Below are 72,089 nucleotides of genomic sequence, written 5' to 3' on the forward strand. Positions count from 1 at the left end.
TCCTGGAATATTTCTCACTTGTAATCCCAGGGGTATGGTATTAGATCTCACGTATTCAGTGAGCATCAATATCATTAGCTCCAATCGGACAAATTTCTTTCTTTGTTTCTCTAAATCCTCCGAGAGATTAGAGCATGCTGTAGGGGTATTAACATCTAGGTCCGTGAATAGTGAGGGACCTTCACAAATCTTTTTAATATACTCCACTGAGTGTAATGGGGCTTGGTCTGACATATCAGTTAAACTGTGTTCGTGTAGGGAAATAGAATAGCAATAAGGGGGGTGAAAAAATGCATAAAAGGTGGAAGTGGAAAAAAAGGGGAAAGGAAGTAACCCACTTGTGAGAGTGGAAGGAAGAACAATTGCCCTTGCAATGGTGCGATTGCGCAGAGTATGTCTCAAACAACAAGGGAACCCCGAGCGAATCAGCACAGCACCTCAGGGAGCAACTTTTTTGAAACAACAATGGTCCCATCCATCAAGGAATCAAGCGGCCAAGATAAACACAGACAGAGTCGATTCTGTATTAAGTGACTTGTCCAGCCGGACAGAGGTCTGAATTTTTTACTTTAAGCAGGAATACACAGAAAATTTCCTTCAACAATTTCTCGTTGTGGGGCACAAGCCTGTACCCCAATTAAGCACAAACACCTTAGTACACTAAAAGTGAACAGGAAAGGGCTTTTAGGCAAAAAGCTTAAGTGTTCTCAAAATTGCAGTTGGAACAAGAATTTCAAGAGGCACCTTTACATCAACATAGTGCATGGTATAAACATTGTATAAGGCACATAAATTGGTCGACGGCGTTTCGATCCCACTTTTAAATCAAGGGATCATCATCAGGACATTTGGTAAGTGCCTAATTAATTTCAAGCCTCTAAAACCTAAAAGAAAATGGGGGGAGGAAAGAGATATAAGGAGATATATAAAAGCAACATTTAAAGAAATTGACTCACAACGTGGTGATAGGTGGAGAGGTGGTGTTGATTAAAAACAACCAGGCAAGTAAATTTCTATCGGTTGGACTAAAAACCAGAAGTGAAATGAAGTAAGACTTCAAAAAATTGCTCGGTCGGGCTGAGTATTTCAAAGTAACCTAAGGTTACTAGAGGTTTTAGCGAAAAAGTGTGAGTCGGGCAACAGATCTAGCGACTTGTACTCGTGGAGTAGATACAAGGGTGTGCGCGTAGACTTAGTGACTACTAGTAGTTCCCGTGGGTGGGAATCTGCCACGGTGGAGAGATTAAGGATTGTATGGGATCCAGTGGGTAAATGCAGTACCACTTGTGCGAGGAGCTGCAGTGAACAAGACTATAATTGCGTAAACAAGACTCTCGTGGTAATGTGATTTGACGGAGTTATGGCACTAAAGGAGCGTGATAAAACATGCCGGGTGTGGGCATGGAGACTGAATGAAGCTATACATGCGCCGAGTGAAAGGAGAACGGGGGAGAGAAACGTGAAACGATAAATAGCGGCGCAGTGAGGAAGCGGGCTTACCATTTCAATTGCATGGCTAGGGGTTGGGCATAAGGCTTGTGGGTGGTCATCTGTAGAGATAAACGGGGAATGTGATCAGAGTATGGAGAGAGATTCTGAAGGTTGTAGAGCGAGCAACAGAGTGGTGGACTTACCAAAATTGGAAATCACGCGTGGCGTCGGGAGTCCGATCACTTAAGTGGCTGGGAGTACCTACGAGGGAAGGGAGGAATGCAGGTTAGGGGCTAATGCCTAGGGTCTGGCCAATGCAAAAATCGGGGGGGGGGGGTTAAAAGGAGCATAGCTTACCGGTTTAGTCAGTATCATGTCCCGCCCGTCAGTGCGATCGCTAGCTGAAACCACTGTAGCATACTTAAACTGATAGGGGCACTCTGATTGGTCCAGGAAGAGGGCATAGAAATAGAAGATGGCTCAAAACGGACTGGAAAAGTTTAGGATTTACGGAGGCATATTGGAACTGGTTAGTTTGTGTTGAGGTGGGTGAAAAAGCCATGGAGTGAGAAGGGGATGTGAATAGTGACAAGGTCGGTGGGATGTGAGAAGAATAAAAAGGAGAGAAAGTGAACATTAAGAACACAGTAACTTAATCAAAAGAATAATCAAACCATTCAGGTAACCAGAGACACTCTGAAGTCTCAATTAGATATGACAAGTCTGGTTGAGGACATCACTTAGACCAGATTTGTCCAGTCTTCCTGAAGATTCAATCCGGAGTTAAGACTATCCGTTTTCAGGATCCATTTCAATTCTTCACGATTCAATAGTTTAGTGAGGTCACCGCCTCTCGGGGGGAGGATTACTTGGTTAATCACAGTCCAGCTGACATCATTTTCGTTGTGTCCCTTGTCAGTGAAATGTTCAACAAGGGGAGCATTTGCTGTTCTGCAACGGATCCTACTCCGGTGCTGAGAAATCCGAAGTTTTATCTTTTGTGTTGTCTGTCCCACATAGATATTATTACAGGGACACAATATGGCATAGATGACATTACAGCTGTTACAGTTCGTGAAGGTTTTACGCTCATTTTTCGCATTTTCAAAAATAAATTCTTTCCCATCAATACAAAATTCACAGACAACACAAGAACCACATTTATAGTGACCCCTAACCGGTGGTAAAGACCAGTGATCATTCAGGGTGGTGTTTACGGTTGCGTTTAAGGGCAGAGCTGCCCTAACAAGTTGATCCTTTAGACTTTTGTTTTTTTTTAAAGCAAACATGGGTGCTTCTAAATCAAGTGTCTCAGAGTTTAGGATGTGCCAATTCTTTTTAATGGATGTCCGTATTTTATTAGAAATTGTTGAGAATGTGGTAACACATACCAATTTTTCAGTAGACTTTTTCGGCTTTGGTTCTAGCAGTGTTTTCCGAGGGCAATACCAGGCCCTTTTCATTGCATTTTTGACCAAACGACGAGGGTAGCCTCTCAGTTGTAGTTTAGTCGATAAAGTATTTACTCATACAAACCAATCAATGTTGTTCTCAGGTTCTATCCTCAAGCAAGTCAGTTTGTGTCTATTATGCAGCACCGATTGCCATAACCTCTCAGCTGAAAGGTTATTTTCATGCACACATTTTCCAGCGGGCAACCGCATCGGATAAGGTCTCAGTTTGCTAAGGGTCAGTTCGTTAGAGTCTTTACCTCTCAGAACAGGTGCATGCCAGTCACGGAATGCAAGAAGTCAGACAGCCAGCCCTAGACTCCTCCTTAATTAGGGAGTTTATACTCCAATGCTTTCAAGTTTACACTACTCAAAGTATCGATTACATCAGTCCATGGAGTTTCATTGGTCATTCACGATGGGCTGTTATGTGGGGATCAGTTAAATAAACAAAATTAATTAAATAATGCTTTTCTCATGATTTTTTTAGGATTATTATATTCCATTTGGTTTGTGTCTAGTAACATACTTGGAAGTAGGTGGTACTTTTAGTCATCTGTTGTCAGTCCATTTCCAGGCGCTTTTCAGCTTGGATGCAACAAAGTTGTTACACATTCAATCGAATGTGCTACTAGTGAGAAGCGAATCCATGGAACACTTGAACACAGATGGAAACTTCTCAGAAAGTGCTCATACAGCTTGGGTGACAGCTGTCACATGACTCAACATTAACTAAAGAAAGAAAGCCTTTGGGGCCTAAGTAGAAATCAGCTAAATCAAGAAAATATAATTATTATTAAATAGCACACATTTCTAATTTCTTCAGTTTTATCGAGTTAATCAAATGCAAGTGCATGAAATTCAAGTCAGTACTAAGCACAACAAAAACAATCTTCTTTCAAGTAGTATATCAGTATTATTTCAGTTGCTATATGAGCGAATGTCGACAGGTTACTTTAAAAATCCATATTTTTTATTTTCGTTACAGGAAACCCTCTACAATTCTGTGTCAGTTCTCTGTTAAATGCATTCTTTCAGTTGGGTAATGTCAATACACAAGTTCTAGTGCAGTTAAAGTAAATACATTGTTCTAGTCATTTTAATATATTGGTCAGTATAAACTCTATAGATTACTGTTTTGCTTTTTGTCTTTTCTCACAGAACACGTAAATGCTTCCACATAACGTTGTCGATTCTTAGCATAGTTGCTCATTGCTATACATAAAATGTGTTCTATCATTCTGCATTCTTTTACGATGTTGTATCTAAAACATGACTGCAGATACAATTTCACTCAGTAGGTAAGCAGAACATTGTTTGTTTCCTTCATTTAACGAGTGTCATAAATTGACTTCACAGATAGGAATTGGTGAAGATGGTTGCAAGATATCATCTACACTCCATCACACTCATTGCTTGGCTGAAGGGTATTTTGTGCATTAGAGGTACAGCAGATGTTGATTCATTACAGTGGTGAGTGGAAAGTACATTGCGCATTGAGGCAGACTACAGCACACATCAAGCACTACAGGCTCTCAGCATCTAGAGTTAAGAAAGAGCCCCTGCACCTCTAATACTTAGACATCAATGGGGTATCCTCCAGCTATGCATGGAGCATCCTCTGCTACCTCTTCTTCACTGCAGCAAATTGTGCTGACTCAGAGTTCCTCATGCAAAATCTGCTGTGTAACTTTGCAGAGTGTGGTGTTCTCTCCCTCAGTGGCATGGACCAGGACTCTCAATATGGTCATCTGCTAAATGTATACTATTTGATTTTATCCTCAAAGTAATACTGATCAGGAAATCACTTGTTCCTTTTTCAAATGTCTTATTAATCCTCTACCATCTCGGTGGAGAGGGATCCTTTGTCCCAGGTTTGCTTCAGTCAATTCTTTTTTGGCCATCTTGCATAACCTGTGCTCAGGCTTGAAGTTCTATATCCTGATGATGACCTCCCATTTTTGAAAGGGTTGAAGTGCAGTTGAGGACCGTGGCCATTGTGAGAAAAAATTCTACTGCTTACTGTAATTCATTACCATTATTTTCCATATAGTTTGAAATCCATGAAGTAAAATGTGCCTATTGCGCATAAAATACATTTTTGGACCTAATGTCTACTCTTTTGCACTCTGATCACTTGCTGCACAAACCACTTTCTTGCTGATGTCATTATATTATTCATACATTTGTTTACCGAAAATACTTTCACTATTATCTAATAAATTTTACTATCCTATACGATTTGCCTGTTTGTTTAACTTAGAATATGGTTGAATAGGCCATCTAAATGGAGCAAAATTGTTCCTCGTCAGAGAACAAGACTACATTATTCAAACACTGTTGATAGTAAAGTTTTTCCCCAACCAGCAATCATGGGAGGATAACTCACTCACCCAAGATGGCCACTGACTCGTCACTGCCATTGACGCAGGGCTGTAGCCACGGGGGGAGGTGTGGGGGGCCGCGGGGCCCGGCACCCCTATATTTCTGCCTGGCCCCTCTAAACCTGAGGTCAGAATGTTGTTAAGTCTTAAAGTAAGTGTCTGTTTGCTGTTTACATTTCCTTCTAAAGAGTGATTCCTGCATGTGGTGTGCATTGCTCCAGTGTTGCAGTGACCACCAGACTTTGGCACCATGCTTTCTTTCAGGCAATAAGGCTGAGGCGCTCTGTTAAGCTGGGCGCTGTGCTAGTATCTTTCTGCTCACTGTCTCTGCCTCCCTCAAAAGTGCACGGAGAAGGCGGATGCACAGTTTAGCAGTGGAGTGTTGTGCTAGTGCTAGTTGTGTGGAAACTAGCAGAAATCGTTGTTAGCATGAGCTGAAGCCATTTTGTTGTGGCAGCCACTTTAGTTAGCCATGTGTTAGCCATATGCTTCCTCCGTCTTCACTGTTGGCTGCCCTTGTATTTTGCCTGAGTCATCAACTATAATTAACTTCTTCAGTACTGAGCCAGAGCCTTGCGCATGCTCAGAAAGGCCTGTAGCTGCCAGAATGAACCTGTCTTAGTTTGTAAATGTCAGGCTGTTTTTATTGATGTAAGGAGAAATGTCTGCCCTCCCACTTTGCTGACCAAGACATATTTGTATGCCCATGTTAGTCAATAACTATTCTTGTATGTGCCAGTACCTCCCCTTGGTCTCATGCTGACAATGCAACCAATGCATATATAAGCACCATGGTTTCTGTACTCCTTGTACTGCCTCATACATTGCATGAGGGTTCTGTATCGATGTAGGCCCCACTCATGCGTGAAAATAATAAAATATTTGTTTGATATTACAGCTTCCGTGCCAACCTCTATTTTGTTAGTCCAAGGACTTGAGGACAAAGAAGGGAGAACTCCTGCACCAGTGGGCCCCACAGTTGGTTGGCCTTATTATCTTGTTTCTCTTTACCATTGAAGCTGTATTTTATGGAAGTCGGAGTAAATTTGGGGCTGCAGCCTCTCCTAATGGTGATCTCTGTCCAGAATACTCACAGAACTGTGTGAAAATGTGAGTCAGTAACATGTGAGGGAAAATGGTAATGCAAGAATAATTCTCAATTAGCATTGTCATATAATGCAACAAATAGACGGTGTGGTGAAAGAGGTTTTAGTGTGAAAGGAATGTTTTGTAGGGTGAGGGGTGGGGTGCCATCAGTGTCAGGAAGAAATTATGAAAAGTAAAACAAAATATATATATATTGTGGATGCCCTTTGTATCTGTCTAAAGAAGTCACTGTGTTGCAAAAAAAGAAAAACACATCCTATAAATCAATGTCTTTAACAAATTCATGGAAACCTTCACATTAACTATACAAACACCTGTCTCAAAGAGGAAGTTTAGGAGGTGGAGTGTCTGCTGCTGTAATCTGTGACTAACATACAGGTCATAGGTTACAATAACAGCAATGGCATTTGGTGGGTTAATGCCCATGCTGCATAGATTTGAGTACCTTGAATATCAAGCTCTAATTTTTATGTAATGCATTATATACAGTGTAATTCCAACTCAAAGGAGAGGTGAAACACTACAGAAAAGATGATTAGTGCCAAGTAATTTTTATTTAAAGTTAGTTATGGAAGTCGGAGTAAATTTGGGGCTGCAGCCTCTCCTAATGGTGATCTCTGTCCAGAACACTCACAGAACTGTGTGAAAATGTGAGTCAGTTACACGTGAGGGAAAATGCAAATGCAAGAATAATTATCAATTAGCATTGTCATATAATGCAACAAATAGCCGGTCTGGTGAATGAGGGGCTGGTTTTATTGTGAAAAGGAATGTTTTGCAGAGTGAGGGGTGGGGTGCTATCAGTGGCAGGAAGAAATTATGAAAAATAAAAACATAAAAAATATTGTGAAAGCCCTTTGTATCTGTCTAAAGAACTCACTGTGTTACAAAAAAAAGAAAAACACATCCTATAAATCAATGTCTTTAACACATTCCATGGAAACCTTCACATTATCTATACAAACACCTGTCTCAAAGAGGAAGTTTAGGAGGTGGAGTGTCTGCTGCTGTAATCTGTGACTAACATACAGGTCATAGGTTACAATAACAACAATGGCATTTGGTGGGTTAATGCACACACTGCACAGATTTGAGTATCTTGAATATCAAGCTCTAATTTTTATGTTATGCATTATATACAGTGTAAAGCTAACTCAAAGGAGAGGTGAAACACTACAGAAAAGATGATTAGTGCCAAGTAATTTTTATTTAAAGTTAGTTAGAATAGAGCAAGGCAATGTACAACTATCACTACAATGTGCCCCAGATATAGCTCTCATGTATCCCGGCACAGCAGCTCTGTTTTCAACAAACCCAGCCCTATCACGAACAAAGATGGAATCTCCCCATGCCAGTTTTTGAATCATGCATCCTGGATGGCCGCGATGAGATTTTGGTGGGTAGACATCACCCAGAAACCTCCGATGCATCTTCTAATGCAGTGTGTGCATGTGATGGGTACGGGACGACATCTGGTGAAGTGGTTTGTGGAGTCGATCAGGGAGCATACCCTAGTAGACTTAATGGCGTTGCAAGTTAAGTGGGAGGTAGTTTGGGGTGGTCCATGGTCCTGGAGAGTCCCAAGCAGGTCCCCAGACATGCTTGTTTCAGGTTAATCCAATTTTACATTGTACACAGGGCTCATCTCTCCCCAGAAAAAAATCGATCATTATTTTCATAGGATTAAAGTTGCCCATGCTGCAAGCTGGAGAATGCTGATCTCTGGTCCTGCCCTGGTTTGCATGCTTACTGGGAGGAGGTGTCGGGCGCTAGCCACTTGCACAGATAGAAAGGTTCCACGGACATGGAAGACGTCCATCACTGGTGTATTTCCAAGGAAAAAAGAGGATAAAGCATCCACCCTGTTTCTGGATCTGGGTTTCATTGTGACCAAACTGTTCATCACTCGCAGGTGGAGGGCGGAAGAGCCCCGCCTTCGAAAGCTTGGTTCCTCTCCATGCTGAACTGTGTGAAGGCTGAAGCGGTTTCTCTGGTAAGGGAGGACACATTGGGCTTGCGAAAATTTTCCATCTCTACTGCATGGAGCACTATGTTATGTGAGCTGCAAGGGGTACAGCTGCTGGATGATCTGCTGGATGTTCCCACTCCAGATGAATAGTGGGTTATATAGGGGTAGACTTATGGCCCGAGCTTTGTATTGATGTGTAGATAGGGTTCCCTGTACCCCACACTAAATGGTCATTTCTTCTGGCAGTCAGGCTGAGCACCCATGTGATAATAGATAGGCTCCTGTCTTATGACAACTTGGAACTGTGTTTCTTTCCCTACCCCTGTGTGGCTCTAGATTCCCTCCCCTTCCCCATTTCTGTTTGCTAGTCCCACTTTGGATGTGTTTCATAAAAATTATTGAATTCATGAACAGATTGCTTTGTTATCGCGGAGTGAAGCCATAAGAAATATGCTTATGTACTAGATAAGTATTGCATAATGGAAGACATAATATCCCTTAGCAATTGTGCAGCTTTATAGGCAGAGGAGGGTGATTCTATGATTGACATAATATGCTGCTTGTCATTACCAGTCATGTATAAACTTGTTGATGTAACCAGGAAGTTGAGATGTTGATGTACGACCTGGACTCTTTACTTACCTACTGGCTCTGTATGAGGTTTTTACATGATGGTATAGCGTTCTGTATTCATGTCTACAACAACAACATCTTTAATAAACAGATCAAGCAAAAAAATAAGGCACTTACTGCAAATATTTCTGTGCTATACAAAAAAAGTGCGTGTTATGTGACATTTCCTTTCTTTTGTTTGTAACAAAACTATAAACATGCATTCTGTGAACTTTGGGCCTCTGGAAACACTTGGAAGTATAATGCCACTGGAAAGAGTTGGGTGATTGTTGGCCATTTGCCCCATTTCAATTAAACAAAACTCCAACAATCTATCCTAGTTTGTGCCTAATGTATGATACCTATGTTAAATGGAGGCCATTTTCATGCACAGCACCTCAGAGGAGATGTGACCTAATAGCCATTTCCACTGACTTTGGAATTAAGAAACCAAATGTAAATCCAAGTGTTGGCCAAACATCCTGGGATACTAAGCAAATCACTTAGGGTCAGATTTTTCATAGGGTTACATTACCCTTGCATTATGCAGAGTGTCACAATCCTTAAGTCAGATTTACCAAGCCCCGCAAGGCCACCTTGCCTGGCCCTGTATTGCTTTGTAATTCTAGAATAAGGCCAGGCAGCACAAGTTTCTGCCTTGCTTTAGTCTGCACCAGGAAGGGGTTACATGGACGGAGAGTGCCCATTCCCATGCATTCACCCAAGTATTTTGCTGTAGTGCCAAATTTACCACGAAAGGTATACCTGGGAATGCATCAAAATGCTTAAACTTCCTGACAGAGGGTCAACAAGAAGAAATATCTTGGTGCCAGGCTTCACAGAGTGCGTCAGTGAAGACAGAGAGCAGGAATGGGCCATATATTAGTAAATATGGCTCATTCCTGCTCACTCCATTTGATGCAGTACAGCAAATTGTCTTCCTGCCTTGTGCTGCCTCAAATGTTGATAAATCTGGCACCTAGACTCCACATGACTTGACAAAATGATCTAACCTAGTCTGAATGCCATCTGGTGCTCATGTAAAGTGATTTATTATCCTTGCACCAATATTGTGCTATTTGATGCTGCAAAAAAGCTAGTGCTTTGTTGAGTGTGTGGGTATTCAAGTATTCAATCAGGTAGGTTTAGATGGAGTCAGACTTAGTAATTCTATATCATGCATTGAAATGCAAAGGCCAAAGATTTTTGACATGCAGTTCAGGATGAAGTGGACATTGATAGGATAATCCATCTTAATGTTGATTTCATACTCTCACGCTTCTGGTGTATCATGGACAAAATATAAAGAACCAAAAGATCGACAAGTTAAGTATATATAGGTAGTTATAGTTTTGCTTTACTTAACTCTACATATTCTTGCCTCCACATATATGTGCCCTGACAATAGACACATATATATATTCAAGGCATGTAGAAATGGAGCTAAGTATGGTAAATCTGTACTTACCTACAGGAAACTACCTTGTTGTTATTTTGTTCATTAAAATGTTGGCTGTGTTATTTTGGCAGCACATTTTTTCCTGTAGTCGATACTTTGACATACAATCATTGGTACACTTCCCTGTCTTCAGTATCTATTTGTATGAATTCTGGTGGGATTTGTCAGTGTTTTTAAGCTAGTAAAAAGTAATGGCTATTACTGTTTACATTTATTTGCACTGTAACACAGATGGCAGTGGTGTTTTTCCAGTGCTTATAGAGAATGTTTCTGTTAATGCTGTTTGCTTCATGTTCGGACATTATATATCTGTTGGTGCTCAAGTGTTCACTCCCTGCTGATCTTTCCATTGTCTTATCCATTTGAACCAGACACAAGGAGTGCTGTAGATCAGAAGTAAAAGCACAGAGATCCAAATGGAATGTATAGGTGCATTTTACAGACACAGTATGATATAGTGACAACCCTGGGATTCTGAGCTGTCCTACCAGGTTCGTGTGTTATGGGACACTACTTGTAAATAGAATGAAGGTTAGCTAGATCAGCATCAGCTGATGTTGCATAGGATGTAACTGTCTATAATTGATGTAAGAAAATGGATAGATTTGGCTGTCCTGGATTGTACTGCACACCAGTGCTCATAAATGGAACACTGAAAGAATATCGACTACCAAAATATCGACTACCCAAAATATCGAGGAAAAAATATCTACAGCAAAAATATCGAGTTTGTATGTACAAACAGGTAAGTACAAAAATATCGAGTACAAAATATCGTTTACAAAAATATAGTTGTAAAAAATATCGTATTTACTAAAAACAGTGTTAAATTAAATTAATATTAATAATTAATTACTAAAATATACTTAAAATTACTTAAATTCACTTATAATAATTAAATAATTAATGAAAGTTAAATAAATATTTTTTTATTTCATATTTATTAAACATATATATATAGTAATAAAATATAATAAAATAATACCCAAAAACTGAAAACTGACCCTGAACCCTAAAAATACCCCTTTACCCAAAAACTGAAAACTGACCCTGAACCCTAAAAATACCCCTTTACCCAAAAACTGAAAACTGACCCTGAACCCAAAAAATACCCCTTTACCCAAAAACTGAAAACTGACCCTGAACCCTAAAAATACCCCTTTGCCCAAAAACTGAAAACTGACCCTGAACCCTAAAAAATACCCCTTTACCCAAAAACCCAAAACTGACCCTGAACCCTAAAAATACCCCTTTACCCAAAAACCCAAAACTGACCCTGAACCCTAAAAATACCCCTTTACCCAAAAACCCAAAACTGACCCTGAACCCTAAAAATAAAAACGATATTACTTCACTTACCTTAAAAACGATATTACTTCACTTACCTTAAAAACAATATTTTGGCTGTCGATATTCTGTCCTGTAGATATTTTCTCCAAACGATATTTTGGAGTCGATATTATGTCCAAACGATATTATGTAGTCGATATTATGTCTGTGCACCCTCATAAATGTTATAATGCACGCAGATTCAATAACAGTAAAGCCTGCTAATGCAGACAGGCTCAGAGACAGGAAACCCTCAGGCTCATATTAAGGACCTCTAGCCCTTACACATATCAGGATAAATAAAAAGGTTTGATGGCTGAGGGATGCATTGCATCTTACTCATTTGCATCAGAGAAGTATCACAAGCCAGGCATTAGTGTATTGCAGCATAGCCTCCTATAAGAGAGTGGTAAATCTGAGTAATACAGACCTCATCATTTCTATCACCTATACTGTCCCAGATGTTTCTTCCACATCTATTTTGGTGGTAGACATAACCTTGGGATGGCATTCAGGAGGGTCCCCATGAGTTTCTCAAAATATTGTGTGTATTGTATTGTAAAAATTATATAGTGTTCACTAATCCCATGTAGGGCACCAGAGCATTGCTATATGCATATGCATAGGATGCTACACCATTTTTAGAGTGTGTGGTTTGAAGTGTGTTCTCTTTGTTTTGATCCTGTATGGAAAGTGTTTCTGAGTCATGTCTGAGGACCACTGAAGTGTGCTTATCGTGTAATGGGAAGGGCAAGACACCTGGTGCCGCTTATGGACTTAGGACTTTACCTGCAACTGATCCCTGGGATTTGATGGGTCTTTCCAGGGCCAGTGATGACGGACCCCTTATTCCTCCAGTTGGGGATTACTTGTGCTTCACTACCAGAGATGCTCTGAAAGAGTCTCAGGGGGACATGGAGTCTGTGGAAGGCAAAGCAGAGGAGAAAGCTGGTGCTGGGAGCTAATCTTTCTAATTCCCCAACAAAGTGCACCACTTAAGAAGCCAGGTGGCCTGGTGAAAGGTCTTTAGCTAGATAGATCTTGCCACCAGAAGCAAAATGAGCCCAAGATCAAGGCAATCGACCCCATAGGCCAGAGTTATGCAGCTTTAAAGATTGGGATAGTTGACCTTAATAGAAAAACAGAGGGGTAGTATTTTTTGGTGCATTTTAGTTTATTAGGATCGGTATTGCGGTCTTAAGAAAAACCTTGCCATGCATTTACTTCAGCTTCTGTATAGTCGATTAAATTAATAGGATTTGGTTGAGATCTGAATTCATGCATCAGATGGTGATATTAATAAATGAGCTAGATGAGATTAGGTATTGTTAGACTGCATGGGTATGACTTTTAAAGCAGAGGTTGTGATCCTTGAAAAGAGGTGTAGGTGATTTACACAGATACAATATTAAGGTATAAGGCAAAACATAACTGCGACTTAGAGTGGGCTGTGCTCAGAGAAAGGGTATCACAGTTTTGGATAGTCTCCAGCTATAATCTGCTTGACCCCAGTTTTTCATGTTTTTTCCGGACGCTTTTTGCTTTTATCCTTTCTTTTCTTCCGAGTTTCCCTAGACATTTGTGCTTTTATATAATTGTTTTCCTTTGCAGAAATCCTTGCACATGTCTGATCATTTCTCACCAACTAAAATTGCAAAGTTGCCAATCATGAAGTCCACTTGCATTAGCATACCAATGATACCTAGGCCCTAGGTAAATCAAACGTCTTTCCCTGATGAGCTTTTTTATGAGTGTTCTTTTGGGCTGTCTGTTTTCCAAAACATTGGTGCTATCTCTTGGGGGTTTCTTGGGGGTTAGTCTACCCTGGTTTAGGATGGCGGTGGGTTGTGTTGAAAATGGCTCTTTCTGCAGGGTCACCCCCAAAGTTTTTGCCTTCCTTCTCCACTTTTTCTGTCTTTGTTTTTGCTGGCCTTAAAACTATGAGCACTTTACCACTGCTAACCAGTGCTAAAGTGCATGTGCTCTTTCCCTAAAACATGGTAATATTGGCTCATACCCATTTGGCATATTTAATTTACTCATGAGTCCCTAGTAAATTGCACGACATGTGCCCGGGGCCTGTAAATTAAATGTTATTAGTGGGCCTGCAGCACTCTTTATGTCACCCACTTAAGGAGCCATCAAACCATTGTTCAGGCATGACATAGCAGAGCCTGTATTGTTAATAAAAGCCTTCTTTAATGGTAAAATCGGATATTTAGTCACAATTCTGAAATTTTCACTTTTGGAAATGTGGTATTTTCTTGCCTCAACCATTTAGTGTCTGATGCCTGTGTCCTGGGTCACATGATTAGGCGCATTTGGCAGTTTGTCTTTTGTGTATTGCTCCCAGATATTGAGACAAAGAGAAGCTCAGTGTGGGCAAGATTAGCCACTCTGCCATATTGAGAGTGATGAGCTGTCACCTACCACCCTTGCTCATCACTAAGATCCTGTCTGAGTAATTTCATGAAGTGATTTGTCTCTAGTCTATTGGGACCCCAAACAATCTGTGCCCCGGGCAAGAAGACAGGAAATTCCAAGCACCTCTGGACCTGAGGTCGACTCAAAAGAAGGACTGGTGTGCTGCTATGCTGCAAGAAGGACTACCATTCTACTGCCCTACTGTGCTGTCCTGTCCCCTCTTACCTGAGTAAGGACTGGAATTGCTTCTTAAACTGATGACCCCTGGAGTTACTCCAAGGGCTAGTTGGCTGGCCTCCGGATCAGAAGCCTCAGGGACAGAACAGTCTTCCTCCATCTTAAACGCAGCATCTGGACCCTGCCAGCTATGAGATCTACCCTGCCAAGTGGTGCCACCTTAGTCCTGGACCCTTGGAAGTGAGCCTGAAGGTACTCTGCCTGCCCAACTGTGGTACCAGTAGAACAAATGCATCAAAGTCACTGCATAACAAATCGCCTCACAAAAACTTCACATCAGAGCCACTGCATGATGCATCACCTCTTCATACTGGGACCACTGCATGACCTCTCCCCTGTGCAGGAATTCACATCGCAACCCCCTGGTAGACAACATCCTCGACAACGATGCAGAAATCTGCATTGCAAGCTTCTCAGCTTCTTCAGAACCAGCTGGTGCATGACACATCTCGGAGCAGGACTTTGCATCGCAAGACCCTGGTCAACAGCATCCTCAATGATGTTGCAGGACCTTGCACTGCTACTTTGCAGCTCCTAGCAATCTCCACTGCATGACGCATCCTAGAAGTGGGACTCTGCATCACTCTTCAACCATGATTTAAGGCACTTTTATTCAGTGGGCCTAACTGGATCCTTATTGCTGGCCCACACTCCATCGCTCCATTGCTGTGGGCCTGAACTTGTGACTTGGTCCTGGTCTAGCGCGACCAGACAACCACAGTTGTTGCTTTGTGCTTTTTGTCACTCGTTTCACTTAAATCTTTAAAACTGCATATCTCCAGTTCTACTGATTGGATTTTTTTTGTTTTGGTCTTAAATTATTTATTAAAGTTTTTTTTAAATTGGTATGGGGGTTTCCTGTGTTGCGTTTCACATAATTACTATTTGAAGTGCTACATAAATACTTTGTACATTGCCTCTAAGTTAAGTGTGGCAGCGTTTGCACCAAGCTACCAGAGGGTTAAGCAAAGGATAATTTGAGGTTTGCTTTTGACTTCACCCTGGCAAGGAAAATTACACAGAAGAATTTCAGAACTGTAAACAGATGTGGTGGCCCGGATCATCTGATGATCTCCTTCCGTGGAGGTGTTCCCTCAGTTGCATAAGTACATTCACCATTCAATCCAGTGAATCCTTGTCGCCCTGACACATGATCCCATTCCCAATTTGGACACTGGTATAAAAGCTCCAATGGAAGCTGCAGACTCTATGTCACAAAGTATTTGCAGTTCATTTTAAGTCTCATCCAGGGAGGCTGTGGTGTGGTAAGGATTTTGAAAGTAGAACTAAGAGTACCTTATTGCTAGGGAGCACCCTTACTGTGCACGCAAGAAGGGAGCATTGAAAGCCTAGGATTCCTCAGAGGACTCTGTTCCCCCTGGACAATGGAGACTCTAAGAAACAGAGAAATAATGGAGGTGGGGTCCAAGGGAAATATAAAGACTGGCGAGGATTAGTTCCCCAAACAATCATGCAAAACACAAGCACTCCTCGGATCTAAAATACTGGAGAAAGAATGAGAAGAGACTACAAAAGAGATACCTTGTTGCTAGTGGGGGAGTCCCTTAATTAGGACGATATCCCATCACCCACCGAGGTGGCATGCTTCATCATCTGGGATTCTCCTCTTGACGGAGACTCCTAGCCCACCAAGGGCTACAGCCCACTCACTGCGAGAGAGGAGCTCAGGGATGTTTTTAGATACCTACTCTATGACGGATATCCTAAAATCCTCGAGATGTGAAACAAGAAGGTTGGGTAACAGGCGCAGTGCAAAGAAAGGGATCTTAAAGTGTGAGTTACGTGACACTAAAACTAACTACTAAGAATTATTAAAACTTTATTGGCTCACTCCTAGTGTTAGAATTATAAACAGCGCACTTGCAGTATGAAAGAATGGTTACTGCATGTGACATATGAAACACGTCTACATGTTTTGGCAAATTGACCCGGGAAGGTGTCACAGCCTTCTTCAGGACCAATAGAAAAAGTGCTACTGCGTGAATGATGTGAGACTATAAAAAGTAGTCAAAGGTGAAAAGAAAAAAGAGAAAGATACAAAACCAGTAATCCACTTTTGGTGAACACGATTGACTGGTTTTTCCCGTGGATTACGGATAAAAGGTCTCACCTCACCCTGGCAACAGCTCAGGGGAGAGTCACCACTCTGAAACAAGGATGTTCATAGGTGTCAGACCAGTTAAGACAATATCCAGTCAGGCATCACTCCAATCATGCATATACATTGGAGGAGCCTTATCATAGTGTAAACTAGGGCACCTGAAAGCCAGTGAGTCTAAATTCTGATGATGTTAAGTAGGTGTGTGCTAGCCTACTGAAAAGCAGATGGAAAATATAATCAGTGCCATGACATATGGTAGCTAGAAGACATAGAAGTCAGAGAGCACTGAGGTTTGCAACATATTTGATACAACTCAACAGATATATATAAAACAACATTTGCCATAATACATAGGTAAAAAAAGTGTGATCAATACGTATCACGGTGCCTCTTCATGGCGTTAGATGGTACTGGGTGTATGCATATGTGGCAAGTCAGCAATAATAGGGTTGGTACTTTAAAGAATGTGACAACCGCTTAGATTGGTGATAGCGGGTCACTAAAACAGCCCTGTGGATTGTAGCTGAGTAGTGGTACTCACAGCAGCTGCAGCTCCTAATGGTGCCCAATCTTTGAGTGCAGGTTGATTTTGGCACTTTAACACCAGTGTGTGTAAGTTGATGGTAGCCATGCGAGGATAGTGAGAGCGCGGGAATGTAGCGGTTTCACATATCTATAAAGCTGAAGTCACCGTTGCTTAGAGCATGGCCTTGTAAAAACAATATGTTATGTGGTATTATTCAAATGGGCGGGAGTGTAAACAAGATTTGCTTGTAGCAACAATAGGTACACGCAAGGCAGTAACGGCTGCAAACATGTGGAATCTGGCGTGCGCCTTCGATCGGTTAAGTTAAACATCAGTTATGTTTAGAATACGCACCCAACACAGACAAAAGACGAGCAGAAAACGTAAACATCAGATGTTCGTGGCAAAACTAAGTAAGCGCAGCCCCATACAGTGAGAGCAATGCTTGCACCATTTTTCATTAAGAGAGACCGTCACTGATGTATGAGATGCGCGCCATGGGTGCAGTGAAAAGCAACAAGCGGTGCACTAGGATTCAATGTGCTGTTGGTAGCGGGGCTCATTGTGCATACCTGTCCGTCGGTACCCCAGCGGTACAGAGGCTGCGACCGGAGGTGGTCGACGGGCAGTTGTGATGCAAATAAATAGACTGAGTGAAGCATTGGGCGCATGCATGTCGGTCAGTCCCAACGGCAGTCATGTACGGACGTCAAACGTCGCAGTGCTTATGGGCAACGTAGTCTCGTAAGTGCTGTAGACAGTGTGCCTTGTAGAAATTGATTCTTTATTTGAAGACCGCCGGTACATATAGTGGACTGTGTTGTGACAGGATGTCTAACAATGCCTAATAGAACTCTCAAGTAGGCCATTGTTATTAACTATACTAACATCAGACCTAATTGATAACGACCGATACACCTCTGTATAGTGCCACTACGCATATTATGCATATTGAAGCCACCAGAGTTACATGATTTATAGTCAGTGCAGCTGTACTGTGGATATCAGTACACATAGTGTGTTAGGTGGGTAATACCTAACAGCCAAAATGACATTCAATATGCATATAGACAACCAAGTTACCTAGGAGGTAAATGATGAGTATATATGGTGCCAGTATACTTGTCAGTGCCGGCTCAGACATAAATATGTGAATTTTACAAAGTGCTGGTGGGCTACTACAATGATCATTTGCTAAATAGCAGATGTAGATTGGGTAAACAACCTTTACAATGAAACTTTTACAGCGACCTACCATTACAACGCAACTTTTACAATGCAAACTATTACAACGCATTGCTCTGGGGGGCGCTCTAGGATAGGGAATAGGTTCATTTACTATCCAATAACCTTCCCTACTATCCACGGGGACTGGAGTTGGAATAGTAAATTAAACTATTCACTATCCACGCCTAAAAGCATTATGCGTTGTAATGGTATGCGTTGTAAAAGTATGCATTGTAACGTCATACATCCGTAGATTGCTATAACTCATATTATGGATGTGGGTTGACAATGTTCTGTTCATATCGTGTTCATGCTAGATTGCACATACAGTGGCTTGTGGTGTGCGGTGTTCAAAATCTCATTAGTACAGTTACAATGTTAGTACATTGAATCAAGACCTCTGTTGATTTATAATGCGGTCCAGGGTATGTCGTCATTCAAACCCTTACTGTCACTGCCTAATTTGTGGACCATGCACCATAATTCAGAAACAAATTACTAAACGAATGACAACCAAATAAATGGTCCTCAATTTTTCCCATGCGTGTGGGGCCATTGTTAATGTTTCCTAACTGGGTCCGCCATACCTCACATAGTGGACCAAGGCATGATAAATCTGTGTTGAGAGACGTACCCTAACTGGTAAAATATCCCTGGACCTGTAAAGGAAGGAGCCATTTCATGGATTAACTCCCAATGTTTAGGACCTCGCCCATTTTGCAGTTTTTTCCCCTGACTTTTTGACTTTTGCCTCCTATTTTTACTGACCTGTTTGTGCTTGCTTTAGGACTATGGGCACTTTACCACTGCTAACCTGGGCTAAAGTGCATATGCTCTCTGTTTAAATTGTAATTCTGATTGGTTCTCCATGATTGGCATTGTTGATCTACTGGAAATCCCCAGTAAAGTGCACTGTGTGTGCCCAGGGCTGTAAATCAAATTCTACTAATGGGCCTGCAACACTGATTGTACCACCCACATAAGAAGCCCTGTAATCTTGTCTCAAGCCTGCATTGCAGTGTCTGTGCATGCAGGTTTAATCTGCTATGCCAACCCACTTGCCAGGCCCAACCTTCCCTTTTACAACATGTAGGGTACCCCTAATGTAGGCCCAAGGTAGCCCCATGGGGAGGGTGCAGGGTAAGTGAAAGGTAGGACATGTACTGCTGTGTTTAAGATGTCTTGATAGTGAAATACTGGCAATTTCGTTTTTCACTATTGCATAGGCTATCATTTGAGCTAGTTTGTATCCTCTTACAAGTGTAACTTTCATTTGGGAACAGCTAGAGATTTGAAGTTTGGGCTCTCTGAGCTCAGAATTTAAAAACAGATCTTTTAATAAAGGTGGTTTTTAAATTGTGTGTTTGAAAATGCCACTTTTAGAAAGTGGTCATTTTCTTGTCTGTGGAATTAATGTCTGGTTTAGACTGACAAGGGCCTGTTTGCATATTCACTCTAGACAGTCACACAAAGGGAGCTGAGGTGGGCACTGTCTACCCTGATGGCCCATCACAGGCTTATGTGTAACCCTGGGTGGTGAACTCCGCTCCACTCGCAGAGTTTGACGAGTTTTCTGCACTCTGCATTACACAGAGCTCACAGGGTTCTTTACCTTGCTCGCGTTCGTCAGCGTCAAGTTGGCAACCACGAGCGAGGTAAATCAACCTCCCTGCGAGATTTTTCCTTGTTTTGCAATCGGCAACATCAAGTTGGCAAGCGTGAGTGTGGAAAATCAACCTCCCGTAGAGATTTTTCAACAGGGGCGTTCAGGTTTTTCAATGCGAGTGGTCGCGTATGCCCGTGGCGGCTCTCATTGAGAAACAGCCCGTTCACGTTAAGAAAGCTACCGCTAGAGTAAAAATCGACTCGAGCTGCAGAGAAGGCAAGCAGGGACCGCTTGCGCTGTGTATGGTGCCATTCTCGATGGTTGCACAGTGTGGACAAGCATCTGGAACTTTGCAATCACCGTGAACAGCATTTTTCTATAGTATCCCGCTACTTGCGGTGCTCCGCGTAGTGCGGCAGAGTTTTTGTTGCACTTCGCGGTGCTCCGCATAGTGCAACTCCGCCCAGTTTTACTTATGTGCCTTCCTGAGCTAGAGTAGTGCGGGGAGCTGTCCGCTGCACCTGAATAGGGTTGTGCCTGGCTTCTCACAATGCTCTCTCCAAACCCGTGTCTAGAGCCACGACCAGGCAGGACAACAACCTGTACACTACTAAGGCAATTCTTTGAAGAATGCCTACTTTGAAGGCCAAAAGTGGTAAAAGTATTGGACCTAAAACCCAAGACTTTTAGAACACTTCTAGATGAAGAGGAACCTCTGCCAAGGAGAAGAGCTGTGAGGAGGAGTACTGCCCCAATGCTGTGCGTTGCTTTGCTGGAGTGGCCTGCAGTTGCTGCTTCTACTTTGGAGAGGAAAATGACTGGATTTTGCTTTGTTTCCTGCTTGTGAAGTTTCTCCATGGGCTTGTGTGTGCTTGCCTCCAGTTAATAAGTCTCATAGTGAGCAAAGACTTCACCTGCAGCCTCCTTCAACTCTACAGCTGGGCATTCTGACCTGCCAAGTGCTATCAGTTCCAGTCCTGGGACCTTGGAGGCTTTTTGTGCTGCAAAGACATGCTTGAAAACATCAAAATTGACACATCAACATTCCAGCACCTGTTTTTCTGACGCAGCACCGTCGTGCTGGAGAAATTTCCACACATTGCATCTGGGGATATTAACGTAGCGCCTATCAGCGACCAAAGAAAGTGCCATAGCCCGTGTCAGTGCACTGTGTCTCTGAAGTCCGAGACCTCCCCCCCCCACTGACTTTGATGCAAGCCCTGCTTTGCGGCTGACAGAATCAACGCATCCTGGGACCACGCCTATTTGCCACCGCTGCATTGACCTCCAGCATGTCCGGATTTGCAAACAGATTGCACCTGTGCACCAAGTTTTTCTGACTCATTACCCGCAGACCAGAACCATCTTGAATTTCGATGCATCGCTTCCTCAATAGTCCGGATTTGATGAAACACTTCTCCTGCATGCAGCAGAACTGATGCATTGCCTCCCTAGCACACAGGAACTGACGTATCACTGTGGTTTCCGATGCTTGCCTCCTCTGCAGCTGTTTTGCCTTGTGGATTTTGACTCATGTAAGGTACTTTGTGTAAAATAACCGCATCCATAGAGTTCTATTGACAGAATTGCTCAAAACCTTTTAAAAGTCATATTTTGATTTGCGTACGTTGGAATGTTGTCATTTTGGTCTTGTTTGGTTTCGATAAAGATACCATATTTTTCAAAACTGGTTTGGTGTCCATTTGTAGTGTTTCCATTGTGATACTCTGTGTGTTATGTACAAATGCTTTACACATTGCCTCTGAAATAAGCCTGACTGCTCATGCCAAGCTACCACGGGGGTGAGCAGAGGTTATACTACTTGGAGAGGGTGCAAGCCACTGCCAACTAGAGACCCCTAGTTCTAACACAATGATTGACAGCCAGCTGAGCAGTTTCCCCACCTTTAAATGGTGGCAAGGGAAGAACAAGTTGTCAAACCAAGTGATGCACCCATTTCTGACAGAACTCCAGCTCCACTTAACTTTAAATGGCAGTTATTCATTACGTTTCTGGCACTGAATGGTGCATGGAAAGTCATAGTCCTCTGTAGTCCTCTGTAATCATTGCCTTCACTACCCATTGTTAAGGTTGTTGGCCTTGGAGGCTCCTTCCCTCACTTATACGGCTTTGTAGGCTTTTGGTGCCTGTTTTAAACCTTACATCTATGCTGAAGTACCTTAGTCTTGCAAACCTCTCTCATGCTCGTGGTAATAGGGCCAGACTTTGTAGTTCAGGTCTATCTTCATTTAAAGAAAATAAAGTGTTATACCACTAGTATGGTACAATGTGTTAATGGAGTAAATCAATGTGATGCCTGTTTGACAGGCCTCAAGCAACTGTTGAGACCAATACCTAGAGGACAAAATCAATGAAAGAGACCAAACACACAAGGAACATGACTTTCTTCGCATCATCCAAAATATTGACCTCAATTATTGTGTCTATGTGGCATTTTCAAATGTTCTGGTTGTCTGACTCAATTAATGGAGATTAGGAGACATTAGACATGTCCTGGTTCCCTTCAGAAGGTCACTGCTCACTATAGCAGCACCCAATAGGTGTTTGCACCCTCTAAAACCGAGGATCTCTCATATGGAAATAATACAGAGCTCTGCTGCGAATCTGTTTGGTCTTAACACCATATACTATCGGATTTAGCATAGCTGGAAAAACAATATAGACATTTGCCAACAGAATGTGAACGTGATGGGGGATGTTTTCTTGTCCAAACCTATATGTTACAAATGAGAAAATTCCTGGTGTGTATGTAATCAGAATTACACATACATGGGCTCCACAGGTGCTGAACGCCTTGCGACGCGCCTGCTTAGAGGGAAGCCTAAAGACCGCAAGGAGGATCATCGCGTAGGAGAGGCCGATGGCCAGCAGATCAAATCCAGTTATGGAAAGGGACAGAACCAAACCATACATACTGTTGATGCTCACACTGCCGCAGAGTACCTTCACCACGGCCATGTGCTCGCAGTAAGAATGGAAGATGACATTGGAATTGCAATACTGCAAGTGCCTCACAAGAACTGGAATAGGCAGGATGGTAATAATGGCTCGAATTATAATGACCAGTCCAATTTTCTCCAGTATTGCATTTGTCAAGATTGAAGTGTACCTTAGAGGATAACAGATAGCAACATAGCGATCGAAGGCCATCGCCACCAGGATCCCAGATTCCACCACCGAGAGGGAATGAACGAAGAACATTTGAACAAGGCATCCAGCAAAGTCGATTTCTCTGTAGTCCAACCAAAAGAGTGCCAGCATTCTGGGCACAATAGAACTAGGAAATGCCAAGTCATTGGCTGCAAGCAGGGACAGCAGAAAGTACATTGGTTCCTGAAAGCCTTGGTCTGTCTTTAAGATGAACAAGAGAAGGAAATTGCTGAAGAGTGCCGTTGTGTAGACTGAAAAGAAGGGAAGTGATACCCATAGCGCCACGTCCTCCAGCCCAGGGATGCCAACAAGGATGAATGTCACTGGTGTACCGCTGGTGATATTGCGGATGACTTGCATGCCACTCACATTAGGTTTATGGTGCCTTTTGGTGATTCAAAGGAGAGCCTTCCTGTGAAAGGGAAACACAAATGATAGACTTAACTGTTAACCTTACATTTTCATAAAAAAACATTGAACAGTTAGATGACAATGTATGCTGTACAATTAAATGAGTAGCAAAATCATTCCTGCAATATATTGTTCCTGAACTGAGTGGCTATACTATCAGAGGATCACAAAAAGACTCCTCCATACAACTTTAAAATCTAATAAGAAGAACGAGAGCTTGAGACAATTCGTGCTTTGTAACATATTCTTTCTGGGACAATTTTATATGAATCACTAAATGAACCTTTGCTTTTGGACGTTGCTGCAAAACATCCATTTGAAATAGAAATAAATGTAAATAATATCCCATTGCAAATTCCACGTTGGTATCCAAGTCAAATACAATTTAATTTGGAATGAAATGCCTGTGAAACCAAACATTTTATTTTATTTTATTTTATTCGATATTTGTATAGCGCGTACTGTCACCCTACGGGTTTCCTGGCGCTTTTGACTGAAGAGGGAGACCTTAGTGGAAAAGAAGGTTGCGACGAGTGTATAGGAGGCGGAGATCTCAGCTTTTGGAAAAAGCCAGGTTTTTAGGCTCTTTCGGAATTCCAACAGGGTGTCTGCTTGTCTCAAATTCAGGGGAAGTTCATTCCACAGGTGGGCACCAACCACATTAAATGCCCTCCCTCCTGCCCTGGCCCGTTTGTACTTGGAGACCGACAGAAGGCCGGCACTAGAGGAGCGGAGGTGCCTCTTGGGTTGGTACCACATGAATTTTTCCTGCAAGGGGATTTGGTCCCAGCTTATGCACTGCTCTTAAGATCAGACAAAAGGATTTAAACAGGACCCTTTCCTTGATGGGCAGCCAATGCATCACTCTCAGAGCCATGGTAGAGGATGATCTTCGGGGCCTATTGAGTGCTAATTTCGCCGCTGCAGACTGTACTCTCTGAAGTCCCTGGATGATGTATTGTGGGGCACCCGAAAACAGAGAATTTCTGGTTCCTGTTTCTCTCTTGGTGGCAATCAGCAGGGCTAAGCAGCACAACACTTTGACTGAATGATTTTTGATACCCTAAAGTTATCATTTTCATCATTTCAAGTTGCACAATACATAGAAAAAGGTAGTTCACTGCTTTCATCAATGTTGCTTTTCTGATGATGTTACAAAGGGTTCTCTTTTCTTTATAAATACTCTTCAAATAGAACATGATTCCTGTGAAAATACTGTGGGTCGCTCTATCATACACAAGTGTCAGGGTGATAAGCATGAAAACATCAACCAGGGCCCCCTAGCCAGGATTTTGTTGTTACTTATGGGCACATTAGCACCACCCGCCATCCCGTCGTACAAAGGGACCGCCCGCCATAAGGGTGGGGGATCTGTGGGTGCCATTAGGATGCACCCGCCACAGTGGAGAGTGCATCCTGCATTACTAACATTGTGGCGGGCCGTGCACTCAACACCGCCCGCCACAATGCCAGGAAGGCATGTTGTGCATGGAACTGCAGGGGGGTACCATAGGTACCCCTCATGGGCACCCTCCACCCCCCGGAGTACCTGGGGGCCCGCAACGGGCCCCCCAAGCAGACTCCACATGCCCCTTGCTGCCACAGAAAGGCATTTCAAACCCCACATTCTAATATGGCTGGCGGTGTCTTTCAGACACCGGCACCATATAGAACCCTTTTCCGCCCGGTCGACATGTCGACCGGGCGGAGAAGTGGCGGACGGTCTTTCCATGCGCCACGGACCCACCAGCCATTGTAATATGGCGGGGGTTATTTCTGCATGGATGGTGGGCGGATCGCCCCCTCCGATGACTACCGCCTGTCCTGCAGGGGCGATCCGCCCACCATCATAATGGGGCCCTTAGTTTCTAACCATCCATGAAAACATTCTACTCTGCATATTGGACACTTTCCATCCTGGCTGGCTCATCTGTGATATATATTTTAAAACATCAATAACAAAAATATCATCTGACAAAAATAGCCTGGCATAAATATTGTTCACTAAAATATTGCACTATTGGGTGTATATTCTCTATTTATTAACACCAACCAGTGGATATTTTCATTAAGATTATGTTGGAGTTAATATTTTTGTCAAACAGTATTAAGGCTACAATATTCTGGTACCATGCCTGCCTGAGAGCCTGCCAGTGTTCTTGGTTTCCCATATATTTTCTACAGCCCTTGTTGGACTCAAGACAAATCAACTAAGCAAAACCTCTAGAGATCCCTACTGAAGAAATACGAGTTTTAACATGTGACATTTTTATACAACTTAAGGCAATGCCACAAGCATTTTTTCCTGTTCCACCTCATCCCTTATATTCAGTCTCCATGGACCTTGTGCTTGGTTTGCTCTGCGAGGGGAGACATTACAACATGCTAGCAGTCGATGGGTATATTAATCACAGATAACTTGCTGAATTCTCTTAAATAATTTTTAACGTTCAAGGTTTCTCTTATGGTTTCTGACCAGGTACCCCAATTTATTTCAAATGTTTTTCAGTATTTTGCCCCCCTCTGTATATGCATTTGTAATAGCCATGCTATTTTCACCCACAAAGCCATGGACAAAGTGAACAAATAAACCAAGAGATACAAAAATATCTCAGTTTTCTCACTTTTTCATTTCTGCAGGAAAATTAGGTGGATTAGCTATGACGTCAGAATTCTGATTAACTAATGGATAATAGTATTCATTGTTTTTCCCTCCTTGTCTTTTGCAGTCAGCGTTACTATCCACGATTTTTTCCCTATATCACAAGAATACCCACACACAATCAGGCAATGGAAGTAGAACATGAAAGCATGAATGACTGCATGAATTAATGAAATAATTGTAGCACACAACAGCTGTACAAATTATTTCATTTATTCATTCATAAATTAATTTAATTCTTCATATTCTTCTTCCATTGTCTTATTGTGTGTGAGTGTTCCTGTGATACCTTTGTAGAAAAATTCAATGACCAGCGATGATAAACCTTCAAGGGTTCTAAATTTGAATATTTTAATCTTTGACTACACTTTGACTATGACACATGAACCTATAGTAAAGTGACCACCTGCCTCCGAAAATCTGATTCCGACTAATGGCTCTGGTAACCAATCACACGAGTACACTGAGCTCTTCTAGGGGACTATACAATCTGGTGTTAATACAATGAATTAAGTTGAAAAAAGTGAAATAACCCACAAAGCAAGGTTAAACAACTGACAATCATCAATTCGGTGGTAGTAAGAAGACCATACCAACACACTGCACATGCTCTGGACTTGCCAAGCATCAATTGTACTCGCCTATTATGAGAAGCAGCAGGTGGAAGCTATGGTCTGCCACCAGTGAATGTAATAAAAACAGAAACAACGAGACATGACTACAAAACTTGTCCTAGGAAACTACACCGCAGGATATTGCGGACAGCCAAGGCCTTGATGGAGTAAGGTTTCATAAGTACAGAAACTTGCTTGGACTCAGTCCTCTCGCAATAACCTCTAATTAATTGATCAACATGTTTTGTCTGCCAATATTTGCACTACACGGCATTTCTAGTATCTAGGGGAAGCTCGCCTATGTGCTTTTACTAACAGTAACTCAAACACATTAAACGCGGGAATTGTATTGCGCATGTGTCTACCACACTCGCTTAGTGTGGCGTCCTCTATGCTTGGTGGGAAATCTTTGCTTCTGTGCACTACTGCCAGAAATGGCCACTTTAAATCTCACATGCTAATGCTTATGCTGCAGCTTGTACTAAGCGTGTTCGTTCTGCTTAACTAATAATGCACAAGTTAAAATTAAGTAATGGGGTTAGAGTAGAGATAAGTAGTATACAGAGCATTCATTTATTTTTGTATTCTAATATGTTTCTTTTTGACTTTGCTACTAGCTCGTACTTTGGGCCTGAATACTGTCACATCCTCCATCTTGGATGATGCAGCGTACGCGCACTTTGACTCTGAAATTGTTGAAGCATTGGCATTGAACCACAGCCAAGAAGCATCATGCCCACGATGTGCCTGAGAACCTAACCCCATGACCTGGTAAAAGGAAGAAGACTTACCAAATGTGTGAACGATTGTTTGCAAAATGAAATAATGTTGGTGGGCGGAATAAAATCATGGGAAAGCAAATTTTGGGTGGGGATCCAATCAATATGACTCGAACTAAAATTACATCATCTTAGTATGGTGTGATGATCTCTCCTTGTCTTTCCAACCAATCACTGAAAGAGAACAAATAGATTTGCAACATTTTGGGGTGGTACATTGCCCTCGAAATGGTATAACTAAGGTAGGTTTAGATAGAGAAATTGTCCGACTTGTCCGAAGAGTTGACCTGTCACCGACCCAACGCACTCAATAGGCGATCGAGAACAGAGGTGCTAGCAGAGCACTAAGAATCGATTACCCAATCATGGTACTAATTGGCTTTCCTAGTGAGAGGGGTGTGACGCTGGCGTTGAACTTAGCTGAGGTCACCTGTCCTGATCTGCATCTGTCTTGTCCCGTGGGCACCTGATTAGTCGGGAGCCTGGTCCTGGTCGTTTTGCCCCAGCCCATGGCCAGGATTGGTCATTGCACCATTCTAGGTAAATATAATCCATGTGGCATGTCCTTGTGCTATTTCCTTTTCTCACCCTTCCCAGGTACCAATGTCTAAAGGTGTTACTTTGTTACTGTGATTTCTTACAAACTTTATGTCCTACTGGTTATATTTTTGATTGTAAAATTTATGGTCACAAGATTGTGGCCCTTTTCATTTTGACTCAGAAAATCTCTCATAGATAAATGTTTTAAAACTTTCCCCGAGTCTGTGGTTATTATAAGAAAGTAACTGTGTTTAAATATTGCATGTTTATTCTAACTCCCTCTGATTCACAGGACTTTAGTAACGGTGACAAGGATTGGTAAGTCATGGTTTGCAGGTATGAGTCCTAAATCTAACCTCTGGGCAACTGATAGAGTGAGTAATTTAGTAATTGGTTAGGCAGGACTTCTAGTTCAAAGTATGAATGTTATATGGGCCCAAGGTGAGTATAGTAAAACTGAGCTAGTAGGTCCCTGCATGCTCTATCAGTATACTATTCTTAGTAGCAGAGCTATGGTTTGGGATTAGTTAAAAATAGGTAGTTAGTAGTGTATTGACTATTGATTATTGATGATTGATTGTTTATTGATTGTATGTGCTAACCAAACCTGCTTGTGTTGTTAAATGTTGTCTGGAATATCCCAGGATAAAGGAAGCAGTTGGTAAATAGAAGCCATACTGCTGTGAAGTTTCTTGTCTAGAGGAATAGGTGCGTAAAGTTAGGTATAACTTGAAGCACTAGTTAGGGTTTATTTTTCTAGTATAAAGGTGAGCGTAATTGATAGCAAGGAGTTCGCTGGTGAAACTTTGGTCTTATATCACCTAGAAAGGGTAATTCTGAAGGAGAAGCAGGTTCTTTTTGCTTAACCCCTTGGCCGCGGCGGTAATCCCGCCGCGGTGCTGGGGGTAGTAGGGTCCACGCAGCGCCGCCATGCTCGTGATGGAACCACTCTCTCACGAGCCACGAGCGTGCTGTGCTTGTGACGGAGTGGTTACTGTAGTAACCCCAGAAGATTTAGATAGATGAACTCGAAACACAGAGAGGCCCAAATCACAGTCAAAGGTATTTGGACATATTTAAATTGAGGGTGGAACAAGAAGAAATGGTAGCCGGAAATGTGGGACCAGACAGACTAAACACATTTGATGAAGATGAATTGTTGTTTATATGCAGAAGTATTACTCGCATTACAAAAATATATCATGAGAAGTTAATGAATTTGGCTTTGGAAATGGGAATTGACATTGGCAAATTAAAGGTATTGCAGAAACCGTATAGAGCTGAATTTTCTGACAAAGATTTAGAAAACCTGAATGTGTCAGGTCGTAAATTGCAGATAAAGGAATTGTTGTCATTGTTGTAAAAATGGGGAGATCTAGACAAATGGAAAGTTGGATGGGCAAAGAAAAAGGAAGAGGCACAGACAAATAAAATGTCTTCTGAGTATTTACTAAAAGAAGCAGAAAAAGTTGAAAGGTTGTGTCCAATGAGAGAAGTGCCAGGAGGAGGTTATGTACATGTCCCCGACAGGATATTTTATCTTTACGTATGGTTTCCCAAAGCTTAGAGAAAAACCTGAAGGTACTGACAAGTAGAAAGGTTTGTGAAAGTGTCCAAAGTACTGCTAAAAGATTTAGATGGTTTATTTGACATCATTGTTCCTGCAGATTTGTGGTCCGAGTGTAAAATTACAGTAGATTGGCCTAATGGTGAATACCTTAGAGATCCAAAGACAGGAGCCCCGTCAGAGGAGGTGATGAAAAAATGCAATCAGGTGATAACTTACTTAAAGGGAAACATTACTCCAAAAGAAACTGATTGGACTAAAATCGACAGAACCACCCAAAATAAAGATAAATCTGTACATGCATATTATGAACGCCTCTTGCAGGTATTTAAACAGTACAGTGGTTTAGAAAACATTGATAATACGGGCATTACACATTTTATTTATCGGTTTGTGTTAGGACTAAAACCTGAAATCTCCCAAACGATTAAAGAACATAAACTGTGTTGGCAAGCGAAGCCTGTTGACGAAATTCTCATGCATACAAAATACTGTGAGGATGAAATTGATGATAAACGGAAGGAATTAGAAGAAAAGTAATGTGGGCTCAAGTTAAAATGGCAGAACCACAGGAACTTCAATTAAGTCAGCAAGCAAATAATCAGAAAAGAGGGGAAGGCCAAGGTGAAGGAAGTGGAGGCAAACTCAGAGGGAAAATGAGTAAAGAAGAGGCAAAGAAAAAGTTTCTTTGTCATGGGTTCCCGAAAATTAGGGCATTGGAGAAATGAGTGTAAATTAATACAGAATAATAATGTCCAAACTCAAAATCCACAGATGCAGAATGAGGTGTCAATAGACAGCCGCACCAGGTAATACAGAATCAGTTACCTCAAGCCCCTATGCCAGATTTTGTGAGTCAAACAAAATACAGGGTGGACACTGGATTTCAGGAGGGAAGTGGTAAGAAAAATACAGTAAACCCACAGTTTCTTTTACAGGACACATTTTTTGAAGATGACACATACTGACGGTGCCTGAGAGGGGGGGAAGAGGATTGCGTACTTGGCGCATCCTTACCAGTAGATCAATCAGATCCTTACATTGAAGGGAAAATGGAGGGAAATGATTTTACCTTTTAGTTGGACACTGGTGCTACCCGTTCTTATGTGAGAATAGCAGACATCCCAAACCTACCCCTCTTGGGAGAAGTGATCCAAGTAGTTGGCATGTTTAATAAACCAATTAGGACCTGTCACAGAACCTATGGACGTTTGTATTGGTAACTTCCGAGAAATGCACAAATTCGCAGTGTGCAATTCTAGTCCTGTAAACTTGCTAGGAAGAGATCTACAATGCAAAAGAAACTGTGCAATCTTTTGCAAACCAAATGGTATGGAAATACAAACCCCCAATGAAGATGGAGTATATAAAATTATGCTAGCCAGACAAGAAGCAGAAGTTAAAAGGATGACTCTAGAAGACTTACTAGGAGAACTAAAGACTTTTGTGAATCCTGATGTGTGGGATTTTACTGGGAAAGCGGTAGGCCTAATGGCAGATGTCGATCCCATAAAAGTGACAGTGAAAGAAGGTGCAAATTACCCACAGTACAAAATGAGTACCGAAAAAAAGCAGGAGTTGCACTAGAAATTGGGCATTTGGCTGAACAAGGTGTTCTGGAAGAAATATTGAGCAGTCCATGTAATTAACCTATAATTGGCATAAAGAAACCAAACGGAAAGTACAGGGTGGTCCAAGACCTCCGTAAAATTTATAAAATTGTCGTCCCATGTTGCCTAGTAGTACCAAATCCAGCTGTGATTCGGTATCAAATACCATGGGGAGCAGGATGGTTCACTGTCATTGATTTATGCCATGCTTTCTTTTCCATCCCACTGCATCCAGATAGCAAATTTTTATTTTAGTTCAAATTTGACTACCATGTTTACGTTTGGAATCGTGTTCCTCAGGGGTACATGGTAAGTCCATTCATTTCTAATCAGATTTTGAAAAAGTGTTTTGAATCAATGGTACTGCCTGGAAAATCTGTCCTGGTGCAGTATATCGATTACATATTTTTGGCGTCAAGAACCCGAAATGACTGTGTGCTTGATTCCATTGCATTGCTGAACCATTGAGCAAAAGGTGGATATAAAGTATCCCCAGAAAAATTGCAATGCTGTAAAACCTCAGTAAAGTATCTGGGACACCAGATAGAAAGAGGGGTCAGAAGAGTGACATCCAAAAGAATCAAAATAATTCAAAACATGAAGCTACCCCAAACTCAGAAAGAAATCAGAATGTTTCTCGGAGTTGCAGGTTCCTGCAGACATTGGATTGTGGGATTTGCAGTGCTTGCAAAACCACTGATTCAAATGACAAAGAAACGAGCAAAAGATCCAGTTGAGTGGGACGAAGAAAGCATGACCTCCTTTTTAAAATTGCGTAACAGTCTGTGTGAACCTCCAGCATTACGGATGCCTGACTAATCAAAAGAGTTTGCATTATTTTGTGACACAAGAGACAATTTTGCACTTTCAGTCTTAACCCAGACCCATGGGATAATGCGATAACCTGTGGCATATTTTTCTGCAACATTGGACCCAGTGGCATCTGCACTGCCAGCAGTAGCTACAACATGCATGAGTCTTGAGCAGAGTGAATCCATTGTCATTGGACATCCTGTAACAGTGTATGTTCCACATTCAGTCGTGATTCTGTTAACCAGAACACATACTTAGCACCTAACACCTAGGGGCCCATTAGGATGGCGGGCGAATTGCCCCCACCAGGCCAGCGGTGGTCACCGCCGGCCTGGCGGGGGCAATCCGCTCCGTAATGACCCCCCGCCATATTAGTATGGCTGGGGAGTCCGCGGCGAATGGAAAGACTGTCTGCCGCTTTTCCGCCCCGGTCGCCTTGCGGCCGGGGTGGAAAAGGGTTTATATGGTGGCGGTGTCTATCAGACACCGCTAACCATATTAGCATGGTGTTAGACCTGTCTGCCTTTGGGTAGTCCCTCCTATTTATTATTTATTTTTGTTCCCCTTCTGCCCCTCATATCCCTTAATTTTTATGTCCACTGGGTATTTTTGTGGTGTTGATCTGGGGGATAGATGCTCTTTTACCCTCATAGTTTTTTTTACCTAAGGCCTAGGAGCCTTTTCTGACTAAAATTCATCCAGACCTACAAAATGGTGGACAGCAACTGCCACAACTGCCACTCCTGGGTCTTGACCCATAGGGAAGAATAGGAGCCTCTAGAACCTTCTGGTCCCTTCTGGGCCTCTGGGGGTCAGCCTATATAAGGCCAGAACCAGGGCGGCCATTTTAGAGCTGGTGTGATGTGAAGTGGGTCTGGTCAGGAGTAAGGCGGCTAGTGAGGAGGAGCACGCACTGAGAGGGGAGAGATTGACCTATAGGCGGACTACCCTTCCAGGCTGACATGTCCCCTTGCCTGTCTACCAAGCCCTGTCTCCATGGTGAACGCACTTGACCCCAAGTTACAATTCTGACTGCCTCGGAATACCTAACACGGAGTGAGAAGTGAGCTGAGGCTGACTCTGGCGTGTCACCGCCCCGGTGAAAGAATCGGATCCCCCTGCCAAGTGGGGTAGAACTTCCTGACTGGGTCGCGAGTTCGGGCCACCACCCCTGCTGAGGCGCTGCGTGAGGTCGTGACTGCTGGCGCTGAGAGGAAAAAGCTTACTGCACAGCTGTCCGGTTCCGCAACCAAATCGTCCTTCAGGAAGGCTCCAGTGGCGAGTGAGGAGACGTGGTAGCGCCGGAAAAGGACTGCCGCAGGAAGACCCCGATGCAGGATGAGGAGAGGTGAGCACCCCGGAAGAGGTCGGCGGAAGGCGGAGACCTGTGGGAGGAGTCGTTGAGAAGGAGGGTGCGGAGGTTAACCCGGCGCTGAAGTGAGACGCGTCGCTGCGAAGCACCGTTCGTCTGCCGGTAAAGTGCCAGGGACTGCCGAGTGTTGCCTCAGAAAGAACACCCGCTCTTCTGACAGGGAAGAGGGTGGGGAACCCCCGTACACGGCAGAAGAGGCGCTTGTAATCGGAAGGGACAGACGGAGTCTGATCTCAGTAGCTGCACGGCCAAGTAAGCCGGGAAGGTGGGGGGAGCAGCGGGGGTAGCCCAAAAGGTCGGACTAGACAGAAGGATTGGGCAACAATAAGACTTAACATTTCCAGTGGCAACTCATTTGTTCGGATCAGCTTTGGTTCCAGGGACTTTCAGGCAGCAGTTCTGCCGTGTCAGGGAACCAGAACACACCAGCTGACGCTCTGTAGCTTTGTTGGTAGAGAGGGAGAGCTCCAAGTGGGGAATCCTCGGGGCAAGGCTGCACATGATTAAGGCATAAACTCTCTCTTTCGGGGAGGGGACTTAAGTTAACATAAGCCAATGTGATTTAACCTGCCTATTCTATTCCAGCTTCAGTTATATGTAACCTTCTTCTTTTATAACTAGGAGAAGGGTTTCCTGACCGGGGGGGGGGGGTTAGCTGGTAAAATTGCTAACCTTGAAACTTCTGGGGAACAGTTCCTGCCAATCTGCGGTTCTTGAAGCGAAATACATGGTGATATGGTTTAATTGTAAGGCAAGAGAATAATTTCAGGAAGAGGTATAAAAGTGCTTATGGGAGAGCTTTACTGTTGCACATAACCTGTTGAAAGATGTAAATGTTTACCTGCTCTATGTAGAAAAGAAATGAGATTGTGACAACTTAATTACATTTGATTGGGGAAATTGGAAAACAAAGAAACTAAGAGAACTTTTATAAAACAGCTCGTATTTTTCCAAACATGGTATAGTGTCCTTATTTTTGAGTGGATGGATGTTTTGTTACTGATGGGTGAGACGCAAACTTAGCACATGTTCCTTGGAGTTAGGCCTTCTCACTTAGTGCCAAGCTACCTTATGTGACTTGGGGTTCCCTAGGTCCAACACATGGGCTTTGAACAATGCCGGAAAGGCATGTGGAGACTCTCTGCAGGGGTCCCGGGGAGGTGTGGGATGCACATGGTGGGTACCTACTCGAGCTCGGCGGACATGGGTAGGTCTCCCCACGCGGACACTGGCGATTTGAGCTACACTGAATGGGCTCATCCCTGATGTCCGGCCCCGCCGATCCCTCATGTGGCAATTAGTCCTTAACCAATAGGCATAGGAGAATCCACAGAGCTAACATACACCACATACATGACACTAGCATGTTATTGATGTTCTTTCCCCTTTTTCTCACTTTTGTAAAGGTCCTGATGAATCGCGGGTGACTACACCCCTTGCGAGAAACATGTCGACCACCTGCACTTCTAGTCTCCTCTAGGATCACTTGAATTTACCTGTTGACACCTAGCGAGCTAGCCCCACTTTTTAGTTGCAGCCAGGGGACCCCCAGAATAAAGTGAATTCCGGTACCCCTTGCTACATTTTAATCTCCCCATCACATTAAAATACCATCCTGCCCACACACCCCCACCTCATCATAAGGCTGTTGGATAAAAAGATCTCCGCCAAAGCGCCCCTCTTTGAGGTGAGCCCGTCGGGGACTGCACCGCCTCCCCGACGAGGAGCAAACGCCGATGATGAAGCATGACACCCTTCTGGGTGTGTGAGGCAAATACATCCAACTTAATGGATGCCCCGGTGTGTCACACGAACGCCTTTGGTCACGCCAGCTAAAAACTTCCCTATTTCTCCACAGGAACAGTTCAGCAACCCCTCTTCTGCTTACCTATGGTACCCCCCAGCATTTCCATGCACAGCATGGCAGGCATCGCACGGCGCTCGAAGTGCACAGCATGCCTTCATGCCATTGTGGTGGGCGGTGCTGAGTGCTCCGCCCGCTACAATGGCAGGAATGCAGGATGCGCCCGCCACTGTGTCGGGCGCATCCTAATGCTGCCCACGGGACCCCCGCCCTTATGGCGGGCGGTCCCTTTCACCAACAGGATGGTGGGCGGGCAAAGTCCGCCCGCCATCCTAATGGACCCCCTAGTCGGATGACTAAGTATGAAAGAATTATCCTTGGTTCAGAAAATGTGACAATAGTGAGATGCACTATTTTAAATCCAGCGACTTTATTGCCAAATTCTCACTTTGAACAAGTGAGTAAGGAAGTCGAACATGATTGTATCGACTTAACTGAATTCAGTACTAAACCTCATGCAGACATACAGGAAGAACCTCTAAAAGACCCAGAACATGAGTTATTTGTGGATGGCTCGTGTATGCGCCATGAGGAAGGGGGACTAAGCACTGCTTTTGCTGTATGCACACTATCAAATATAGTCGAAGCATCCTATTTACCAAGAGTCAAGTCTGCACATGTAGCCAAATTGATTGCTTTAATAAAAGTGTGCAATACTGGGAAAAATTGGGGAGTAACCATTTACACTGATAGCCGTTATGGTTACGGGGTTGTACATGACTTTGGCCAGCTCTGGATGCAAAGAGGGTTCATGACTTCCTCAGGAACTCCTATAAAAAATGGGCAATATGTAAAGGAATTACTTTAAGCGATTAAATTACCTAAAGAATTGGCTGGGGTCAAATTTGCTGCTCACCAATCTGGAATTGACAGAGTGACAGCCAGTAATCATTATGCTGACCAAGTGGCTCAACATTGCGCCAAGAATAAAATGGCAATAAACAAGAAAATTGAATCATGTGGAAACTTATGCTATTGAGTGGTGTGAATACATGGGAAGACGTGAGAGATTTACAAGGAGAAGCAGAGCCCAAAGAAAAGGAAGATTGGCAGAAAATAGGATGTCAAGTGAGACCTGAAGATGGTCAGATGGGAGACCAGTGTTACTTTACTGTATGCTTGCACCAATGGCTAGAATGTACCATGGGGACACACACATAGGGAGAGATGCTATGATGAGATTATTTAGAAGGGACTGGTTAAATGCAAGGTTCAGGAACATAGCAGAGAGTCTTTGCGGGAGATGCCTTACATGTTAACGATTAAACCCGGGTACGAAAACTGTAGTGTGGCCTGGGAAAATTGGGAAAGCTTAAGACCCCTTTATGAGACTCCAAATTGACTTAATTCAGTTGCCTGCTTGTCAAGGATGAAAATATGTCCTGGTCATTGCCTGTTTTCAAAATGGGTGGAAGCATACCCCACCAGCAGGAACAATAACATAACTGTCGCAAAACTTTTCTTAAGACAACTCATCCCAAGGTTCGGTTTTCCAGTAACGATTGAGTCAAACTGAGGAAGGCACTTTAATAATGAAATTATCAATCCAATCTGTAAAGCATTCAAAATTGAGCAAAAGCTGCGATGTGCATACCGTCCAGAGGCTTCTGGAGTGGTAGAACAATTGAATGGCACGATTAAAGCAAGATTGGGAAAGATGTATGAGTCTACCCAATTAGAATTGCATGATGCTTTACCTCTTGTCCTGATGGGACTCAGAAACATTCCAGACAAGAAAACAGGCTTGAGTCCTCATGAGATACTCATGGGAAGGGCAATGAGGCAAGCATGTGTGCCAGGACATCAGCTGTTAACTATATTTGATGATTTAGTGTTGGAGTACTGCAAAGAGTTGGCTGACCAAGTGCGTTCTATCTCTCACCAGGTTGGGGAAGACGCAGAAGCCAGACATTCAACTCCAGCACGTGATTTGAACAGTCCAGCCCAAACTGCCAAGCCATGTCTTCCGTGGACCGTAAACAAGCATCCTGGGACCGGTTTTGGGTTCATAGCCCTCATCAGCCAGGCTATCTTGAATCCAGTGGCAGAGTGAGCAAGAGACCCATGTCTAGGCATACCCTGACAACTTAGGGCGAACAAAGCGATACCAAACGGGATGATGGACGGAGCGTTTGAGCAAATCAAACACCCACTCCCACTCAACTGATCTGGGTTTAATCCATCATCATTCTTTAGCTCACTCCACCACCCCAGTTCGGACATTGCCATACACAGACGTCTCAGCATCAGGGTAAGGACATGCCTGGTATCCAAAAACATAACCCCTCAAAGAACCCAAATATCCCTGTACTTGGGACAGAAGGTGGCCCCCAAAGATCAGCGCCAAAAGCTCCTATAGTCAACAGAAGCGTGAGACAGGGGGAAGGGGGTTACTCTAGAGGCCCCTTAACCAGGGTCCCACATGTGGAGATTCCTCAACAAGCGGTGCCCTATGTAGTAGTTATGACCGGGGTTCCCCCATTAGCAGAAAATAAGAAGGAGGGTTACGCCCAATTGAAAAATAAAATAATTCATTGGTTGAGGACTTATAGGCCCATAGCCCCACATGTGGATGGTGATATTGTACACGTTAGACGGATCCCCTGGTTGGGCAACAAACGGAAAGACATTGAAGGGGATTTAGTGGTGGTCAATTTTAGAGATCCACGGGCAGTAGACTACATTTTAAATTGGCCATATGTAGGAGGGGGAAACTGTATTACACCTAGGCCTTTAACCTATTTTTACCCGAGGCCGGTTTCATACCCCCCCAACCAACGGGAAGAGTCTTATGCCCCGAGGCCTAATCCTCAGTTTGTCTTCGATAGTACCTATCCCTTACATGGCCAGTATCCCTCCCAGTCCAATGGTCAGTTTGGCTGGACTACGATACCACAGAGACATTACCCAAGCCATAATAGTGCAATGGAGCATCTTAGACCCTTCACCCCTTTAGATACTTACAATAGGTTCTCGCAGCTTACTGGTATGGAGGACTGCGATTGATGTTTACAGGCTAAGGTGGAGGGTTGTGGTCGACCAGGAGTGGTTCCCCAGCAAGTAGGAAGTATTTGTGACAATAGCCAGGAGGTCACCCCAGACGACGCTAATAAGATCAGCATCCACTCGAATATGGCTCCTCTTGCTCCCTTGGGTATGTCCAGTACTGCTGATTGCACTGTACCCTTTAGGCAATTTAGTTGTGTGGGTAACATTCGTATGAATAGTATGGATATGGGGGGGGTGGATATGGGTGGGCCCTCTCCAGTTCATAAGGGGCGCCAAGTAATAAATCTGATATCCTGGAATGTAGCTGGGCTAAAAAGGAAGTTAGACATCCCTGAATGGCATGCATTCATCGAGAAGTTCGATGTCTGCCTGTTCCAGGAAACTTGGTGTCTGTTACCAATTGACAAATCTGGTTATACCACTTTCTTTTCCCCTGCGATAAGTGGAGGGAAGGTTAGACCAGCAGGAGGTCTTCTCGTCTGGATAAGAATTGATCTGGACTGGGATATGGTTTCCAATGACCCTCAGTGTAATGATATAATGCACCTCTCTTCTAGGGGCCACATTGAGGGGATTAGGCTTGAACTCTTTAATGTGTATGCTAGAGGGGCTGCGGGGGATAATACTTCTTCAACCATAATGAGCTTAGATTCTGCTCTAGCTAGTTGTCCTCCTGCAGCCAGAATTATGGTGGGTGGTGATTTTAATTGTACGTACGAACCCCTTCTTGGAGATGATCCCCTAGGCACGGAGGAGGAGGACTCCAGGTGGTCTATCCCACCCTTGACAGTACCCCCCATTCGGAAATGGTCTGCTAGGGCAATCCAATTGAACGCCCTTACCAGGGAGCACAAATTAAGAGCCCTCAATGGTAGGACCCTGTCTGATATGTCCGGTGCAATGACCTTTAACAGGGTTACGGCCCTGTCCAGAATAGATTATATTTTAATGAGCGTTAGTATGTGGCCTGACCTTATCGATATGGAGGTGGTACCTACCCTGGATAGTGACCATAACCCGCTATGCAGCAAGTTTAAATGGGGCAAAAGTAAAGAGAGGGGGGCGAGCGCGCCATTGAAAATAACCAAAGAGATCATCCCTTACGAAAATAATCGTAGATTGAAATGGGATAAGGCGCAGTTAAATGTAGACCAATTAGGGACTATTAAATCTGCCATTGAAGATGGGATTTGGAGGCAATGGAACGGGTGGATGATAGTGTTCCGAGCCCTTCCTTCAGCCTCGATTTTGCTTATAAAGGCATGATAGACCAAGTGAGCCACTATTTTATCTCTAAAAGAAAAAGCTGTAGACCGAACAGGGCCCCCCCCATCTCTAGCAATCCGTGGTATTCGGCGGACTGTAAGGGGAAAAGGAAAAGATTGACAGATGCCTTGCTCTCAAGGAATCCTATACTGGTTAGAGCGGCCAGGAAGGATTACTTGAGAGCAATAGCACTGGCAAAGCGTGAATGGGAGGAGGAGCACTGGAGGGACATAACAGTCGCTGTGAGCAAGAGGGATACGACGTTATTTTGGGATTTAATCAACAGAGCTAGGCAGGGTAAATCGCAGCCTTTAGCAACCCATATAACCAGCAATCAATGGTTCAATCATTTCTCAGCTCTATATGGCGGTAGTGAAGTTGCAACTGGTGCCATGGTTGCCTGTGGGGAGGGAGGGGAACCCGGCGAGGTGATTGAACGTTCTTTCACGGCCTCTGAAGTAGTGGTAGGAATCAAAAACTTGACCCCTAGGAAGGCGGCTGGGCCGGATGGGATCCCTGGGGACCTTCTGATCGCCGAACCCCTGGCCTGGGCCAATCTTATAGCTACTATAATGAATTTGATAGTAAGGGGTCACCCCGTGCCTGATTCATGGAAGGGTGCCGAGGTGGTCACAGTGTACAAGAAGGGGGCAAGAGATGACCCTGCCAACTACAGACCGATTAGTCTGATAGATGTAGTCCAGAAAGTGGTTGGCAGGGTCATTATCTCCAGGGTAGGCGACTGGATGGAGGAGGAATGTATTCTCTCTCATCTCCAGGCTGGATTTCGCCAGAGGGTGGGCACGATGGACCAGGTCTTTCGTCTATTTGGGATCTATTGGAAGGCAGTTACCATCAAGAAGGGCAGCCTGTACATGGCCTTCATAGATCTCAAGACGGCCTTTGGCCTGGTCCCTCGTGCTAAACTGTGGGAGATCCTGGAAAGTATGGGCTTCCCTGGCTCACTCTTGAGACTAATTGTTAGACTCCACGAGGGGACATACGCGAGGATCAGATGGGGTACCCAGGGCCAACTGACAGATAGGGTACCAGTGAGGAGTGGAGTCCGTCAAGGGTGTGTTATGGCCCCGACCCTCTTCTCCTTGTTTGTGAATGGAGTGGTGGACCACCTGAGAGGAGAAGAGACGGATGCCCCAACCCTGGCGGGGGAAAAGATTCAGACTCTGCTCTTCGCCGATGACACCTTATTGATAGCTAAATCCCCGATAGGCCTGCAAAAACTTTTGCATCGATTCAGTTCATTTTGTACAGACAGAGGCCTAACCATCAACACTACCAAAACCAAATTGATGGCCTTTTCGCCCTCCAAAAATGTTAAAAACAATTTTCTGCTTAATGGGGCCCCCTTGGAGCTGGTCGATGCATTCGACTATTTAGGGGTCCGTATAAATAGCCGAATGACCTGGAAGGATCACCTGGCTAAAATGATATTAGGCCACAAAAGAGTATCGGGGGTGACCCTGCGAGAGTATCGGGAATCAATTAGTAAACCGGTGTCTCCGGTAATGGCCATTTATGAGGGCCAGATACTCCCGGCTGCATTATACGGCTCCGAATTATGGGGGTTCGACAATGTTAATGAGTTAACCTTAGCAGAAAATAAGTTTTTGAGAGATGTGGTGGCCCTCCCTGTCTCTACCCCGCTGATCCCCCTGCGGTTAGACCTTGGTAGAAGAGCCTTAAAGGATATAGTGAGGCTGCGCCCACTGCTCTTTTGGGTCCGTTTAAGAAGGACTAAGGAGCTGGCCAAATACGCCGAAGGTCTGGACGACCTAATTTTACTTGACACCGGAAACAAAATTGGCTGGTTTAAAAATGTGAGGCAATTAGTCTCACAACTGGGTTTGAGAGATGTATGGGAGACCCAAGCTCCCCCGCCCAAAATGGTGATCAAGAAACTATATTGGGATTGGGTTCAGGCCGAAGCATCATGCAGTATAACAGGGGGCTCACTTACTGAGTGTTTCCTTGAGTTTAAGTGGGCCAGGAAATTGGAACCCCTCTTTGACCTTATAACCAAGCCGCTAGACAGGGCCCTCTATTTAAAATTAAGGTATGGGACCCTCCCGGTTCATGAATTTACTTCAAGATGGTCCAACCAGGATGGCCCCTCACGATCATGTCCCGGTTGTGCGGCTCCCAAAGAGACTGTGGCCCACCTCTTTTTTGCCTGCCCCGCGTATAAAGTGGCTCGGAAAAACTGGTTGAAACCAGTTTGTAGAGGGCTGGGGCTGAGGTGCCATCGTTCGGCCCTACGAGTGATTTCAACGGATTCATCATCTACCTCATTGATATGCGGGGTGGCAAAGTTTTTGAGTAGAGCCTGGCTTATTAGATCAAGAATTCTGGGAATGAATGCCAGGCCACTAACTAACTGGAGTGGAGTTAACTGAAACCTTCTATTTAGAGTTTCCTGAGTATTATCGCCTGTGGTCTTTATCAATTGTTGACTGTGCCCTGTTATATTTAATCATGGTTATCCCTTGTTCTTGCTATTATTAACTGATGAAATGTATTTTAAAAATGTATATTGTTGTCTTTTTTGGTGAGCAATTTTTTTACCGAATAAAGATATTCACACGCACATTGCCATATGCAAATCAGTCTGACCCTGTGCCTCATGGAAACAGTGTATCCCGAACTGCCAAGCCATGTCTACCCTCTACCTGAAACATGCACCCTGGGACATCTATAGAGAGCAAAGCTACAACTGTGCCCACAAAGTTGGGGTGGTAGGGAACTTGACCCTCTGCAAAAGTAGATAAAGTTTCGTGATTTAGAACCAGGGTCAGATTTATCCCACTAAAGCACCTGGGGCCATATTACATAAAGTGCCCTGGGGGCGCAACAGGCATTACACCCGCTTTGCCCGCACCTGGGGCACTTTGCTATCACAGAAGGGCTGCACAAGCATCTGCGGCCCCTACACTAATATGGATAGCACTGGCGCACTTAAAGTGCCAGCTTTGTCTTTAGGGGGTGTGCACCTTGCAAAAGAGGGAATCCTTCTGCCACTGCGCTTGCACCGTATTACAGACATGGGTGCAGAGGCAAAGACTCTCTAAGGTGGCGCACTGAAAGTCATTTTGCCCTCTAAGAGCAGCCCTCTGGAGGGGGAAAACGGGGTTCCGATGAAACCTCCAGACATCCCCTTGCCGACAGGTGCAGCCACTGACTGCACCTGCCTGCAAGGGGAGCTCTAATCCCCCTTTGAAATGCAGGCGGGTTGGTGCCTCAACAGTGAAAACACGAAGCGGCTTCAAAGGGGCCGCTCCATTTTAAACATGAATGTACTGCCCCCAGGGCAGTGCAAGTTCCAAACTGCCCTGAGGGCCGCTCATGTCTCATAATATGGTGCATTTTCAGTCATTGCGCTGGGTGCACCTTTCAGAAGGTGCACCGAGTGCAATAAAGGAAAATGTGTCACATGCATAATGTCGCCCCTAGTGGTGATAATTTTGTGATTCAGAATGATCTTCATATGGAGGGAGGGACATCCTTAAAAAAAATGATGGTGAATAAAAGAAAAATAATTTCCTTGCCATCAATATTTAAAACTTCAATATAACCGAACAGTTGACATAATGAATTCAATATTAAGTACCATTGATAATCTGTAATCAATATTAATGATCCACACCACATCATGGCTTCTTTCTTCACAAAAGTAATTCTCATTTCTAAGATCTCCAGCTTCTACAGACCAGCAAGCCCACTTGTTATGGAATGAGACTGTTACTAAAACTACCGACTCACCTCGTCACCTACAAATCCTGGCCCCAGCATATCATAACCTCCACTTCTGCCACTAAAACTGCACTGCGCTCCTATTCTTGTATATAATACACACCGAACAAATGACAACTGCCTCATGGTAGTGAGCAAAACGTCTGATCAAAAAATACAGCAAATATATCTCCATGAAGTGCCAAGAGTTTTAGACTCCTCTCTCTTCGGGTTTTCTTCCTCTCTACACAACCACTTGCAGCAAATGATACTGGGGTATTCTTAAGTGACAGGGCACATCTTTTTCTTCAAGCCTCTGGTGCTACAAGCTACTCTCACAATCATCAACATCTGCAAAATCCTATACCTCTGTTATACTGTCAACATGGCTCTGCTTTAGCCAGCAGGATGACCCATTGTGCAAAATGGTCAGTGCTATAGAAAGTAGTGATCTCAAAATCACAAGTTTGAGCTATGACAAGATCTGTTCTGCCTTCTATTATTCAGAGTTTCATAAACTGAATATCATTCAGCTGAGTTATATTTAAATCTGCTATTGGCACCCCAAAACCCCGTATAAAAAATTATCAATAACATATAATTAGCAATGCTTTTGCAATGTACACAGCAAATAAAATATTCTAACCACTGCCCTGACCACTGTCCAAGCATGGATCCATTCCAGCCTGCTTAAAGTAATGGCACTAAAAGAGAACAGCCATTCATCACCTCTAAAAGAAACAGAGTCTCCCGGTCAATCTCACCTCTCTATGATTCCTAGAATATGTTATCACTGTAAGCTTGGATGCCACACGACATGGCAGACATTTTGACAGGAATGATACTTCAGGCCCAAATGTATTGTTGGTCAGAAACTGTCAGCAATATTGCTGTTTAGAATTTTCAGGGCATATTTATCAATATTCTGCCCCAGGGAGGCATTTCATGAATGCAGAGTGGGTGTTCCCATGCATCCACCCATGGATTTTGGTGCATTCCCAGATTTACGATTACCGGTAGTCCTGGAAATGCATCAAAATGCCACGCCTCGCATGGGGAGCTGTAACGAGGAGAAGTATCTTTATTTCTCCTCGTTTTTTCATTCTGAAGCACACATTGGAAGAGGAAAATGTCTCAGAGGATTGTTTATGTGCAGTAAAGTGACACTTCCTGCACAAACTCAATCCCGTCCCAAACGCAGACCCCCTTGCACCATGGTGCAAGAGTGCCTGTTTTGGCACAAGGCAGCACATTGCAACAGTGCAACGAAAGGGCAGGAATGTGCCGTATCATGTTAATACACCCTTTCACGCTGCACATCAAGGTGCCCCTTGATTTATTTCTGTCATCTTGAAAGGGGGTTGGTGCCTGAAATCATATAGAGGGTGATCTCAAATAAACCAACTAGAGAACTAGGAAGATTTAAAAAAAAAAAAAAGGTACAGCAGAAAAGGTAGAAAAGTACTATGGAACCTTGATGAAGAATGGGAAATTTTAACATGTCAAGGCAACTCGCAAAATGTAGCAAGTGGCTCCTAAAAGCAGGCTTTTTCAGCCATGCTCTACTTTGGTGATAGCCTTTTTAGCACCTGTGCCTTGAATCAATGCAAAGATGAGCAACCAGGTGCCACAGGGCAGACCATCGTATATGTGAAATGAAGGTGGCACCCACCAGCTGCCAACTGAGCTGCGATGGAAATGGATTTGGAGAACAAATCAGAGTTGGAGACTGAATCAGGAGTTGGTAGGGGTGCACGGCTAGAATAAGCTACAAGTGGAGGTCAAAACAGTTGGGTTGGTAAGGGATATGAATCTACACTAAGCTAGAAGTAGAGACGGCATTTGGTGGACTTGGTAAAGGTATACGTCTAGACTAAGCTAGAACTGGAGAATATATTAGGTGTACTCGGTTAGGGTACAAGTCTAGACTAAGCTAGAAGTGAAGATTGAATCAGGTGATCTTGGTAAAGGTATACAGGTAGACTAAGCTAGAAGGGTGAAGAGAAGTGTCATGGCAAAGGGAAGACATTATAACGTCATAATATTTCCTCAACAAAAGAATCAGACGCGAAGATAGGCTTGTGCCTCCAAATTTTACTAATAGCATAAATCAAAACATTCTGCTTTTACATTTGTGATTTTGGCTTAACATCAGTTTCAGGGTTCTCCAAAGTAAGTGCTGGAGGGCTGGATCCATGCCAGATAATAACCTTATCCCTATTTAGATAGATGTAGTTATCTTAAAATCTGGCATGGATCAGGCTTTCCATGACCGATTGTGGAGAACCCTGATCCATCTCAATGTTAAGTGGACAATTCAATGATTTTTGTTTTTTTAAACAAGTTATTTCTATCCAATCACCTAATCTCGTGGCTCCAAGTAGTTAAACAGTCTTTTCCAGACTTGTCATAGGAAATATGATCAGGAGCCTAACCACTCTCGACCTGAAATAATTCCAGTACTTCCCAATGACCTCTTAAGTAACACTTGCCCACTCGTGCATTCTTACAAACGAGTGTGAACACCACAATAACAAATCCGATACCTGCCTACCAATGTCTAATACAAAATCCAAAGCACTCTTAAAACTCATCCACATGAAATAAAACCTATGGTCTTTAGAAGTATCCTGAAGATGAACATTTACAAAAGCCATGGCTTCTCTGCTTCAATAATGATTCAAAAATAGAACACTACTTCGTCCCACTACATGAAATGCTGGGAAGGTCTGGATGAAAATCATTGTCTCTGAAACAGACCAGGGTTCGAAGCACAAGCCTGGAAAGCCCCCACCATGCTGTACCTCTGTCACTGGGCTTGAATCAAATGCAATCTTAAGAGAAAGAAGCTTTTATCTCTTCAATAAATAGCAGTCAATGAATGTTAACTAAATGCTGAAAAACACCCACTATTTCTCTACTGGTTTGATCTTTGCCTGCAGAGCTTAAGGGTATTTTGTTGCAATGAAACAACACGATCTTTACAGCCCATGAAATATAAAACAGCATGGTCTGCAGGAAGTGTAATAGGTTTAACAATATACAATTGGAAAATGCTAAGAAGGAAAAGTCATATTTATTCATTCATCCATTTGTTAGTGGGGCTAGCCCTGAACAGTCACTTTGCATTGACACCCAGTGCCTTGGAATGGGCATTCTCTTGAGTAAAATACAAATAATGCATCTATCAACTGGCCCAGATTTACTAAACTTTTGCATTGCGATTTCACAATTTCTTGGCAGAGCCAGAACGCAAAATGCTAGTTGAGATTTACAAAGCCACGCAAGATCTGATATGTCACTTTGTGTGGCATCACAGTGCCTTGTGCTGTGTTGTGCTACATTGCATTGGATAGGAATTACATGGGTAGAGCTTCGGCGCTTCCAGGTTTGCGCTAAAATGATGCGCCTACCTGATACTCATTGCTTCCTCTTTCGGCAGCATTCTGTGGCACACATGGAAAGAGGAACATGTCTCTGAGGATAGTTTTTGTTCAGGACGTTGTTCCTTCCTGCACAAAAACAATCCTAACCACTAGGCAGGCAACTTGCCATATGACACCAGGGTGTCTTTGTTGGCGCAAGGAAGCCACAAGAGCACCAGCACAGGGACAGAGCTGAACAGTGCCATATCTCTGCAAATATGGCGCTGCTCAGCTTTCTCTCATTCACTCAATGCAATGCAGCAACTTGACTTGCTGCGTTGAGTTGCATGAACTTTTAGTAAATCTGCTTCCAACTGTGTCGATAATTGAACAAGAAGTTTGGAAGAGTCTGTGCTCTGCTAAAAATGTCTGGTGCTTACTTGAAAGTGGGGCGGTCCTGCCAGTCTGCGAAGTGTGGGGTAATCACTGCTTGGTGTCACTGTCTTTAGAATACCTCCAAAGATAGTCAGGTTTGGCCATCCCTCTGGTCTGAACTCTTTTAACTTCAAAACTTTTCGCCCAACAATCAGATCGTTCTCAGCCCATATCTCTTCTAGTTGACTCTGGATTGGGTAATCAGCTTCTCTTTGTGTGACCTCAGGAAAGTCTTCTGAATGAAGAGGTTGAGCTGAAGAGTTGGTTGGGCAAGACCAAGAAAGTATGTATGTAAAAAAGAAACATTGCATTATTGAAATCCTTCCTAATAACAAAACAAATACATATCATCTATAAAATCACAATATTGGCCATCCTCCGATACAAAAGCTTAGAAATGGCTGTTAGTTATTGTGTTATCAAACACATATGAAAATAGTACAAAACTAATGATCAAGTAAGGGTCTTCCATATTGGTAGATATTTAAAGGAAATAGACTGCACAGAGGGTTCAACTGTTTAGATCAAGTTAAGGGCATATTTTGGTAGCCTCATTAATGGATTTTCAACCGAATTACAAGAATATTAGTTGACAAAATGTGCTTACAGAGATAAAGCAAATAGGGGCATAGGTGTAAATATGTTGTACATCTCTACAGTTTTTTTGTTGCTAATAATCACTCCATCAAGCTGCTGTAGCGGGGCGTATACCAAAGACAAAAATACAGGAAATGATGCTACAGCTGCCAAAGTGGAGTCTGCGGAGGCTTGACCTCTAACTCTGTGCATCCTGCAACAAGAATGTGGGCCTTATTCTGGACTTCCAGAGAGGATACTCCATCACAAATGTGACTGATGTCCTGTCCACAGTATTACACATGCATTATAGCCTATGGCACTTGCAATACAGCCATCTGGATATCTGTCATATTTGATGGAATGCCCCGCCCGCCAAACTCTAAAAAAGGCCCTTCATGTTTTTTACACGAAACAAAGGACTAAGGGGGATTTTCTAGAAGTGTTGGGTTTCCAACTGAGGAGTCACAGCTGGCTCCACTGTTGGAAACCCCTGACTTGATGGCTCATCTGCCACAGGCCACAGTGCCAGGCACCTTGCCCATCACACAATTACATTTTGTTTGCTTTGAGATAAACTACTGTTTCACAGGTTTGTTTTCATGAAACAAAACACTTTGCTGAGCGGGCACATCAAACATGGTAGCCATCCACCAAAAGCAACGCTACCTCAGTGGAGCCACCCCAGCGGGAAACATCCCCTGATCATCCTGGCTTACAGGTCTGAATTATGTCTTAAGCCTCTTATGCGTACATTATTTTTAGTTTTAACCCCTTCTGTGTGGGGCACGTTCATTGGACGTCGTGTGCAGTATCTCGGTAGTGCTGCGCACGTCCGCTGAACGTTCCGGCCCCGCCCGCGCAACAGAACATTCCGCACCAGCGCATACAAATGGTCAGGTGATATGTTTGACCCATTGTCAGCTCCTCTGGTGGTGCTTTTTGTAGTGAAGGACTTGCCTGAAGAAAATGAGTCTACTTTTAATAGACTATGGGGCATATTTACAAGCCTCTAACGCCACTGGAACATCAATTTTTCTGATGCACCGTGGCGTTGCTCTCTACCCCATATTTGCGAGGTGGCATTAAGCCATTTAATGCTGCTTAATGCCACCATGTAAATATTCTGCTCACTGCAGCAGTCCGCTGTGTTTTAAGAGGCTTGCAAGGGGTGCTGCAGTGGACTTTCCACCACAACACCCAATGCTTTTTGGTGCTGCCCCATATTTACAAGCCTGAGGCAGTGCCAAAAATGAAGGTCGGTTAAAACCTGGTCTTAGCCTGGTGATATGAGGAGAAATTATTCATTTCTCCTCGTATTTGCTCTTGATATGTATTCTACATTCTGCAGCACACATAGAAATAGCAAATCTCCTTTAAAGATTGTTATGTGCAGGAAAGTATTCCTTCCTGGACATAAACAATCCCCCCATGCAGCGCAGGCCCCCTTGTAACATGGCGCAAGGATGCCTGTGCAAGTGCTACGCAGCTATTTTAGTGCCAGCGCCATTTATTTTTTACGTATCCCCCTATGTTTCTTGTATTCTTTTGTTTCTTACTTACTAGTTGGATTTATTAGATCAGATAAAAGGACTTTAGCAACTTGAGCAAGACTTGCAAATGCAATAAAATCATGGTAGTGATGGAGCAAGGTTTCATACGTAAAGAAACTTGCTCGGATTCAATCCTCTCGAAATAACATGTAATAAATTAACCACCATGTTTGTGATTGCTAATAATTGCACCACACAAAATTTTCTTCATCTAGGGGAAGCTCACCTATGTCCTTTAATAACTAGTAATGTGGGTGTCTTAAAATGGCTGCCAAAAACGTGGGAATCTTTTGCGCATATGTCTACTGCATCTCCGTAGTATGACGTCCTTTGCTTTTGGTGGGAATTCTTTGTAGCTGCGCAGTAGTATTAAAATGACCGCTTTGAACCTCACATGGTAATGTACATGGCTATACTCAAACTAATCTTCGCATGTCTTGCTAAACTGCTAATGCAATAGTTAAAATTAATTAAGGGGATTAGAGTAGGAATAAGTGGTACACAGTGCATTCATTTATATTCATATTCTAATGTGCATTTCTATGACTTTTTTATTAGTTTGTTATTAGGACTTGGAGGGTGACTGAAAGCGCCATCTTGTCGTTGGGGACGCAGGCGCATTAAACACTCTAAACGTCATGAAAATGACATTGAACCACAGCCAAAGACTGTCTAACCAGTGATGTGTTGTAATCTTACCCTCTTTCCTTCCCCTTCCGCTCCCCCCTTCTATCCTGCTCTCTTGGTATGAACCGCGCTCCATCCCGGAGTGTGGGTTAGAATGTTCAGTGATAGCTGTTGCCGCCAAGCTGGAAGCACCTGTTGTACTTATAACAATAAACTTAATGTTGGAACCTATTAATTGGTAGTGATCTATTACTACATTTATGGCGACGAGGACGGGATACTGAGCCAGGGTCAGTGTGGTGTTTTCCCCCTGGATATATTTGATACTTGAGCGGAGCAAAGCAACAAGGAAGTCTCACCCAGTTGATGAAAAAAAAATTCGGTCTACCTTGAGGCCGGTTGAGAGTGGAGACAAGGAGTTAAATCGTCGATGTTGAGGTGAAGCGGATGACTCATGGCAGCGGTGTTCCGTTCCAGGCTGTGAAGAGGCGTCCCTCGGCACCAGGCTCAGTCCCCTCCGTGGTTTGTGAGGACTGTTATGCTGTGCGCGAGAAGCAGGGAACTCTCGTGAGGAGAAGACGGAGCAGGTCTTGTTCCGATCGCACGCAGAGTCGTCGACGGGAAGTTCCGGCCCTGAAAAGGGGCAGTAGAAGGAGGACTTCGTTTGCCTAAACTCCTCCTGTGTGAAGTTAGGAGAAAATAAGCAAAGGGAAAGTACTTCATGTGGTTCCCGAGCGAGTCGCACAGGTCAGCGAGTTGAGCCCTTGAAGTGCGTGAGGAGAAGGGAGCGGAGGAACGAAGTCACTCTCAGGAATACGTTAAAGAAACGGTTTAGAGGTGAGCGCAAATTGTTCGAGGCACTAGTGAGTGACAGCGTTGGGGAGCTACTAACCCCTCAACTTCCAGTGATAAGGGAGGCGTGTAACTAAAAGCCTCAGAGTATCTGAAAGTATTCGCACATGAATTTGGAGGAAGTTTAGCCGTAGGGGACCAAGCTGTATTTCACAATTACGTTAAGCCATCGAAAAGCTGAGAGGAGCGCATAATGGAAAAATATTTTGTTGAAAGCTTATGAAACTGTACGGTGGTAGTGCATGGTAGCAGCTTGTGAAAATATTCGCGGGGCAGAAAGATTAGCGATCTAGTGTTCCAGAGACTGATAATCAACCGTGGCAGTACGTTGAGTGACATATTTTCGGAGTTTATTGAGGAAGGGAGCAAAGGAAAACAGTACCAGAGACAGCAGTTGTCGCATAGCTGGGGTGAGTTCATATATATATGTCAAAGAAGAAAGTAATGAAGATAAATTTAGGGGGCAAATGAGGCTAAGCGACAGAAGAAGTGTCTACTTATTAATTGGGAAAGCGGAAATCTAAGCGCCTCTAGCAGAATATTGGGGCGCAGGATCCATGTTATCATTCTCGTGTAAAGGCATAAGGAAATCTGTCAGGGAAATTGGAAACTAAATTCGGGTGTCGTGTCGGGCACCTCGCTTCCAACCTGCCATTAAGTTTTTAAAGAGAGTCGAGGTTCGACTCTAAGGAGGAGCGTTTCTGACCAGATCAGGTGTCTAACCGGGCACAGGGGGCGCAGAGGTGAAGAGCGCGAAGGTGAGGACGACCGTTGGGAGGCGATCGTTCGTGTGTCTGACTGGGCACAGGTGGCGCAGAAGTGAAGAGCGCGAAGGTGAGGACGACGGTTGGGTGGCTATCGTTCGTGTGTCTGACCGGGCACAGGTGGCGCATAGGTGAAGAGCGCGAAGGTGAGGATTATGTGTGGAAGGCAAGCGCTTTAAGTGCAGACAGCTGAATTGGTGTGACATCAGGGCACAGACTGCGCATCGCTTGTCTACCGGACTCAGCTAATGAACTGGGAGTTCGCAGCGTTTGAGAGTGAGATTAATCCTACACTCTGCGAGTATTTCAGCGCGAGGCAGTGTGCATTTCAGTCGAGTCTCTACACATTTAACGAGCCACTGTCTATACGCACTCAATTTAATTATTCATTGAAAGGGCACGTCATAGCACCTTTCACCCTTCTGTACTTAATTGCCAACAACCAGACCATCCCACACCAAGTAATCCATACAGGGATTGTTTTTGTTCATGTCATTCTATGAAGGGATATCCTAGCAGTTTTCCTAGAAGCCTTGTAGGAGTTTTAGTATCCAGCAAACGCAAGAGCTTGTTATCCCTAAGTGCACAAGTATGTAACGGGGTTAATCTAGCAGCAGTGTTCCGTAGCGCCCAGTTTGCACACTGTGTAGCTGTATCTCCGGGTGGTGGCATCATCTGGTGTAGTGTTGGTGAATTGCTGCACACTAAACATGGAGTGGGGCCGAATGTATAATCTCCCTCCACCTGTGCCGTTCATGGAGGAGGTTGATAATAATATTGCAGAGTGGAGGGAGTGGAAAGTGTATCTTGAGAACTATTTGTCCATATTGGAGAAAGAGGTAGCATCTCTTTCACCGGAAGTAAAGGCGGAAATTCTACTTCACAGTTTAGGTACGGGAGGAAGGAAAATATATCACAACATGGAGAAGGAATTCATGAAAGGAACTGATAGAAACATCTACGAAAATATTTTGTACGTGTGGGATGAGTATTATACACAAGCTACAAGTGGAAAGGTGCAAAGGGATGTAGGGTTCAAGAAAGAAATGATGGGCAAAGAGGATGTTAATGCCAGGAAGATACCTCAGAGATGTACCGTTATAAATTTTAAATTTAAATTTAAAAACACTTGTAAAGCGCAGCGTACACCTTGCGGTTTCTTGGCGCTGGGGGTTCATCAACTGAGGGAGAAAGACCAGGGAGAGGGTGAGGTAAGTTTAGACGGGGAAAGCCTGGCAGAAGAGGAAAGTTTTCAGGTCTCTACGGAAGGAGAGGTACTGAGTTGCAGAACGGAGATTGTCTGGAAGTGAGTTCCAGAAAATAGGGGCCAAAGTTGAGAAGTTGGACCCACCCCACTTTTTGCATGAGAAGCGGGGGATCTGGAGAAGGGACTTGGAGGAAGACCGGAGATCTCTTGCAGGGACATAAGGTTTAATAAGTGAAGTGATGAAAGCAGGGGCAGTGCCCTGACGGGCCTGAAAGACCATGCATCCGATCTTGAAAAGGGAGCGTTGTTTCACGGGGAGCCAATGGAGCTCTCTCAGTAGGGGGGTGGAGTGGTGATAGCGTGGAAGGCCGTATACCAGCCGGGCTGCCTGGTTCTGAATGGTTTGGAGTCTACGCAGGCTGTAAGCTGGAATGCCATGATAGAGGGCGTTGGCGTAGTCCAAACGCGAAATTACCAGGGCGGCTATAATCATCTTTAGTGCCTGGGGAGAGAAAAAGCGGGAGACAGAGCGGATAGTTCGGAGAGTGAGGAAACAGGAGGAGACCACGGAACTGATTTGTGAGTGAAGAGTGAGCTGATTATTCATTTTGACACCCAGTGTTTTGACCGAGGTGGAAGGGGATGGTGCCGGGCCAAGAGAGGGGGGCCAGAAAAGAGAGTTCCAGGGGCTGGATGAACCACCAGTGAGAACCAGCTCGGTTTTATCCGGGTTCAGTTTAAGATGGTTGTGGTTCATCCAGTCCCTGATGAATGTCATAGTTGACTGGAAGTTAGAAACCGAAAGAGAAGAAGGGGACAGATCAAAGATGAGCTGGAGGTCATCCGCATAGTTGTAGACGGTGACCTCCAGCTGCTGGAGTGCAAAGATAAGAGGAAAGATGTAGAGATTAAAGAGTAAGGGAGAAAGAGAAGAGCCCTGGGGAACACCGCAGGTGATAGGGAGAGGGGTGGAGGTGAAATCGCCTAGTCGGACCGCCTGGGTGCGGTCCCTCAGAAAGGAGGAGAGCCAGACCAGAGCTGATCCCCCGATGCCGGCCGCCTTGACACGGGCAAGTAGGATAGTGTGGTCCACCGTGTCAAAGGCGGCGGAGAGATCAAGGAGGACCAGTGCCTGGTGGTTGTTGTCATCCATACCCTTTCTGAGGTTGTCTAAGACTGAGACTACGACCGATTCGGTCGAATGCCTCGGGCGGAATCCTGCCTGGCGAGAAGCCAGCCCCCCATTCGCCTCGATGTGAGCGCTCAGTACCGCGGTGACATGGCGTTCCATCACCTTGCCCAAAAAGGGCAGCAGGGAGATGGGGCGAAAGTTGGCCGAGATGGAAGGGTCCGCGCCGGGTTTCTTCAGCAGGGGCACTATGGTGGCTGCCTTTAGTGCAGGGGTCACAACGCCCTGTGCCAAGGAGCTGTTAAGGAAGGCAATAGGGGGATCGGGGCAGCCAGAGTAGATTTGCTGTAAGATGCGTGCGGGGCAGACGTCCGCCGGAGACCCCGACTTCACTCTGGGGAGTATCGCTAGAAAGGATTCCTGAGTGAGGGGAGGGATAAAGGTGAGAGTATTTTGGACGATGGGGGGGGAGGGATCGACAAAAGCCGACGAGGGTAATGGGATGTTGATCTTGATAGTTGTGATTTTATCCAAGAAGTAGTTATTAAGTTGGTCGCAGAGAAGCTGGGAAGGAGGGATTTGGGGCGAGGTTCGGTCAGAGAATGCCAGGTCATTCACAATCCCAAAGATTACCCTGGGTTTGTTGTCGGCAGACGTTATTTTTGTGGAAAAGTAATCGGTTTTTGCAGCCAAGATTGCTGATTTATATTTAGCCAGTGATGCAAGGAAGTGTGTTTTTGACAAGGGGCTGTAGTCTTTCCTCCACTGCCTCTCCGCCCGTCGGGCGCTCAATTTAAGTTCTTTTAGGTGGTCGTTAAACCATCTGTTGGAGTCCTTGAGTCGGCGGATGGAAATGCGACGTAGGGGAGCCACTGAGTCGCAACCTCCAGCCAGCCAGGTGTTAATGGCCTTGGCTTGAGAGGCAGATGATAGGCCAGCAAAGGTGGGGGTGGAGTTGCGGAGCAGGGAGGTCAAGGAGGGAAGATCCAGCCTGTTCCAGTTCCGCGCCCAGGTATTTTTGGCATGCGGGGTTTTAGATAATGGGTTGTGGAGAATGGAGAAGGAGATGAGGGCATGGTCGGACCAAGGGCATGGAGAGACAGCCACCGAGGCCAATGGGAGGTTAAGAGACCAGACCTGGTCGAGTGTGTGTCCATGAGAGTGAGTGGGGACAGTAATATGTGACACGAAGTTGAAGGATAATAAGGATTCAGTGAATTCTTTTGACGCGGGGCACTCATGTGGGTCTGAGGGCCAGTAATTGAAATCCCCCAGCACCAAAACCGAGGCATAATTGACCACTAGATTGGCCAGTAGGTCTTGAAAAGCAGATAAAAAAGAGGGTGAGGGCTGGGGAGGGCGGTACATGAGAAGGCAAGTGATGGGAGAAGAGGATAAGAGGGAGCGGACTACCAGAAAATCAACAGGGAGCATAGAGGGAAAGGGAAGTGATTGAAAATGTAAGTCTGACCTGGCGATTAAGGCGACCCCACCACCAGCCCTGCCCGCCGGACGGTCGGCGCGTAGGGCCACGTAGGAAGGGGGTAGGGTAGCCAAGAGAACGGGGAGAGAGGACTCACAATACCAGGTTTCGGTCAGGAGCAGTAGGTCCGGTTTCTCTGAATCTAGTAGGACGAACAGCTCGTGGTGGTGCTTGACCGCTGACCTGGTGTTGAGTAGGATAGCAGACAGTGCTGGGGTCGTGGGTTGGGGGTCGGGGAAGGGAGGGCAGGGAGACGGGGGAACAGGTGGCGGGGAGAGCGGAGGTGTGGGGAGGGTAGGGGCAAGGCCTAGTGAGGAGACGATTCTACGGACGGGATCCGGGAGTGGCCAAAGGCCTTGGAGGGCGAAGAGGTCCTTGGAGGAATAGGACAAGTTTTTGGCATGGTGTTGTGCCCCTGGCCCCGTCCGGCCGCGGACGACTTCGGCGCGAAGTCGGCGCTCCCGCTGCGCTCGTCCGCTGCGCGTTCTAAGGTGGCACATTAATAAAGGTGGCCGCAAGGGCGGAAAGGGGGCGTGGCCTGAAGGTGGGCGTGGCCAGCCGGCAGGAGGGCGTCACGTGAGCGATTGATCCGCTGCACGGAGCCCTCGAAGTGCAAACAAGCAAGTAGCAGCAGGTAAAGTTTTAAAACACACAGAATACACAGTTCTAAAAGAGCGTCTCCCGGCTTTCCGCCTCAGGAGATATGAGCCCAGGGAGCGCTCGAAAGCTGGCGCTTAAAAGGGCGGAAAGGGGGCGTGGCCTGAAGGTGGGCATGGCCAGCCGGCAGGAGGGCGTCACGTGAGCGATTGATCCGCTGCACGGAGCCCTCGAAGTGCAAACAAGCAAGTAGCAGCAGGTAAAGTTTTAAACACACAGAATACACAGTTCTAAAAGAGCGTCTCCCGGCTTTCCGCCTCAGGAGATATGAGCCCAGGGAGCGCTCGAAAGCTGGCGCTTAAAAGGGCGGAAAGGGGGCGTGGCCTGAAGGTGGGCGTGGCCAGCCGGCAGGAGGGCGTCACGTGAGCGATTGATCCGCTGCACGGAGCCCTCGAAGTGCAAACAAGCAAGTAGCAGCAGGTAAAGTTTTAAAACACACAGAATACACAGTTCTAAAAGAGCGTCTCCCGGCTTTCCGCCTCAGGAGATATGAGCCCAGGGAGCGCTCGAAAGCTGGCGCTTAAAAGGGCGGAAAGGGGGCGTGGCCTGAAGGTGGGCGTGGCCAGCCGGCAGGAGGGCGTCACGTGAGCGATTGATCCGCTGCACGGAGCCCTCGAAGTGCAAACAAGCAAGTAGCAGCAGGTAAAGTTTTAAAACACACAGAATACACAGTTCTAAAAGAGCGTCTCCCGGCTTTCCGCCTCAGGAGATATGAGCCCAGGGAGCGCTCGAAAGCTGGCGCTTAAAAGGGCGGAAAGGGGGCGTGGCCTGAAGGTGGGCGTGGCCAGCCGGCAGGAGGGCGTCACGTGAGCGATTGATCCGCTGCACGGAGCCCTCGAAGTGCAAACAAGCAAGTAGCAGCAGGTAAAGTTTTAAAACACACAGAATACACTGTTCTAAAAGAGCGTCTCCCGGCTTTCCGCCTCAGGAGATATGAGCCCAGGGAGCGCTCGAAAGCTGGCGCTTAAAAGGGCGGAAAGGGGGCGTGGCCTGAAGGTGGGCGTGGCCAGCCGGCAGGAGGGCGTCACGTGAGCGATTGATCCGCTGCACGGAGCCCTCGAAGTGCAAACAAGCAAGTAGCAGCAGGTAAAGTTTTAAACACACAGAATACACAGTTCTAAAAGAGCGTCTCCCGGCTTTCCGCCTCAGGAGATATCATAGGTGAAATTGAGACAGAAATGATTACAGACTCTGGTTCAAGATATAGTCTAGTAAGCAAGAGCGATTGGGACAGAAAATTTGCAAAGAAACATGGTAATGAATTGAAAGAGGCCAACACAGCTCTGAAGACGTATACAGGGAAGGGTATACAGGTAATTGGCTACATAGTCATGGACATAGTTTATAAAGAAAACATTACGGGGAGTACTATACACATAATGGAAGGTGGTATCAACATGCTAGGCTGGAGAGATCAACAGAGTTTGAGGATTTCATTGGATGGGAAAATAAAAAGGACTCAGTAATGAGCAGGCACGGAGTCAGAGCAAACAAGAGACCAGAGGTGAAACGGTTAATGTTCTCATGCAGCCATCCAAGAGTAATACAGCAATTGAAAGAGCTACTAGTAAAAAGGAGTGGGAAAAAAGAACTATTAGGGACGAACACAACAAGAAAAAAAACACATATCAAAGTCAGGTGGAGGAAAGAGAAATACGTAAGAAACTGGTGTGGAAGGACAGTAGGAAACAAAAAGTGGAGACAGATGGAATAGTGGAAAGGAGGGTGGAGAATATAAAAATCACAACTGAAGAACCTGGATGGCAGATGAATGAAAGTAACCAGTCCAATCACAAGGAGATGCAGCAGATAAGCAAGTTGGACGGGTTCGGAATCAAGATGTCAGAGGAGTATGTGGACAATTTTGATTGGGTAAAAGAGAGTGGTGCAAGTTATATTGAGCCAAAAGGAGAAAACAAAGAGGAACACTTACAAGGGTTGAATCACAGTTTGATGAAGAGGGAGAGTAAGAAATTCCCGAGAAACCTTAAAGGATCCCCGCTAAAAGTCATGGAAGGGGAGAGGTGTCCAGTCTATGATAATTGGAGGAAGCTGAAGTTTAAGGGTCCCGAAAACACAGATATGATCTTGTATGGCAAGTCCAAGAGTGAACAACAGGACATATCTAGGGCTGAGGAGGCGTATGCAAATGATCGACGACGGTGGAAAATAAAATGCAATAATGGTGGTAATATTGGTCATGGCCAAGGAAATGGGAGCAGAAGAAGGCTTAGTCCAGGCAGGGATAAGGACATGGAAGGAGAAGCTTATTTCATAGGAGGTAGTATTCGGGGGGTGTCCTGGCCCAAGCTACTGCCTAGAGAAAAGAACAGTACAGCTGTTCTCAATCTTCAGGAAGGGAGTAGTAATTCCAACATGAGGAGAGCGGAATCCAACGGAAGAATAGACGGTGAGGCAAGATCAGACAATGGTGAGCCAAAGGTGGAAAGGTGGTGACATACATCCCGTATTCCACCAATGCCAGGATGTCGTAACACCACTTCGTTCATCCACTGAACTGCATTGCCAACACCATGAGTGTGCACACTCCTGGTGCACCAGACAGTTACAGTTGTTTAGGAATGTTTGATGTAACATGATAATTTACCTAATACACTCTGAGTTTGTAAGAGCATCACCTTGCGTTTTGGGGTGATATATATATCCGGTATACCACCATTGTCAGGATGCCGTAGCACTACTTCGTGCATCCACTGTATTGCATTGCTCACACCTTGAGGGTGCACACCCCTGTTGCATCAGACAGTTACAGTTGTTTAATGTTGGTTGTAGTAACATGATAATTTTGTACCGGGTACACTATGAGTTTGTAAATGCACCATCTTGCTCCTCGCAAGACAAGTAGGGGCATAAAGATATGGTCTAGATAAATTCACTTCACCCTTACAGCATTTGCTGGGGGGGATCTATCAAGCCTACCCCCCAGTCACCTCCAGTGGGTAAAACAATCGGTTCTGAGCTATTGTACTACAGTTACTGTGCAGTCTCTATTGTCCTTCTATTTAGGCCTTTGCATGGGGTCCCCTGCTTCCGACCCTCATGTGCGTTTCAGTACTTCTCCACCACCCCCTTGTTTCCCCTTCCCCTCCCCCATCATCCCAGTATCCCCTGCGCACAGTCATTCTGCATATCCTTTCTCCATCATTTCATAGGGAGGGAGGTGTGTTGTAATCTTACCCTCTTTCCTTCCCCTTCCGCTCCCCCCTTCTATCCTGCTCTCTTGGTATGAACCGCGCTCCATCCCGGAGTGTGGGTTAGAATGTTCAGTGATTGCTGTTGCCGCCAAGCTGGAAGCACCTGTTGTACTTATAACAATAAACTTAATGTTGGAACCTATTAATTGGTAGTGATCTATTACTACATGATGCTTGAGAACTGCACATTTTGACCCGAAGAAGGAAAGAAGAAGTGACAATTTTGAATACATTGTTGTTGATTCAATGAAATACAGGTGGGGAAAATATAGCATGGGAAACCAAGCAAGGGGAGGGAACATATAACAATGAACCTAAGAAAATTGACATTACATAGTATGGTGTGATGACCTCTTCCCATCCCATTAACCAATTGAATGTAGGGAATACACAAATTTTTAAACATTGAGGGGGTGGTACATACACTGAGAATAGTATAACTAAGGTAGGCTTAGCCAGTTAGTTTGTCCGACTTGTCACAGACCTGTCCCTGACCCAACACTGCAGCAGAAGAGGGCGAATGCCACGGAGGTCAGAGGGCCAATTGAGCACTCTGGGAGAACAATCGAGAGAGGCCGAGGGAGAAGAATCTTAGATTGCTGAAGAAGAATCAATCAATTCTAGAAGGGGAAATCGATGAGAGCAGCACCAGAGAGGGGTGTAATGCTGGTGTTGCACTTAGAAGAGGTTACCTGTCCTGTCTGGCACCTGATCTGATCCCTGGACTCCCACTAGCCGCAGCCCGTCTTTCAACCCTTGGCCAGGGGTTGGTCCTCATACCATTCTAGGTAAATATAAATCTGTGTGGTATGCCCTTGTACCATTTTCCTTTTTCCACCCTTCCCAGGTACCATTGCCTAGAGATTTTACTTAGTCTTTTAAAATGTTTGCTTTGATCATTATTTTCCTCCTTGAGAAGTTGGTGATTGACATGTATTTGTATTTGACTCACAAATATATAGCATAGATGAAGGTTTTAAAAAAAGAAATTCCAAGTCTGTGGTCATTCGAATGAAACAAGAGTAAATGTTATTTATGCCTATTATGCTAACAACCTGATCTATCGACCAGAGGAAGTTAAGAACTAAGGTCTTAAGGGTTGGTAAGAAAAGGTGTAAAGGTAAAATATATTTCAAAGTAGACAAAGTCCTGATCCCCAGCGGAGGATTGCCAGCTTATTGTATGAATGTTTAATGGGCCCAGGTGAGTAAAAGTGTTTAGAAAAAACCCAAGCTGGTAATCTCACTGCATCAGTAGCAACAGGGTCTCATTTCGAAAAGGATGTTGTAATTCTGAACGTTAAATTACTCATTCTGTGCGGTTACTTTTTCCTGGGTGTGAGAAAATTATGAGTCCCACTGGGTAGACTGGGGGATGGTGCAAGAGTAGCAGACATGTTTTCCAATTTCTCTCTCCGAAACAGGGAATATTGCATTCTTTCCTGGCACACACTTCAGTTGATTTTAGCTGTTAAAATGTATCCAGGTAAAAAAGCAATAAGTTTGTGCAAATCTTACACACAACTCATAAAACCTATCAAGCTCAAAGTCACGTTGTGTCCACCGCTTCATGGCCCAGAAACACAACCTTTGCTGCACATCTTGTTTTTCAGTTATTTCTCCCTCCACTCGCAAACAATGCAAAGTCATCAAAGAATGAATGAAACATTCTGCTCTTTCACAAACAAATATAAGGTGTGCACATTGTATTACCCCAAAGTGCACAAATTAATGAAAAAAGGACATATATTTTAAAAACAGGGCCCTAAGGTATTTTTTGCTAACACTGACAAAGCCAAATGATTTTACTTTTTTGTGGTGCATGAACACACAAACACATATGTACAGCATCACAATAAACATTGGTATACATGATACATTCTTGCAAATGTGCACACAGAACAACACACTCTAAAAATGCCTATAGACATGCATACAAACACACCTAATGTAATCTAAAAACATAGTCTAGCAGATAAACTGGCACCCATGCACACTGACATACAACTACCAAGACACAGACGTACATGGCTAGGAGGACGTTGGAGAGGGTGATAGGTGTCATGAAAGGCAAGAAGGGAGCAGGAGAGGACAAATGGTAGAACTTAACGGGTTCAGACAGTGTGAGCAATCAGGCCATAGAAGAGTTTGGAAATGGTTAGGATATGCCCAGGTAAGCCTGCAGAGCCAGGTACCCATGTCCACAAAACAATACACAAAGGCTGATGTACAAATGGCCAAGATAATGGCACATATAAAGGCTCCAAAACACATGCAATCAGATGGCATACAAGCAGACATGCATAGAGGTAGAGGGAAAGTATGGACAAAAAGGAGAAAGAGCTCAAGTGATCATCATAGAATTCCATTATTTAGAGAGCCATCATGACCAGCTCCTCCACTAAAATTGAAGACAAACTCACAAACCCTGGTGGATCTCTGCACACCCAGAGCCAGGACACAATCAGACTGCAGAGTAAAAAGTATAAAAAACAAAAAAAAAGCCAGCACGCCTTCTCCAGCTATGCATCCATGATCAGTAACAACATCCCCATATCTATCAGTACCGACACAATGTGGCTCCAATTTTGGAAAGATTGACGACTCATCTCTTTATAGAAGCCTACATCGCAATGCATTTCCAGTCCACAAACCAACTACTGCGCCATTCACAAACTTTATACGTGTCTTTGACCCTTTATAATGCTCTGTTGCCTTTTGGCTAGGGTGCTACAAGATTACTGTATAAATATATGCATACAGCCATACATGTATTCATACTGGTTTCATGATCACTTAATATTTAGTCCGCTCATTAATTAAAATACATTTTAGTTAGTGGAAAGACAAGTGTCAGTTCATTACAAATTCTTGTCCATCAAATCTCTGTGAAATGGGAATTAGCCTTTACAACTCGGTTAAATCACTCTATGCATTTACAATGGGGTCAAACCGCAAATGCAACTTTACAACGCTTCCTTTACCGAGCAAGTTGTTACAACGACTTGCCTTAGGGAAAGCGTTGTTGGACTGATGTTCAACTTTAGGTCCAACACTTTCCCTACTTTAGCGCAGACTGAGGTGGAAAAGTAAATGACACTATTCCTTATTACTATTACTTGCGTGGTAAATGAATGCATCATAAAAACCCACTTGTGGTTTGAACCACGTTATAAAGGCATGTGTCGTAAAAGCAAGCATGGTTCCAACATATAACCCTGTGAAATGATCATCTTTCACAACAATGCTGTACTCTACACGTACTTATTGCATCCTTTGCCTCTTTTCTGCAACTACATACTTAATTTCTTAAATACTTCTTAGGATTGTCAGATTGCTCCATCTCCAGCTTGCATTGAACACACAGTCCTGAACTTTACCTTTATAAATCATTGGTAGGATATAGATTACTTAAATTGAAGCAACTAAATACTCCAAGTCCCAGAATGCACCGATTTGTAAAACGAAAAGCCCAAGATACGAACCACAACTACAGCTTACACTAATATTTACACATGTTCAAACACTTTCAACCAAATTGCAGGAATCTTGGTAGGTTACAAATTAAAAGAGTACATACATACCTTTTAGGTATTTTACTGTACTATTGTTTATAGATTTACTAAAAAAACATGTAGCCTAGCAAAACCCACAGATTCATTGTTTTTGCCTTTGCAAAATCTCTTGATCATGCAATTTTATTTTGGAAAGCATTTCCATTTGTGGCTCGAAAACCAATGTTGGGGCAAACCAAAGAACTGTAAACCTATTACACTCAGCATCAGGGTCCGAATTACACAAAGTGCCCCAGGGGCGCAATATGCGCTTGCGGGCGTTTTGCCCACCCACTGGGCACTTTGGTATTACAGAAGGGGCAGCAGACGCTTGTGCAGCCCCAGCTCTATCTGCAGGGGGTGTTCCCTCATTTGCATGGGGGTGTGCCGAATGCAAATGAGGGAATCCTTTTCCCTCTGCATCCACACCGTATTACAAGCACTGGCACAGAGGCAAAGAAGATGTCGGGAGGCGCGCTCACAGTGCACCACCTAGAAGGTGACGCACTGTGGGTGTGCCCCTTCAGAGCAACCCTCTAGCGAGGGAGGAAAGGGGGTCCATGCACACATATAGCCTTCTGCTGACTATCCATATTGCTCTGTATTCATCAGGCTCATATGACTGATAGACCATGCAACCACCTCTCGCACTCCCCCCATTCTCCCCACCCCCAGCAGCAGTGACTAACATGGGAAGCAACACTTTCTTTACCTAAATAGTGACACCCACCGGAATTAAGTGCTGAAATTCAGACTGGCAAATGCTGGCTGCTGGAGTTAGTGCATCTCAAAAGATCCCTCCCCTGCATATAAAGACTAGAAATGTGGCTGTATTTATAACACAGTGAGGGACCTATATTCATTAGTAAGTCCCAGAAGCAAACCCCTGCATCATCTGGCAGCTAAATAGTTACCCAGAGCCACCAGGGACCCACCTATGTTCACATTTTCAGTAAGAACCAGTGTTGTGCTTTTTGCTGAGAGGATCACAAGCTGTCATCTCTCTTTTACTAAAATCTTAGGCTATACTGTTAATTTTCCCCCAAAAAATACATTGCACTAATTAAAAATCAAACTACAGCTAACATTTAAATTGTAGACCTCCTAATTGATTTTGTTTGTGACGTTTGCTACTAATGTTTTGTATCACATGGACAAACTTGTATTTTCATGTCTCCTTAAAATAATGTTTGAATGTATTTTTACGGGCACACAAAGACCTTCCCAAAAATATTAAAATGTAATTTTAGTAGATTTGTACATGTTCAGGGTTTTACCTAGCTGTCTTACTATCTTAGCACAATCAAATTAAATATAGCAATATTTTTTCTAGTTTAGATGGTGTTCGTGACAATATCGTTGTTGTAGAATAATGAGAGACTTTCAAAATGTATTTTCTTGCAAGCCTTTCATTCTATTTAATTCTGATTGGATTATTCTGTGGGGACCGTGCACAATTGTTTTGAATGTATGAAATCCTTTGTTCCGAGCTGTTAGACCTGGCATATCTTGGCGTGATTACCCCAGCCTTTTTGCCTCTACCTCCTTTGCTTTTAGATGCTTTGGGTAATTGGCCACTGCTGCTCAGTGCCAAATTGCAAGTGTTCCCTGTGTAAAGTGTAATGGTAAGTGGTTGGCCATGATTGATATGTTTGCCTGACTAGTAAAGTCCCTAGTGATGTGCACTGTGTGTGCCAGGGCTAGTAATGCAAAGGTGTTTGGAGAAGGCCTTACTTTCCCATTTTGAGTACACAGTGGGCACTGCTGTGGTAGGTCCCGGGTAACCCCTGGAAAGGGTGCAGTGTAAGTAAAAGGCAGGACATATACTGAGGTGTGTGCTATGTCCTGACAGTGAAAAACACTCCATTTCGTTTTTCACTGGTTAAAGGCCATCCTGCCCATAGGACAGAATGGGGGAGGCTGGGTATTGTGTTTGTTAGCTTAGTTTCCCATAAGTTTAAAATGAAGAGGTGAAGTTTAGTATGTATGAACTCACAGTGTCATAACACATCTTTCTAAGAAAGTGGTTTTGTCACTGTGTGTTCAGAAACCACTTTTTTAGAAAGTGGCTGAGTTTTGTGCTTTAAGCAATTCGGTGTATCTCTGCTGAATGTGGGTGGATTGACTGTCTGTATCTGAGAGGCGAGAGGAGCTGGGGGAGGTCTTGACCCAGGGAGGGGTTGAGATGGCACCAGGCTGCCCTGCATCTGGAGAGTAGGCGGAGGAGAAGCACCAGGAGGTGAAGAGGCCTGAGTTGCTGCTATAAAACAATTGACCTGTCTCCTGCTGGGTGATTAAGGATCCAGACCCCCAGAATCAAAGGTAGAAAGGTGATACTGGGAGGGAGACACCCAGAACTGATTTAGGCAGGGGTCAGGAACCCCTGAGCACAACAAACTTCAAAGACATTTCGGGGTATAACAACGAGAGCTGAGACCCATGAACGTGGGAATAGAAATGAATTGGGACTGAAAAGGCTTAGACCCATTTTGTGGTCAAGAGGAACATCTGCTAAGGAAGGAACAACTGAAGAGACTGCTGGGAAGGACTGACCCTTGCTTCGTGCTCTGGGGCTGATCTAGAGTTTACTGTTATAACCAAGGAAGAGGCAGTTGGGACTGTGCTTCGTGCACTTGGTCCCCCTGCTTGAAGAAGACTGTGCTTTATGCTGTGTCTTGTTACCCCAAGGGCCCGAAATGAGCTGGCTCCCTGTTTGGAAACACAGGAACATAAAAGTTTCCAGAGAAGTTTCAAGAAACAAGGTGGGCGCATGTTGTGGCAGCTTGAGACCCTCGGAAGGTATGCCCTGTGATCTTGGACACACGGAGGAGGAGTGAGACTCGGACGCGCTGGGTGCATGTTGTGGTGAACCGCAGGCATTGGTGAAGAGCGCCTGGTCAACGTGTGCATCGAAGGTGAAGTGAGTCTCGGATGTGCTGGGTGCGTGTCGTGGTGCACCGATGGTGTTGGTGAAGAGCGCCTGGTCAGCGTGTGCAGCAGAGGTGATATGAAACTCAGAAGCACTGGGTACGTGTCAAGGTGCACTCCAGGCGCTGATGAAGAGCGCCTGATCACCGTGTGCATCGGAGGTGAAGGGAGTCTAGGACGCGCAGGGTGTGTGTCGTGGTGACAGGAGGCATTGGTGAGGAGCGCCGGGTCAACGTGTGCATCGGAAGTAGAGTGAGCATCGGACACGCAGGTTGCATGGCGGGGTGCACCAAGGCACTGATGAAGGAGGAGAATCGAGGCTTGGATATGGTAAGAATGTCGGGATGCGGTCGAAGGCATTGGTGAAGAGCGCCTGGACATCAGGGCACCGGAGTTGGAGTAAGCCTCAGTGAAGCAGTGTACGTGCTTTGGTGCAACCTGGGACTGTGGAGGTGATCGGCTGATCATCGTGTGCACCGAAAGAAAGTGCGTCTCTGCATCATGGTGTGCGTGTCTTGGTGCCAACTGAGACCGCAGGAAGGAGTGCCAGGTGAACGTGCACTCGGAGTCGATGTGAAATCCCATCAACGTTGTGTGAGTGGCTACGTGCCAGAGGAGACCCGAAGGGTGCTGTGGTGAACGTGCACCCGGAGTAACGTAATCTCAGAAGCGTGGGGTACATGTGCCCTGCGGCTGCCTGAGAACTTCCTAACAGTCGCGGCCTGGACCGGCAGCCCCAGAGGAGCTGAGATGCCAGGCAGAGCCGCTGAGGCCCATTGAGGAAGTTATGCACGGAAGGCTCAGTTCACTGAAGGAGGAGAGGAGACTGGGGTTGTGCCCCCAGGTAACGTGGATCACTGCCTGGGCGGGGTGCGGGCTTAGAGGGACACTCTCTCAGCCTCTCAATCCTACTGGTGATGTGAGCCTTTGCTTCGGCTCAGTTTGGGGTCCGTACTGACTAAAGGAGTGGCAATACTGGGGCCAGAGTGAGAAGCTGTACTTTATGTCATTGTTGATACGTGTGGGGGGCAACTGTTATCGAAGAGGCTGACTGTTGTAATACACATTGCCAATATTGTTGCTAACAAACTGCCAGACTGTCGTTTGATGCCTGACATTATTTCTGCATAACGAAGTACACAATTGTAGCATTATGCATTGCGTTATTTCTCAATTGCAAAGTACAGGAGTGTAGGGGTATGAATTGCATTAATCCATAATTGCAAAGTACATGATTGCAGCAGTGTGCATTGCAATATCTCTTCATTGCGAAGTACGTGATTGGGGAGTGACGCATTGCATTATTCCTTCATTGCGCAGTACATGATTGTAGCGGTACACATTGCATTATTTCTCCCATTGCAAGGTACCTGGGAGTATCGTTACCCATTGTATTATTTCTCTTTTGCCCAGCACAGGATTGCATCGTAACGCTGCGCACTATGGTTTGTCCATTGCAACGTGTGATTCTAGCGTTGCGACCAGCATAGCATTTTGAAAGGGGTGTTTGGGATTTGAACCTACCAGCCAGCCGTAACGAATATTAGCCTTTATTACATGTTGGCTTTTGTATTGTCTGGACTGATCATATATCTTTTTACATAAAGTTTATACTCGTTTTATCAAACTCGTGTGGAGTCCATTTGTGGTGTCACCAGAGGTGTCATAGTTATGGTCTGTGTAAATCAATTTTCTATATGTGAAAACCTATACATGAGATTGTAAATGTGCCCCATCGTTTGTTGGTGGAGGTGATTCACATTTACACTTCACATTCAGTTATTTAAGATACTTTACACAGCTTGGCTTGTAAAGGGGGATGGTGCATCAGGCTGTAGTTAAATTATCATGCTAGAACATGGACACCTGTTAGGAAAATCGTTGTTTTATTGTGCCAGAAAAAACTGAAAGTTGACATAAGTGAGCGTAAAGTAAAGGGAGTAACTCAAGTAGCATCAAGCAAGCAATTGGGAAAAACAATTTTATGTGACCTGTGGTAAAATCAAAAAGTGAGTTTCTATGGTTATTTGGAAATAGGATTTTACAGGCTCTTTGTTGTGGAATGACCACAATGAAAAAATGTTTCTTGCCCAAATACAGTCTAATGATGCAGTTATAATACTTGGGGTACTGTAATTCCTCTTGTGTTCCTGTTTCTAATTTCTAAATTGATAATCAGCGACTTATGACACACCCAGTCACAGATTATAGCGAAAAGATGTAAAACATGACTATTATAAGTTATAACAGTCGAGTTCTGACACAGGAATGCCTTCTGCAAGAGTCAGCCAAAGAGGAAGTAAGGTCAGGTCATGAAGCATTATTGAAGCAGCTGTTTAGCAATGAAAACTGAACCTTGCTTTTCTTTCTTCTCCTCTATTTGTCTAGCTCACAGTGGAAAGCAGAGAGAGCACATTTTTTTTGTCAATGTTTGGTTTAAATAGTAGCCCTCTATGTGTCATTTGGGCCCCTCCACCCATAAATTCCAGCAGCCCACAGAACTTTACACAACAGCAAGTCTGCAAGGGAGCCAGAAGTGATGCCAAGTGGAGAGTATTTTCAATGGTGAACAGCCCCAATGACAAGACTACTCAGAAAACCCCCCATAGCTAAATGCACAGAGCTCTGGCTTGAAATCACGCAACACTTAGGGCCACAGTCTTGAGCTGAGGAGCCTTCTGTAGATGACCAGCAATAGGGATCAAGCATTAATCTTTACTTTCCCTTTGCAAGATATAGTTGTGACTGAGGTTATTTCAAGTCATCCACTCATCACCTAGTTCTTCCATGCTTCTACAAGTGGCTAAGATTAATGAATGCTTTCTAGTTATCAATTCTGTTTTCTCATACTAATCTTTCATGCACTACGTAATGTAATGTAATGTAACGCGTTTTTATATAGCACATGGTTACCAGGAGGCATCCCAGCGCTGCAGTAGAATCAGGCTCGAGAGGGGAAAAGGAGAACAGGGGGTCATTTAGGGAAGAGGAAAGTTTTCAGGAGCTTCCGGAAGCGCAGATGGCCAGGTTCCGCGCGCAATTTCAAGGGGAGGGAGTTTCATAGCGAAGCAGCATTCACAGAGAAGCGGCGGCCTCCTGTGCATGCTTTCTTGACTCTCGGCACTCTCGCCGGGTACTCATTATCGGAACTACACTACCCTCTCTCTCATGACAGTACCCAGGAACCAATATGCACTTGTCATGATGCTATTCGCGGAAATTCCCATGTACGGTGCTATGCCACTGTGTGTTAACTCTGCAAAAGTCAATCCAATATACAAATGTGTGACCGTTCGCACACAAGCACTGCTTGCAATGCTTCGTCTGCTCCATATGGAACCCTGCCTAGACACTGCACAAACAACGCCTATCACCAATGAAGTAACCCTTCTTTATTTCTAACATTTCCTCCAGATCTATGAATAGCCAGGAGTATATCACACCCTTTGGCCTGCAAGTCTTCTACCACCACCTCTTATCCAAAATGAACAATGTAAAAGTAATCAGTAGAAGGGACAGACTCCTACTACATTGTGTAGGTCTTGGCAGTTTTTATATTTGATACGGTTCAGGAAGTGTTTCTTGAATCTCAATCTCTTAGGACCATCATCTGAGAGAATCCGCACTGGCTGTATGGAATTTTAATTGTTGACTCGAAGTGTAAGACAGGAGCTTACACCGGCAATGCATTTAAAGTACAGTGAAATTAATGTGGCTCCACAAGATTGACGTGGTGTATGGTGTCCATACCTTAAGTGTTTATTTAACAATTTAAATCAAAAACAGAACTAATTAATCAGCAAAATTGAAGAAAATATATAGTAAGCGCATACATGTATATGATCATGCAGTCTGTATTTGTAAATGATAAAAAAAAGATAAAAAATAGAATCACATACAGGAAACAAAATATCAAGCAAGCAGGTTCCAAAATGGAACTTCCCTATTCTAAATCCAGTAATGAAAGAAGCAAGAGGAAAGTCTATGAGAGAGGTGTCAGCATCAGATGAGCCTAGCTTGTGGTTCAAGAGGAAAGTAGGAGTGGTCAACCATGAAGTTCAACACTACGGGCTTGAGAAAGCAGAGAGAAGAAGGAGTCTTCTCTGAGAAAAGACAAGACATGGTCTGTTCAACTGTTCTGAAGATTACACAATTAAAGAATGAAAGAAGATTCTAGAAATCTTCCTATCAGTTTCCACCAAACAAACCAATATGAAGACAGTTGACCCGATTCACAGAACTAACATAAGTAAAAATCCTAAACTTACTACCATTTTGTTATTCACAGAAACCACTTACTCATTTCGGTATTCACAGAAGTTAGAAGTCCTAACTGTAGGACTCCTAAATGCCTTCTGTGAATACCGAAAGTCTTACAGTTAGGATTTCTCTCAATTTAGGAGTAGTAAAGTTAGGACTCCTAACTTTAGGACTCCTAAATGCCTTCTGTGAATACTGAAAGTCTTAAAGTTAGGATTTCTCGCAGTTTAGGAGTAGTAAAGTTAGGACTCCTAACTTTAAGACTTTCGGTATTCACAGAAGGCATTTAGGAGTCCTAAATTTAGGACTCCTAACCTCTGTGAATACCGAAATGAGTAAGTGCCTTCTGTGAATACCAAAATGAGTAAGTGCCTTCTGTGAATACCATAACAGAAGTAAGTTGAGGATTTTGTCTTAAGTTAATTCTGTGCATCGGTCCCAGTGTTCTCTTGGAGCAGGTTGACTCATTTGTTCCGCAGCTCTCAATCAAAAAACAATGATGATCAATATTTGCACCCAAAATATTTTTGCAGGGAATGTCTCTGCAAGTGTAGCTGTAAATGGCATTGCTTTGTGCAGTATGAAACCCCAGATAAACTACGAAAATCCAGATAAACTATAAAAACTATGAAATCGGTGCTAATCTATACCTCCTATAATAATGCAAAGTAGCATAATTAAGTGGTATGTGGAATACTAGCTCCACATAGAAATAGGTAACACTAGTGAGATACAGCTGAGGTGTGTGACAGCTCATGGTTTTCGATGCATGTTACATGTAACAGTCATGAACTGTACACCAATTATGACATTTACCCTTTAATGGTCTTATGCATGAAGACAGTTATACTTTAGGGTAAACTCAAAAACAAAGTCACTGAATATCCTTTGACCCATGGAACAACACAAAAACAAATTTAGTGTCATGAGCATAGAGGTATGTTTTTGTTTGATGGTGTCACTAGTGCAAGATGACTTCTTCCGATGACTTTCTCCAATTTGTGTCTGTCCTCAAGTTCACCTCCCAACATCTACCAGAAACATTTCAATGTAGACACTCTAAGGTGGGATCCCTGATCATCTCAACTCTTTGAGTTCTTTGTGGACAAGAATGCTAAAAGCTTTCACGAAGCCCTCAGAATTGTGAGCTTATACTTCACTCATCCTCCTGTGCTGCAATGATCCTTTACCTCCTCACACAATTCAATTCAGCTGTACTTGTCAACTTGTCCACAAAACAAAAGTGTCCATTATCTTCCTTGCTACACATGCCTCATACAATTCCTTACCTCAATCATGGTATGCAATGCTACCTGATCAATGCTTCACCTTTCTCTGACAGTATTCATGACTTCAGGAAACACACTGATGTCACAACCATCTGCTGGGCACAAATTCTGCCCAACTGCACACCTAATTCCAATGTTCTATCCCTCAGTAAAATCCTGCAGAAGGAGGTGACAAAACAACTCCAAGTTGATGAGGAGCAGACACTCTATGAACATCATTCAGGATTCTGCTGCTTAAGGGGCTCAGACATTCTCTCCTTAAAGGAGAAGAGGAAACTGCCCTAATACTGAGCTGTGCCTGCCTCTGATACACAATCCTGCTTGAGAGGCTTGAACAGTGGGCAGACATTTCCAGGCCTCTACTATAATGGGTCCATTAATTCCTCACTAATCATAGCCAAAAGTCAGATCATTCATATTTTCAAATATACTTTGGGGTTTATTTACAAGCCCCTCGCGCCACCTGTCTGTCACTTTTTCCCATTTCAAAAGTAATGCACATGCAGCGCAAGGGCCTTATAAATAAGCCCCTTTATTTCTTGATCTGTTTCATGCATGCTCCTCTATATTTATGTTCACCTTTTGGCTTGGCTCCTCAAGCAGCATCATGTGACAGTGTACATGTCAGCAGAAAGCAAACAAACCCACTTTCAGTAACAGGCCAGAAAATCCAAGCAACATCACTTGGTGCCTGGTTATTTTGATAATAAAAATATTGTCTGGGATTACTTAAATGTTATTGATAAAAATAGCTCTCCACTGTCATATGTGCCGATAGACTAGATTCCATGGGTAGACTCACGATGCTTGAAGCTAAAATGTATTTATTTTGAAGGTCCCTTGCCTGAATTTGCCCCTTCTTGAATTGAAGTCAATTGGGGAAAAAC

General features: G+C 44.2%; 1 protein-coding gene across 1 annotated transcript; it reads right to left on the reverse strand.

The window, feature by feature from the left end:
* Positions 1 to 22,458: 22,458 nt before the first annotated feature.
* On the reverse strand, positions 22,459 to 23,415 carry LOC144774040 (olfactory receptor 52N1-like). Its single transcript, XM_078659074.1, has one exon. It carries the CDS (start codon positions 23,413 to 23,415, stop codon positions 22,459 to 22,461), a length of 957 nt encoding a protein of 318 aa, XP_078515200.1.
* Between the last annotated feature and the right edge of the window lie 48,674 nt (positions 23,416 to 72,089).

Source organism: Lissotriton helveticus, chromosome 8 (genome assembly GCF_964261635.1).
Source record: "Lissotriton helveticus chromosome 8, aLisHel1.1, whole genome shotgun sequence".
Taxonomy (NCBI): Eukaryota; Metazoa; Chordata; class Amphibia; order Caudata; family Salamandridae; genus Lissotriton; species Lissotriton helveticus.

What these genes read in the sequence shown, in the direction of transcription:
- LOC144774040 (XM_078659074.1), bottom strand. Translation starts at nt 23,415, where the DNA reads ATGCAAGTCATCCGCAATATCACCAGCGGTACACCAGTGACATTCATC.